At 39.1% G+C, this 72089-nt stretch overlaps 1 protein-coding gene and 1 long non-coding RNA gene across 2 annotated transcripts in view; one reads left to right on the top strand and one right to left on the bottom strand.

Annotated features, from left to right (window-relative positions):
• CD69 (CD69 molecule) overlaps positions 1-7245 on the bottom strand; it is an 8343-nt gene extending 1098 nt beyond the window's left edge. The window contains exons 1-5 of the mRNA XM_002752329.6: positions 7104-7245; positions 3024-3146; positions 1799-1998; positions 1054-1157; positions 1-13 (exon numbers count right to left, since the gene is read on the bottom strand). The exon at positions 1-13 is cut by the window's left edge and continues 1098 nt beyond it. Of these exons, the coding sequence (XP_002752375.1) occupies positions 1-13; positions 1054-1157; positions 1799-1998; positions 3024-3146; positions 7104-7167 (504 nt within the window). The 5' untranslated portion in view covers positions 7168-7245. The remainder of the gene's footprint in view (positions 14-1053; positions 1158-1798; positions 1999-3023; positions 3147-7103) is intronic.
• Positions 7246-29684: 22439 nt separating this feature from the next.
• Positions 29685-59146, top strand: LOC144577753 (uncharacterized). The gene is made up of 4 exons (XR_013522292.1): positions 29685-30062; positions 32685-32738; positions 33706-33777; positions 56607-59146. It is a non-coding gene; the product is annotated as an uncharacterized LOC144577753 (long non-coding RNA).
• The last annotated feature ends 12943 nt before the right edge of the window (positions 59147-72089 follow it).

Raw genomic sequence — 72089 nt, 5'->3', positions numbered from 1 at the left:
TGTAAAGTTGAACCTGTCAAACAATAAAGAAACTTAGAATTATTTTCAGCTCATTGTTTTCATTCACTTACATGAGAATGAACTCTATGACGGTGACCTCTGCTTCTTTTAAATTCTTAGTAAGATACCTAATTCAAATAATTATAGACTAATCTGTAGAGACAATGGAAAGAAATAGTATGTGGAGAAACATGTGGAGATAAGAGGAAAGTACATCATTTGTTTGGTTGGCATGGCACTAGAAAAGTGATTCTTGGACATTTTTGAGTTCCTAGATTTTTTAATAAATAATTTCACAAAATTATATGCATGCAGCAGCCAAGCATACTAGTGCATACAGCTGTAGGGATTTTATGGCTCCTGATGCCCATCTGTGGATATGGAATCGTAGGACAAATATTAGGAATCCCTTTTCTAGAGATCTGAATTTAAATATTGATACCTTATCAGTAATTATCATAAAAACATTACGATAGTTGGAAATTTATTCAACTCTGAGTTTTGGATGACAAAGATCAACAACAAACTTATAAAATGATCTTTAAACATTAAACATATTTTAACTAAAGGCAATGAAAATAGAGTATCTTTAATTCTGGAACAAATTTTCTTTCAGCTCTATAGAAACTCTTAATTAGGCATTGAAAATGGTCTTTATTCTGTGGAGATGACAGCTGAGAAATAGTAAGAGGAATTTATTTTCCAACAACTGTCTCATTAGTAAAGTCTAAATGTGACACAAAAATAGGGTTTTGTTGCATCATCATAATTATTAGAATATTTCCAAATCAAGTAAATCTGTTACTCACATTAGAGTTGGCTGAGAAGAATTAGTATAAGCATTTGTTTTATGAATTATAAGTGTAGATAAAGAAAAAGGAATCATAATAAAGCCTGTCTTTAAAGAATTCCAGAGTATGCACATTTAGAAGAGTTTGTCAGAGCTCTTGAAGAGCTCAGCCTTTGTATCTAAAGTGCTTTGAAAGGAGAAAAGGAAAATTATTTTCCTGACATGCTACCTTGGTGAGAATAAAGAGACTTCTGGAGACTTACCAGTTGTTAAATTCTTTGCCATCTGACCACTTCCATGTCTGACCAGGTTCCTTTTTCAGTCCAACCCAGTGTTCACCTCTACCTGCATATCGTTTTAGAAAGTTCTTTAAAAAAGCACAAATGAGTTGTTACATTAAACACCTTTTGGAAATAGACACTAAATCCTGTTTCTTAAAAGTTGCAACTTGAGGCATGACAGCTCAGCTAACCATTTACTTATTCCATATAGCATCAGCTTATTTGGATTTCTGGTCTTTGAAGCAAAGCAATCAAATAAAATTAAAAGATGGAATTAGGCCAGGCATGGTGGCTCATGCCTGTAATCTAAGCATGTTGGGAGGCCAAGGTGAGCAGATCACCTGAGGTGGGGAGTTCGACCACCCAGCCTGACCAACATGGAGAAACCCTACATTTATTAAAAATACAATAAATTAGCCAGGCATGGGGTCATATGCCTGTAATTCCAGTTACTCAGGAGGCTGAGGCAGGAGAATTGCTTGTACCCAGAAGGCGGAGGTTGTGGTGAGCTAAGGTTGTGCCATTGCACTCCAGCCTGGGCAATTAGAGCGAAACTCCATCTCAAAAAAAAGACTAATTTCATTTTAACCTCAGGCTGATCACATGGCTCTCTGATATGGCATTTTCCTACAACTGTGGTAGGTACAATGTTTTTCACTTAGAAGGAAACCACTGATTAGCTACGTGAATTAAAATAATAATATTTTCTCTCTTTTTTAATTCTTACCATGTCCTTTTCAGAATCAATGACAACAAGAGTAGCACCATGTTCAGAACAAGCATTTTGGGCAGAAGTCCAGCTCTTCTTTACAGTGGAAATAAAGTAGCATTTCCTCTGGTAGCCAACCCAGTCATCCAGACATGAAGAAACATCGCTGTCTGATGGCACTGAGAATGTGTATTGACCTGGACAATTGTATTTTCCCACTGTGAACAGAAAAATGCTTTGTTTTAGTTACAAAAGAAACCAAATACCCAAATACCCATAGCATACAAAACTAGCCCAGGAATGCTATGTGGTGCTCGGTGGTGTTAAAGCAAAGGTTGAAAGCTAAAAAGGAGACTTCTGAAAAAGGTAAGAAGAAAGAAAGTTCTGAGGAATATATCGAATCTTCCATTGTGCCTAATCATTATCGGATGGGGGTATGAGGATAAGGGGGTGTACCTTTGGCCATAATGTCAGAAAATAACAGAAATATAGAAAAATTCTGAAAATTTGGAGTAGAGTTTTTTTAACTAAAAGAGGCAAGGTGCATTATAAATTTCAAATAAGGTTTTGAATCTGAATGCAGAGGTGGAGGTATTTGAAGATGCAGTATTTATAGCACAAAGTTGGAAAAGTGGAGAGAGTAATTTTTAGGGAACTAATTCACAATACAGAAAGAGGTATGACTGAGAGTATCTCAAAAAATGGTAAATGTTCCCACTTGTAAAAGACACAAATATGTCTTGGTACAGCTGTAGGTATTAAATAGCATATCATTACTGACTCTCTGGGAACTTTTAAATACAGTCTTAATTCTTCAGAACTACCATTCTGTGGCCTTTAAGAAAAAACACAGAATACTGGTAATTTCCTGATTAATCTATGGTGTTAGATATGATTTTTTCCCCATAATCAATGGATGTGAAGATTTTTTCTAGCTAAATACCTATTTATTCAGAATTCAAATCAGCTGTCTTCATTCTAGATGCAAACATCCTTTCAAATGCAATTTTATTCTACAGTAATACATAAATCATAGATACTTTTAATACTTATAAAAGTATTATGTTAATCATTCAAGGAATGTGGAATCATGTTTAGTATTGATTAGGAAATTGGCCATATATAGTATATGGGTTAATTGTAAATTAGCTACAATTTCTGATTAGCCAGACCAAACTAATATTGATTTCAGCTGGGCATGAATGCTACAGCTAGGAGGCTTTAAAAGAAAGTACAGACTCACCTGATAAGGCAATGAGGGTTATGATTAAAATGGTGATGAAGACCACATTCACTACAGCACATAGGACAGGAACTTGGAAGAACCCTTCACGTTGTGTTGAAAAATGGGGACTGTTGGCATCACCTGGAAGGGAGAAAGTTGATGATTAGTTCAGGCAGTCTATAAAAGTACTATATTAACATGTGATATTATTTTGAGGCATTTAAATTTAGTATTTCCCATCTCCTTATATGAAATTTCCCTATATCCTTATACATATTTCTAAGTTAATTTTTCCCCAGTTTTGAGTGAATTTGAATAGTCTCTTGTTGACTTGAAATGAAACAATTCAAACACAATGATTAGATCATAAAATATTTCCCCAAAATATTTACCTGGCACATATAATTTATATACTTAATAGCTATGAAAATTCTAAGTATATAATCATTTTATTGTTTCAATCATGACAAGAACATTTATTAAATATCCGCATGCCCTAGAAAACACATTAAAAAATTTCAGGGTGTGGTGGCTCACACCTGTAGTCTCAGCATTTCGGGAGGCTGAGGTGGGTGGATAGATCACCTGAGCTCAGGAGTTCAAGACCAACATGAGCAACATGGTGAAACTCTGTCTTCTCCAAAAATACAAAAAATTAGCTGGTCATTGTGGCTTGCACCTGTGGTCCCAGCTACTTGGGAATTTGAGGTAGGAGGATTGCTTTAGCCTGGGAGGCAGAAGTCGCAGTGAGCTAAGATTGTGCCACTGCACTCTAACCTGGGTGACAGAGTGAGACCCTGTCTCAAAAAAAAAAAAATTCTAGCATAATTCTTTAACTTCCTTCTGGTTACTGTTGGAGAGAAATTATATGAATGGGATAAATATGGATAATATCATAAAGTAAAATATTGAATTGATATATAAATATCTAACATTAAAATGACAAAAATTTTTAAATAAGACAGTTTTTTTTGGTGAAGTTGGAGTTGGAATTTTCAGATATTATTAGTGGGAGAGTAAATTGGAAAAACACTTTGGAAACTGTTTCTTATAAAATTAAATATATGCCTTTTCTATGACCCAACAAATCTACTCCTATATATATCCTCAAGAAAAATGAAAACATGTTCTCAAAATGCCTTGTGCAAAAATGTTCCTAGCCGCTTTATTCTTAAGAACCAAATTCCAGAAATAACTCAAATACTCATCAACAGGAGAATGAATAAACAAATTATGGTATATCCACACAAGGAAATTCTGCTCAGCAGTTTAAAATAAAACAACTGATACATGCAACAAAGTGACTGAATCTCCAAAAAAAATAAATAAATAATTTTGAGTGAAAAAAAACTCCAGCCACAAAAGATTGCATAATAAATATTTCTATTTATATAACATTAATGAATAGTTTACCTAAGCTCTGGTGACAGAAATCAGAACAGTAGTTGCCTTTGTGTGTGTAGGTAATTTAACTGCAGTGGGATATAGGGCAAACTGTCTGGGGTCATGGAAATATTCAAACATTGACTGGTCTTGTGGTTATACAATTGTCATGACTCATTAAACTATACACCTATGAACTGTGCATTCATTGTATGTAAACTAAACCTCAATTTAAAATGATGTGTGAATGAACTGTGAAATATTTAATTTTTTCAAAAGATGTTAAAATAATAGAGAAAATTTAACAGTATTATAGAGGAAATATTCAGTGAAAGTTTTTTCATTTACCCTCTGTACAGCGGTTAAACAAAGTAAAAGGCTTTTTTTTTTTCTCCGACAAGTAATGTTTCTGTGGAAGGATTTAGAATAGGAATATGATGTTAATGATAATTGATAGTTACAAAAAACTCTAGAAGGATAACTGTTCTACAGTCTAAGTAATAACTGAGGAAAGAGAAAAGAGAATATTGTGACTTAGATTTTGGATTTTAACTTTGCATGATAAGCTGTCAGGATTCTTAAAATGTGGCCCCCGAGAAGTACACAGATCCCTATTATATTCTCAAAAACTGAAATGTAAAATGGCTACTCGAATAACTGATAATGCAAAACAGTTTCAAAATTAAAAAGTTCTTTTTTTCTGTGTGGATGATTTTCATAAATTAAAAAAGTTTACATAAGATGTATGTTGAAATCCACATATCTTTACCCTTAAAACATTTATCTAAAGTTAAACTGTTCCAAGAGATGTTGCCTTTTTTTCTTGGTAATTTACTGGGTACTGGTGTCAACATCAACTTTTGCTTTATCTGGAAGTTATTTTTACCATCTTAGATCTGCACTCAGATTTTGCAGAAGATGCCTTTACCTCATGGCTACCTAGCTCAATTTTGTAGCTTCTCAGAGCAAATTTTCCTTTTTTCACCTGTATAGAATCATCGGAAGCAGCCTTTGCTACTTAAGGTAGCAAGTTCGGAGCTCTGTCTAGTTTCACTTCGTGCTATGTGAGGGGCAGCTGTGCTGCTTGAACTCAGTACTACAACAGCTCTGTCTCCTCAGCCAGCACTAACACACCCTAGTAACCCATGGGATCCAGGGTCTCACTGACCCATGGGATCCAGGGCTAGTGTTAACCAAAGTAACACCTATATCCTAGGTGACAAAACATTTCCCCCAACAGCACACTTTTGCTTTGATTTCAGGTCCTGCACATTAATAGAGAAGTTGAAAATAAACCCAGTTTGCTACCTATTGAATCATCCAGGGTGACATCCAGCAATTCTTCATACTAATAAAGCACCTTATTAGGGCAGCCTAAATTAGACATTCAACAGAAAGTTGAAACAATACAGGAAAAGTTAAGAATTTCTGCATTAAGTCTTTCTTTCAGCTATGTTCTCTATTTATTGAGTAATGATTATTATTTCTTTTTGCAGTGCAACTGGGTCATAACTAATGGCTCACCTGATTACCTGAAACTTTGCATGCTTTGCACTTGTTATCCATGCTAAATTTTATGTTCTTAAACACAGGATGGATTTAGGAAAAGTAATTGATGTTTTTCGGAAGGAAACTAATATAGTAGACACATGATTAGAAAATAATCCCTTTCTACAAGATTGTTTTAGTTCTGCTGTTTCTAACATATCCCTTTGTTACTGGCTAGCTCTTGCTGACAAGTAAAGTCTAATTCTTAAGTGCTAGTGCTTTAGGTACCTCATTAATTAAGGAGAAAGAGGAATAAATGAAAAAAAATCAAGAAATTTTACAGAAATAAGGTATAGAAAAATAATAGGCAAAATTGCAGTAATAGGAAGTAAACCAGATATGTGGATATAATAAACAAATAGAAGAGAGGAATCTTTCTAAGATGACTATATTTTGATTAGAAACAAAGGAAAGGAAGAAAAAATTGTAAGTCACATAGACTTTGAAGCCAGAAATTGGAAGGGTTAAATAGAAAGATGAAATGGAGGAAAAATGTCCTATAAAGAATACCAAAGCAGATGATTGCGTTTTCAGGAATCCTTTTGTGATTCTTTTAGTAAATTACAAATGGACACTGTAAAATGTTAGCTGCTTATATAGCAATTCTCTCAAAGATGGCAAACTTGCACATGTCCAGCAACTAGAGGATGCTGTCATGAGAACTTGGGATAAGGCACACTGAAAGAAGGTAAAGATGCAAGGGAAGGCAAGCAATGTAACTGCTTATGTGGAAAATAGAATTTTTCATAGACAGCACTTCCTGGAGAATGTACAGATAGATATGGAAAATGATGGAGAATAACTGGGCTAGAGCAGGAAGTTTTCTAATTAAATCTAAACACTGAGATAATATAAACGGAAGCAAAGAGAACGATCTTTAAAGATCTTCATTTTTGCAACTTTCTCTCATCTCAGGTATTAGAACTCCTTATACATAAAGAGGGATTCACCTCTTCCCTATAGTAGAACCTGTCTTCTCTAAAAGACAAAGCCTCACTTTCTTCCCTGAAAACCATTATATATCACATATATAGAGATTACCAGTATATTTTCTCTACTATTATATATTTTATATATGTATAGATTACCAGTATATCTTCTGTAACTACTATTATATGTTATATGTAGAGATATTATAGAGTATATATGAAATCAGATCCGACTTACTTTCTTGTTTACTCTTCGGATGCAAAGAGCTGTTCTCTGTTATGAAACAATTTTCAGAGCTCATCTTTGTTCTCAAGATTCCTTAATCTGAGGTCACGCTGATCTACAGTGAAAGTCTTTGCTGGAGCTCTTGTTCAGTCTCTGAGATGCTGAGGCATCTCAGAATATATACTCCCTGATGGTGTCTCCACCCCCTTCCTCTTACCACCTACTTGCTTGACTACATTATTTCTCTTTAATTTATGCTCCAGCAGCCCAGACAATGTACAGTGCGTTGTTGTGGTAAAGTATGGGTTTTCCCTGTTGTCTGAAATGTGCTTTTTCACAACTGTAAGGTGTAGCAGGAGGCGAGTGGGATTTTCCCAGACTCTGAGACATCCTTCCTTAAATTTCTGGAAAACAAAAACAGTTTAGGAGACAGAATAATCTAAGAAAAGAGTAAAAGTTAGAGATTCCTGTCTTTGAGATGAAAATAATTTGGAGAAAGAGAGTGTAGTATTTTCCAGGAATCCCATTCATTTGTTTATTCATACATTTAACTGATATTTACTGAACACCCCCTATGCACATAACACTGTCTGGAACCACAGGATTTATTATTGAATATGGATTTTAAGATCTCTATGTTCATGGATCTCTCTCCAGCCTGGAAGAGTTTTATTTAGAAAGCTATAAACCGGTTTTTGAAAGTGTGTCATTCACTTCTTCCCTGGGGACTAGATGTGCCATCTAGTAAGAAGTTGTTTTAATGCAGCAAACAGAAAGCTTGTGGTTTGGAACTTCCTTGCTATGTTGTAAAACTGTTTATCTTAAATGATCTGTTTCATTTTTCTCCTGCTAATTTTCCTGTCATTAATTACTGACATTTAAACTGCTTTTACTTTACCTTGGTAACATCTTCTTCAATTCTTCCCCTCTGGTCTATGTTATTCTCTTCAGATACCTCTGAGACTTCAGTCATTGAAGTATAATTATTATTTTAAAGTACTGCTGTGTTATCAGTCTCATTCAGATAAGTAATGACAGTCAACACAAGATGAATGCAGAGTGCTATGTATGGTGATTGAAGGAGCGAAATCAAAATACCACTCTGGTTAATAATCTTGGTGCCCATAATTTTATTACTAATATTATTTCTTTAGAATAAAGACATTCTGCTTTCAGAATAAAGCCTTGATGCAAATTTTAGGCATAGGTAGGTTGGAAGTTAGTTGGCCATTGGATGCATTTTTCTATCTAATACACAAAAAGGTACATGTTGACCCTAAAGGCTCCCTTTGCTTCCATTCTACTTTTCAGTTAATTTCTTAGTACCTTTCTCACATGGCAGCCAGAAACAGTGTTTTATAATTAGGTTATATTATTTTGTAGAAGTGTTTAACTCCTTCCCCATTCACTTTGAAAGGCTTCCTATCAAAAGTACCATAAAACCCAGAGACCTAATAGTTGAGAAGGTTTTATACATAATACGGCCCCTGGTTATCTCTCCTACAATTTTTCCTCTTATTCACTCTCCTCTCTGACAGTAACCTCTCCCTTAAAAATGCCAAGCATCCTACCACTACAGGGCTTTTACATTTTCTCTAGAAGATTGTTTTTCCATCAACCTGCATGTCTTGCTCTCCCTTTAACTGACTCACTCTTCAGCTGCTACCTGCTCAAAGAAATTGTCACTTGTCATTCTATGTAAAATAGAACCTCACACTCTGCACCTCTACAGATCATGGTCAATATATGATACTATATCATGGTTTATTATCTGTTTCCCTTATGAGACTGCAAGATGCTTGGGGGCAAGAGTTTTGACTTCTCTCCTCTGTGCCTCTAACACCTTCCATAGTAACTGGAATCTAGCCTGTATTCCATGAACATACTGAATGAGTGAATGAATGAAAAATATGTATAAAACTAAAAGTTCTAAAATATGGAGTGCTATTTATTGGGGTTTGTAGGATTGTTTGGTTAAGAAGTGTATGGCCTTAGATTGCCACATGCAAATCTAGGGACAGACGTGGGGTCATTTATACAGGTCGTCAGGCATGGTCTTGTTGAGGAGGTCATATGTAGAATTAAATAAAAATGAGAGGAAAAATTTAACCATGGAAAATCTGAGAACAGAAAGAACAAGAGCAAGAACACACTCTGTAAAATAAAAATAAGTTTAGCTTCTTAAGGAAAAGAAGGAAGGTCAGTGTAGTAAGTCAGTAGTACCTCAGGAAAATGACCACAGAAATCCCCTGAGCTTTGGCTTTGTTATCTGTAAACTAAAAATATAACATCCAATTTATGAGGTTTTTATGAAGAAAAATTATGAACTATAACATGTGTAATATAGTATTTGGTACATACTATTCGTTCAATGATGTGTAAGGGAGTGACAGTTTGATACATGTCATAAAAAGAGAAAGTTCCTCAATCGATGTAAGGAATTCAGAGATAGTAACTGAAAAGTCATAACATAATTGCTGATGCAATGTGATGTGTCTTTTCTCTGAGAAAGAGGCAGAGGAAACTGCAGTCTCCTACAACCTCCTCTAACAGGTTTCATGGCACTAAGACTCGTCTGCTCAAGGTTTCTTGCTTCTTAAACCACAATCGAGTGAATGAATATGTGTATACACACAAATATACACACACATATATACATGCACATGTTTATATATATGTTATATATAAATATATATTTTACATTTATGCCCTAAGCCACAGAAAATGATACCTAGAAATCGTATTTTTAAACATTGCAACATAGATCAAAATCAATTAACTTTATTTTGTAGTCATTTTTCTCTGCCCTTTTTTTTTTTTTTGAGATGGAGTTTCACTCTTGTTGCCCAGGTTGGAGTGCAGTGGCCTGATCTCAGCTCACTGCAACCTCTGCCTCCCGGGTTCAAGCAATTCTTCTGTCTCAGCCTCCTGAGTAGCTAGGATTACAGGCTTGTGCCACCACACCTGGTTAATTTTTGTAATTTTTTAGTAGAGACAGGGTTTCACCATGTTGGCCAGGCTGGTCTCGAACTCATGACCTCTGATGATTCCCTCACCTCAGCCTCCCAAAGTGTTGAGATTACAGGCGTGAGCCACTGCGCCTAACCTTTCTCTGCTTTTTTATAAATGGGAACAGTCCACGTATTTTGTTGAAATCAGCACTTGGGTGTGTGGGAGGAGGCAGCCACTGTAAACAAAAAGGCAGTCAATTTTCCGAGTACCTAGTTATCAGTGGCCTCCTAGATAGCCACTGGGCCCCCTGCTGCTCAAGGTCCTCTGCAAGAGCCCGAATTAAGGAACTTTTTCTTCATTTCTCTTCCCTCCTTTACATAATTCTATTTTTCTTAAGTGCCAGAAATCTCTTTCAGATTTGAGAAAGCAATAAATATAAACTCACAATGAATAGTGGCTGCTTGGCACTGTCCTAGCTGATACCTGTTGTTAATTATTAACAACATGTAATTATTAACAGCATGCTATTTACTAATTATTAAGAGTATGCTATTTCATTTGTGAGAATGTCCTCTTAGGAACAAAAAACTATATGCCCATGGTACTAATTAATACTTGTTAAGCCGAAGAAATATATCTCTGCATGTGAAATTCCAGAGAAAAACAAAGCAAAATTTAGAGGGTCAAGATGCAGCATGGGAGAGATTTGGGGATCAGGGGTTCTTCAGTGCCCCTTATTTATCAGAACATGGAAGCAAACTTCTTGTGGCTAGCCCTTATGAGTTTAACTCTAAACAAAAAGAAACACATAAAGAAACAAATCTTGTGCAAATAAACCCTTTTCAATCTGTTTATAAAACACAGATGTCAGTAACATGTAACATTTCATTTTAGGGAGACATTTTTTGTGTCTTCTTTCAGAAATAATATGTAAAAATTAAGTGAATTTCTTTTAGGGCAGAGATTATCATTCACATTTCATAGTTTAGCTGAGAAAACTGAGTCCAAGAGAAATGAGTGGGGGGACAAAGTTGGCAGAAGCCATTTAGGGCACCAAAACTCAATGCAGCTCTTCTTCCTGTGTGACCTTATATGAAGATTCCGGGATGAGGCGTCAGAAAGGAAATAAAGATGAAGTAATATGAGCTAGATGCAAAGCGTGCACAGAAGGCGGGGTACACTGTGCTTATCAGACAGCTGCAGCAGCAGGATGCTTTGGGTACATGTGAACAGGGACCACAGACTTCCGACCTAAAGACAATTTCCGGATACAACTTGCTCATCTTTTTTTTTTCCTTTCAATGGGTGAATTCGGTTTCTGAATGGCTTTAATCTTCTTGTGAATCAAAACTTCAATTTAGAATACATCATCCTTTGTTAATATAAATTATGCAAATTGGTAACATTTATTTTTAAACTGCAGGTGCCTGTGTGTTTTCGAATTGTTTACCGTACAAGGTCAGTGAAGGTAACCATGAGTAAATGAAGGATTTCCAGTTTTAAACACTTTCCTATTTTCTCTCCTCTTGAAGTCTTTGAACTTTCTAATTTTCCTCTTCAGCGGAATGTCTCCTAAAACACAAAAATGAGCATGGAAGGTGTGAGCTGGCATGTTCTTCTTTTTGACTTGAGATGGTGAAGGCAAAATATAGTGCTTGTGTACACATAAACTTGAACTCTGAAAAATTTGTTTCTGAAAGTAAAATATATAAAAGAATAAAAGAAGAGCGATACTAAAGATGAGATATAATGCTTAACCATGTCTGAAAACTTTACCTAAATTAATTCCAGATTTATCTATATAAAACATTTTTGGAGATTACTCTTAAAGATAATGGTGTGAAAATGGCAAATATACCATATAGAATATTTGAGTCGGCCAGGACCTGGGCTACTATGCCAGTATAAAACGTATCCAATTGTACTTGGATCTTGCTTGACAGATGCATTATGAATTTGAACAGAACTGCTTATCCCACTTCCTGTAGATCTATGTGCACCTAACTCACCTAGTGAGAGAAACACCTCCAGGTGGAAGACATTCTGGGACTTTTATCTTTCCTCGGACCAATCAACCAATGTGAAGTTCAAGTGTATTGAAATACTTCTGATGGATTGAATTGGACTTCACTGAAATGAGGTATTAGGAAAGGAAAATGGAAGGCTTAAAAGGGAATTCACAAGAAAGTATGAGAGGTTGAAGCAGACAGGAAAAATTATAATAGCATAATGTAAATAATTTTTGGCTGTCATATATTTGACAACGTGAAGTAAAATAAACATATCCTAGACAACCGTTTCTTCCAAAACAGAAGACAAAAATAAAGAAGCAAGACAAAAATAAAGAAGCAAGACAAAAATAAAGAATTAAATATTCCATAACTATTAAGTTAATTGAATCCATAATTAATACATTCTTTTTTTTTTTAATTTTTTATTGGATTATAGGGTTTGGGGTACATGAGCAGAGCATGCAAGACAGTTGCGTAGGTACACACATGGCAGTGTGCTTTGCTTTTCTTCTCCCCTTCACCCACATTTGGCATTTCTCCCCAGGCTATCCCTCCCCACCTCCCCCTCCCACTGGCCCTCCCCTTTTCCCCCCAATAGACCCCAGTGTTTAGTACTCCCCTTTCTGTGTCCATGTGTTCTCATTTTTCATCACCCACCTATGAGTGAGAATATGCGGTGTTTCATTTTCTGTTCTTGTGTCAGTTTGCTGAGGATGACATTTTCCAGATTCATCCATGTCCCTACAAACGACTCGAACTCATCATTTCTGATTGCTGCATAATATTCCATGGTGTATATGTGCCACATTTTTCCAATCCAGTCTATTATCAATGGGCATTTGGGTTGATTCCAGGTCTTTGCTATTGTAAACAGTGCTGCAATGAACATTCGTGTACATGTGTCCTTATAGTAGAACGATTTATAGTCTTTTGGATATATACCCAGTAATGGGATTGCTGGGTCAAATGGAATTTCTATTTCTAAGGCCTTGAGGAATCGCCACACTGTCTTCCACAATGGTTGAACTAATTTACACTCCCACCAACAGTGTAAAAGTGTTCCTTTTTCTCCACATCCTCTCCAGCATCTGTTGTCTCTAGATTTTTTAATGATCGCCATTCTAACTGGCGTGAGATGGTATCTCAATGTGGTTTTGATTTGCATCTCTCTGATGACCAGTGACGATGAGCATTTTTTCATATGATTGTTGGCCTCATATATGTCTTCTTACGTAAAGTATCTGTACATATCCTTTGCCCACTTTTGAATGGGCTTGTTTGTTTTTTTCCTGTAAATCTGCTTGAGTTGTTTGTAAATTCTGGATATCAGCCCTTTGTCAGATGGGTAGACTGCGAAAATTTTTTCCCATTCTGTTGGTTGCCGATCCACTCTAGTGACTGTTTCTTTTGCTGTGCAGAAGCTGTGGAGTTTGATTAGGTCCCATTTGTCTATTTTGGCTTTTGTTGCCAATGCTTTTGGTGTTTTGTTCATGAAGTCCTTGCCTACTCCTATGTCCTGGATAGTTTTGCCTAGATTTCCTTCTAGGGTTTTTATGGTGCCAGGTCTTATGTTTAAGTCTTTAATCCATCTGGAGTTAATTTTAGTGTAAGGTGTCAGGAAGGGGTCCAGTTTCTGCTTTCTGCACATGGCTAGCCAGTTTTCCCAACACCATTTGTTAAACATGGAATCCTTGCCCCATTGCTTGTTTTTGTCAGGTTTATCAAAGATTGTATAGTTGTATGTATGTTGTGTTGCCTCCGGTGCCTCTGTTCTGTTCCATTGGTCTATATCTCTGTTTTGGTACCAGTACCATGCTGTTTTGATTACTGTAGCCTTGTAGTATAGTTTGAAATCCGGTAGTGTGATGCCCCCCGCTGTGTTCTTTTTGCTTAGAATTGACTTGGCTATGCGGGCTCTCTTTTGGTTCCATATGAAGTTCATAGTGGTTTTTTCCAGTTCTGTGAAGAAAGTCAATGGTAGCTTGATGGGGATAGCGTTGATTCTGTAAATAACTTTGGGCAGTATAGCCATTTTCACGATATTAATTCTTCCTAACCATGAACATGGAATGTTTCTCCATCTGTTTGTGTCCTCTCTGATTTCGTTGAGCAGTGGTTTGTAGTTCTCCTTGAAGAGGTCCCTTACGTTCCTTGTGAGTTGTATTCCAAGGTATTTTATTCTTTTTGTAGCAATTGCGAATGGCAGTTCGCTCTTGATTTGGCTTTCTTTAAGTCTGTTATTGGTGTAGACGAATGCTTGTGATTTTTGCACATTGATTTTATATCCTGAGACTTTGCTGAAGTTGCTTATCAGTTTCAGGAGTTTTTGGGCTGAGGCGATGGGGTCTTCTAGGTATACTATCATGTCGTCTGCAAATAGAGACAATTTGGCTTCCACCTTTCCTATTTGAATACCCTTTATTTCTTTTTCTTGCCTGATTGCTCTGGCTAGAACTTCCAGTACTATATTGAATAGGAGTGGTGAGAGAGGGCATCCTTGTCTAGTACCAGATTTCAAAGGGAATGCTTCCAGTTTTTGCCCATTCAGTATGATATTGGCTGTTGGTTTGTCATAAATAGCTTTTATTACTTTGAGATACGTTCCATGGATACCGAGTTTATTGAGGGTTTTTAGCATAAAGGGCTGTTGAATTTTGTCAAATGCCTTCTCTGCGTCAATTGAGATAATCATGTGGTTTTTGTTTTTGGTTCTGTTTATGTGGTGAATTACGTTGATAGACTTGCGTATGTTGAACCAGCCTTGCATCCCTGGGATGAATCCTACTTGATCATGATGAATAAGTTTTTTGATTTGCTGTTGCAATCGGCTTGCCAATATTTTATTGAAGATTTTTGCATCTATGTTCATCATGGATATTGGCCTGAAGTTTTCTTTTCTCGTTGGGTCTCTGCCGGGTTTTGCTATCAGGATGATGTTGGTCTCATAAAATGATTTGGGAAGGATTCCCTCTTTTTGGATCGTTTGAAATAGTTTTAGAAGGAATGGTACCAGCTCCTCCTTGTGTGTCTGGTAGAATTCGGCTGTGAACCCGTCTGGACCTGGGCTTTTTTTGTGAGGTAGGCTCTTAATTGCTGCCTCAACTTCAGACCTTGTTATTGGTCTATTCATAGTTTCAGCTTCCTCCTGGTTTAGGCTTGGGAGGACACAGGAGTCCAGGAATTTATCCATTTCTTCCAGGTTTACTAGTTTATGTGCATAGAGTTGTTTGTAATATTCTCTGATGATGGTTTGAATTTCTGTGGAATCTGTAGTGATTTCCCCTTTATCATTTTTTATTGCATCTATTTGGTTGTTCTCTCTTTTCTTTTTAATCAATCTGGCTAGTGGTCTGTCTATTTTGTTGATCTTTTCAAAAAACCAGCTCTTGGATTTATTGATTTTTTGAAGGGTTTTTCGTGTCTCAATCTCGTTCAGCTCAGCTCTGATCTTAGTTATTTCTTGTCTTCTGCTGGGTTTTGAGTTTTTTTGATCTTGCTCCTCTAGCTCTTTCAATTTTGACGATAGGGTGTCAATTTTGGATCTCTCCATTCTCCTCATATGGGCACTTATTGCTATATACTTTCCTCTAGAGACTGCTTTAAATGTGTCCCAGAGGTTCTGACAGGTTGTGTCTTCGTTCTCATTGGTTTCGAAGAACTTCTTTATTTCTGCCTTCATTTCGTTGTTTACCCAGTCAACATTCAAGAGCCAGTTGTTCAGTTTCCATGAAGCTGTGCGGTTCTGGGTCTGTTTCTGAATTCTGAGTTCTAACTTGATTGCACTATGGTCTGAGAGGCTGTTTGTTATGATTTCAGTTGTTTTGCATTTGTTGAGCAGTGCTTTACTTCCAATTATGTGGTCAATTTTAGAGTAGGTGTGATGTGGTGCTGAGAAGAATGTGTATTCTGTGGATTTGGGGTGGAGAGTTCTGTAAATGTCCACCAGGTTTGCTTGCTCCAGGTCTGAGTTCAAGCTCTGGGTATCCTTGTTAATTTTCTGTCTGGTTGATCTGTCTAGTATTGACAGTGGAGTGTTAAAGTCTCCCACTATTATTGTGTGGGAGTCTATGTCCTTTTGTAAGTCATTAAGAACTTGCCTTATGTATCTGGGTGCTCCTGTGTTGGGTCCATATATGTTTAGGATCGTTAGCTCTTCTTGTTGTATCGATCCTTTTACCATTATGTAATGGCCTTCTTTGTCTCTTTTGATCTTTGTTGCTTTAAAGTCTATTTTATCAGAGATGAGAATTGCAACTCCTGCTTTTTTTTGCTTTCCATTAGCTTGGTAAATCTTCCTCCATCCCTTTATTTTGAGCCTTTGTGTATCCTTGCATGTGAGATGGGTTTCCTGGATACAGCACACTGATGGGTTTTGGATTTTTATCCAATTTGACAGTCTGTGTATTTTGATTGGTGCATTTAGTCCATTTACATTTAGGGTTAATATTGTTATGTGTGAATTTGATACTGCCATTTTGATGCTAAGTGGCTGTTTTGCCTGTTAGTTGTTGTAGATTCTTCATTATGTTGAAGCTCTTTAGCATTCAGTGTGATTTTGGAATGGCTGGTACTGATTGATCCTTTCTATGTGTAGTGCCTCTTTTAGGAGCTCTTGTAAAGCAGGGCTGGTGGTGACAAAATCTCTGAGTACTTGCTTGTTCGCAAAGGATTTTATTCTTCCTTCACTTCTGAAGCTCAGTTTGGCTGGATATGAAATTCTGGGTTGAAAGTTCTTTTCTTTAAGAATGTTGAATATTGGCCCCCACTCTCTTCTGGCTTGTAGTGTTTCTGCCGAGAGATCTGCTGTGAGTCTGATGGGCTTCCCTTTGTGGGTGACCTGACCTTTCTCTCTGGCTGCCCTCAGTATTCTCTCCTTTATTTCAACCCTGTTGAATCTGATGATTATGTGCCTTGGGGTTGCTCTTCTTGCGGAATATCTTTGTGGTGTTCTCTGTATTTCCTGCAATTGAGTGTTGGCTTGTCTTGCTAGGTGGGGGAAATTTTCCTGGATGATGTCCTGAAGAGTATTTTCCAGCTTGGATTCATTCTCTTCGTCCCCTTCTGGTACACCTATCAAACGTAGGTTAGGTCTTTTTACATAGTCCCACATTTCTTGGAGACTTTGTTCATTCCTTTTTGCGCTTTTTTCTCTGATCTTGGTTTCTCGTTTTATTTCATTGAGTTGGTCTTCGACTTCAGATATTCTTTCTTCTGCTTGGTCAATTCGGCTATTGAAACTTGCGTTTGCTTCGCGAAGTTCTCGTATTGTGTTTTTCAGCTCCTTTAATTCATTCATATTCCTCTCTAAGGTATCCATTCTTGTTATCATTTCCTCGAATCTTTTTTTAAATCTTTTTTCAAGGTTCTTAGTTTCTTTGCATTGATTTAATACATGATCTTTTAGCTCACAAAAGTTTCTCATTATCCATCTTCTGAAGTCTAATTCCGTCATTTCGTCACAGTCATTCTCTGTCCAGCTTTGTTCCCTTGCTTGTGAGGAGTGTTGGTCCTTTCTAGGAGGCGATGTGTTCTGGTTTCGGGTGTTTTCCTCCTTTTTGCGCTGGTTTCTTCCCATCTTTGTGGATTTGTCCGCTGGTCGTCTGTGTAGTTGCTGACTTTTCGTTTGGGTCTCTGAGTGGACACCCAGAATGTTGATGATGAAGTATTTCTGTTGCTTGGTTTTCCTTCTACCAGTCTAGCCCCTTCGCTATACGACTGTTGAGGTCCGCTCCAGACCCTGCTTGTCTGGGGTGCACCTCTAGTAGCCGTGGCACAGCGAGGGATGCTACCAGTTTCTTTTTCTGCTCTCTTTGTCCCAGGATGATGCCTGCCTAATGACAGTCTTTTGGATATAGAGGGGTCAGGGAGCTGCTTGAGGAGACAGTTTGTACTTTATAGGGGTTTAATTGCTGAGATGTGCACTCTGTTGTTCATTCAGGGCTGTTAGGCTGCTATGTTTGATTCTGCTGCAACACAGCTCATTAAACAACCCTTTTTTTTTTCTCAAATGCTCTGTGTTGAGGGGTTTGGGCTTTATTTTTGGATGTCCGATCAGGTGTCCTGCCCAGCTTGAAGGCTGACTAGCCACTGTTTGGCTGCCGAGGCTCCGCCCTGCTGTTGTGTGATTCGCGCTGTTCCTGCCAGCTCTGCTGTGGTCTCCGCCACGCCCTGCGGCGGAGTCTCTTCGTTGTAGCATGTTGCCTCAGCAACGGCAGGCTGCGTCAGCAGTGGGCGTGTATCTCAGTTGGGGCGGGTTGCCTCCGTAGTGGTGGACGCCCCTCCCCCACAGAGCGTCTCAGACCGTCTGCCCGGGATAGTTTGAAATCGCGGTTTTGTTCGTCCCACTGGGTATCCCAAACGATCTGTCCCTGCAATCCCCTGGGCTGGGCTACTGTGCAAGTCTCGTTCAGTCTCAAGTCCAGCCCTCTCAAGTCTCAGGTTGCTGGTTCAACAAGGCACCCGGACAAGCGCGCCCTGTGAGGATTGCTGGGTAGGGCCGGCCACCGCCGCCCAGGCTGCCGGCTTCGCCAGGCAGACCTACTGCCTGGCGTCCCATGTCTTTTTATACTTGGGAGTTTCCCCGTTCTGTGGGCAATAAAGATCAGTCTGGAAATGCAGCACTGACTCACCGTTTGCGGATTCAACGCGGGCTCCAATCCTGGGTTGTTCTCACAGCGCCATCTTGAGTCCCCTCCAATACATTCTTTTGAGGAAAGAATAAAACAAAACAGCTAAGCCTCCCGTGGTGGCTCATGCCTGTAAGTCCAGCACTTTGGGAGACTGAGGTGGGTAGATCACTAGGTCAGGAGTTTGAGACTAGCCTGGCCAAGAAGGTGTAACCCTGCCTCTACCAAAAATACAAAAATTAGCCAGGTGTAGTGGCAGGTGCCTGTAATCCCAGCTATTCAGAAGGCTAAGACAGGAGAACTGCCTGAACCTGGGAGATGGAGGTTGCAGTGAGTTGAGATTGCACCACTGCACTCTAGCCTGTGCAGCAAAGCAAGACTCCATCTCAAAATAAAATAAAATAAAATAAAAATATAAAAAACAGAAACAACAAAAACCCTATGTTCAGATTTTGTGTTCTAATATAACAAACATTATGAAAAAATAGCAAATTGCAATTTATTTGAAAGACTATAAGATCGGATTAAGAAAACACTGCAATCAAAAGTTGATCAATTGTTCTTACTTAAAAGAATAGATGACAAAAACTTAAAATTAAATTTAGAAAACTGTACTCAGCAACATACAAAAAAAAAAAATACACCACAGCAAAACTTAGTTTATTACAGGAATCTAATGTTGATTTTTCAAAAATCAGTCAATACAACTTGCCACATTGACAAATTAAGAGAAAAATATATCTCAGAACATAAGTAATATTTGATAATTTTAATCATGAGTCAATAATAAAAGTCTATAGCACACTAAGAATCAATGAACTGCATTATTCAACAGGTTATAGATTATAGAAAATGGTATCCATAGACTACATTATACTTAATGGTGACCAATTGAGAATGTTTCCTGTGAAATCAGAAATGAGATTAGATGCCCAGTACCCCCATTTTAAAGATAATATTTCCTGATGTAACATGTGGTAAAGCTAAATAAATAAATAGAAAAATAAATATATAATAATTGGGGAGAAGAGTAAAATATGTTTTAATTATTTTTTTTTAATTTTGAAATAATTATAGATTCACATAAGGTTCCCTTTAAGCTTTTCATTTCATTTAATTTTTTTTTTTTTTGAGACTGAGCCTTGCTCTGTTGCCCAGGCTGGAATGCAGTGGCACTATCTCTGCCTCCCAGGTTCAAGCAATTTTCCTGCCTCAGCCTCCCTAAGAGCTAGGATTGCAGGCACCTGCCACTCTGCCCAGCTGATTTTTGTATTTTTAGTGGCGATGAGGTTTCATCATGTTGGCCAAGCTGATCTTGAACTCCTGACCTCAAGTGATCAGCCCACTTCAACCTCCCAAAGTGCTGGAATTACAGGTGTGAGCCACCATGCCAGGCCCCCTTTAAACTTTAATCCACTTCTCTCATTAGTAACATCTTACAAAATTAAGGTGCAATATCACAACCAGGATATTAACACTGACACAGTTAAGATACAGAACAAATCCATCACCACATGAATCTTTTTGTTGTCTTTTAAAGCCAAACCCATTTCCCTTTTCCCTTTCCAAGCCCCGATTAATTAAGAAATTGCCCAGCTCTATTCCAGAGTGGCTGTTCCTTTTTACATTGCCATCAACAATACATGAGTGATTCAGTTTCTCCACATTTTTCCCAGCATTTGATGTTGTCACTTTATTTTAAAGATTTCAGCCATTCTGATAGGTGTACAGTGATATCTCCTTGTGGTTTTCATTTGCATTTCCCTAATGGCTAATGATGTTGAATATCTTTTTGTGTGCTTAGTTGCTGCTTATATGTCCTCTCATGAACTATCTGCATCTTTTGCCTGTTCTCATTGATTTGTTTGTGGTTTTACTGTTGTTTTTGAAACAATCAATATGAAATAAGAACCCATATTTTCAACTGTTGTTTCTCATACTGCTTGTGACTGTGGATGTCATTGTTGACATATTTCTATATAAGATTCTGCCCTCAAACTAAAATAAAATAAACCTGAATTTTATTATGCAATCAAATTATGCAGGACCACTAACACAAACTCTGTAGTAGATTTTTAATTAATATCTAATAAAATCAAGATTATTTTTTAGACTCTAATGTTTAAAGCTAATATATAACATATGAATAACTTTTAAAAGATTTCAAATAAATGCAATTCACTAATTAGAACAGAAGTGAACTATACTTAGAGGGAATTTTTAATTATGTGACATCAAGGCAGCTAATAATCTCTGCTATGGTCTCTGCTGTTGTATTAAGACAAATACAATGAAGACAGTTAAATAAGAGAGGCAAAGCCAATTAAGTGTGAGCTGCATTAGTGCAGGTGAAAGCTTTTGTTCATGGGCTATATTCACAAGATTAAACCTCTTCTGCAACTAAAAACCCAGTGATAAAGATAGAGGATGCTTTGTACTGCTTAAGAAAAATGTATATTCATTTCTGTGGGTAAAATAACTGTCCAATACTAATAGAACAAGTACAGCAGGAGCTCTACTCTAGAGAATCGGCCTGTGTAGTTGTTTTTATCTGCATAAACTTATGGCACTGGGAAATTTATTCTGGGTAATTCAACTGTATTGAATTTTTCCCTATCTATAGTGAATAGTGCTTCAATTGTCTTAAACACTAATATGTCATTAATCAATAATTTGGTACATTGCACATTTTTTTTTTATTGCTTACAAGATTCTGAACAGTGTAGTGGATGCACTGTAGGGGGACAAAGAGAAATGTGTGACCTGGTTCTATTCCTCAAAGTCCTGGTGACCTACATAGAATACATAAGCCCACAAAATTAAACACAATAGAAATCAAAATAAGTAGGACAATGATAAAAATATATTATATTGTCATACTGGAGTGTTTCCTAAATAAAAGGTTTAGGTTAAAAATTCTATAGGAGGCCAGGCACGGTGCCTCATGCCTATAATCCCAGCACTTTTGGAGGCCGAGGCGGGTGGATCATGAGGTCAAGAGATCGAGACCATCCTGGTCAACAAGGTGAAACCCCGTCTCTACTAAAAATACAAAAATTAGCTGGGCATAGTGGCATGCGCCTGTAGGATCCCAGCTACTTGGGAGGCTGAAGCAGGAGAATTGCTTGAACCCAGGAAGTGGAGGTTGCAGTGAGCTGTGATCGTGCCATTGCACTCCAGTCTGGGTAACAAGAGCAAAACTCCATCTCAAACAAACAAACAAAAATTCTAAAGGAAGAAAATAAATTTGTTCAGGTTGCAGTGGCAGGAGACATTTCTCAGAAGAGTAGGAGGAAATGGGTAGAAACTGAAGGCAGACTAAATTAATAAATTACATCATTGCAGTATTCTAAATGTGAGATAATTAATTGAATATAAAGAAGAATGTGTATGTCTAAAATACCAAAAAGAGCTAGTAAAATGATTTTGATAACAGAAAATGTGAAGGTGATAAAAAGGAAATAGTTAAAGGTGACTGAACTACAGATTTAAAAAGTATTCCTTACCTAGCTAACATTTGCACAGGTTATATTAACCAAAATGAATTTATGCTTTCCAGTTTTTCCAAATGTGATATGCAAATTATTCCCAAGCAGAGATGCAACCACAACTTACTCATCCTTTAACAGATATACCATTTATACACCTGCTATTTTATTTTCCAGACCAATACCATACATTCGGTTCTGATCAACAGTCAAATATTGCCCCATCTGTTTTACATGTTAATTAAATTCTTATTTTTCTATTAAAAGAAGTCTACGTATGTGCATCCTCACAACCTTGTCTCTTACTAACATTTCTCAGAAATCTTCATTTAAAAATAATCAAGTGTTTGGCTGGTCTTATAAAATGAGTTTGACAGTGTTTCCATACCTACTATTTTTCTGAAAAAGTTTGTATATGTTTGTTATTACTATTGTTTTGAATGTTTAAAAGAGTTGACTTGTGAAATCATCTGGGCCTGGAGGTTTTTTGTTGTTTATTCTGCTTTTTTAAAAAGTCTTTTTTTTTTTTAATGGCAACTTCGGTTTTTTTAATAGGTATGAGGCCTGTTTCTTGTTGTCACATTATTAAGTGGTAATGCCAAGTGTTTTCTTGTGTACATTGTTAAATTTGTTTGTTTATTGTCTGCTTTCATTATCCTTTTAGTACCTACATAATAGGTAGTAACAGTTCCTCTTTCATTTCTGATATTGAGAATTTGCAGTCTCTATTTCTATCTCTTTCTTTTACTAGTCTAGCTAGGAAATGGTCCAGTATTTTTTTTAAAAATAGTCTTTTCATTTGTTACTTTTCTCTCTGCTTTCAGTTTTTTTCTTATTTTGTGTTCTTTATTATTAGCTTCTTTCTACTTTCTTAGTATTAAATTCATATTATTTTAGTTTTTAAGGATAACTTTAGGTTATTGATTATAGAGTGACTTTCTTTAATAATTATATGCAAAGCAGAGATTAGCCAACTACGGCCCGTGGGCCAGATTCCTCCTGTCACCTCTTTTAGTAAATGAAGTTTTATTGGAATACAGTCATGCCAATTTGTTTACATATTGTCTATTGCTGTTTGGGGGCTAGAAGACCAAACTGGAGTTTTGTGATAAAGGTTATATGTCCTGCAAGACCTAAAATATTTACTCTCCCACTCTTTACCACACACACACACACAAGTGTGGATGGCTCATTTAAATCTAGAACGTTCACTCCAAAAACTGTTTTAAACCTCTTCCCCCAATTTTGGTTGTTATGTTTTTATTATTGTTCAATTGAGAATATTTTCTAATTTCCCTCATGATTTGACACATGCATCTAGAAAAGAGCTGTTTAATTCTCAAATATGTGTTTTCTCCATTTTGGTCAAAAAACACATTGAGATTTATGTATAGGTCAATATATGGTTTATCTTAAATGCATGTGCCATGTACATTTGAAAGAAAAATGTGCATCCTGAAGTTTTTGGGTGTATTGCTCTAAACATAAATTAGATCAAGGTGATCAATGGTGTTGTTCAAATCTTCTATGTCTTTACTGATAATTTGCTCTGGTTATTCTATCAATTATTCGTAGAGGAATGTTAAAATACCATTTGGTTATTATAGAATCGACTATTTTTTTTCATTAAAATTGGTCAAAATTTCTTTTACTACATAATAGGTAGTAACAGTTCCTCTGTTTAACGGATTTTGAGAATATGTATAGAGGGGTACGGTGGATTTTTAAATATGAATATGAGAATAAACATATTCATATTTAAAATGTTTGTGACTCTGATGCATTGCCCTTTGAGATTCTGCAATATGGCTCTGAATATATTTAAAATACATTGATGTTTTTTTTTTAGTGCCCAATGACCCATTAGACTCAAACTATAGAACTCTCTTCATTTCTGTGGATGGTGGTTGTGATGGTTAATCTCATGTGTCAACTTGACTGGATCGTAGGGTACCCAGATATTTGGCTGAACATTTTTTCTGGGTGTGTCTGTGAGGGTGTTTCTAGATGAAATTAACCTGTAAATCTGGTCTGGGTAAAGCTGTTTGCCTCTCCAATGTGAATGGGCATTATTTAATCTACTGAGGGCCTAAATAGGAAAAAAAAAAAAAAGGTTATGGAAGGCAGAATTCAGGCCTTCCTGCCTGATTGCTTGAACTAGAATATTAATCTTATCCTTCCCTTAGCTTCCCTGGTTCTTGGGCCTTCAGATTTGAACTGAATTACACCACCAGCTTTCCTGTGTCTCCAGAAGATGGCATGTAAATACATATTTATTAGTTTGCATTATTAACACTAACGGTCAGAAAATGGATGTGTCTGTTCCAAGAATCACATGCAGACACAAGAGAATCCAGTGAGGGAGTAGTACATAACTGTATATAAGAGAACCAATGAGATTATCTATCTATCTATCTATCTATGTACCTATCTATCTAGATAAGATATATGTATATATATACATATTTTAGTAAATGAAGCTTTATCATATAACTTTATTTACTAAAAGAGGTGACAGCAGGAATTTGGCCCACAGGCCACAGCTTGCACATATATATATACACACACACACACATATATGTGTATATATATATATGTCTATTACAATTGGCTAGATTGCAATATATATATTGCTACTATATATAGCAATATATATCCTATTGGTTCTAATTTTCTACTGAACACTGACCAATACAGTGGTACATTTTTTTTAGACTTTTTTGCATTGCAATGAAACTGTCCCCTGTCCTGCACATGCCTGTTTCAGGGGCCAGCCTGGGTATTTTACAACATTTGAACCCATTCTCTGGCTCTTCTATCTCTGGGATTGTCTCTTTCTCTGATAACTACTATATTAGTCAGGGTTCTCCAAAGAAACAGAACCAATAGATGGATGGATAGATAGATAAAATTTATGTTTATCTTTTACGACACATAAAATTAACCATCACACTATCATTTTCTTGATTCTTTGGTGTTATCATTTGTGAAAATGATATTTTCAAATCTTCGCCCCCAGATTTTGCACACTGAATTTCCTCACCACATTTATACTAAAGCCAATCTTCCCATATGTATCTCCCAGGCAGTGAATGAGCTTGGAGGGACACTGAAGTGGGCTTATTCCTAGCTGTGGAATTCCTCTGGCAGGCAGCTTGGATTTGATGATTCCCTATCAGTCTTGAAAAACATTTTTAGAATGGCACTACATTTTAATGCTTGTACATTCAACCTCTTTTCCTTCCTTCTTTTCCTCACATGGTATAATATGAAAACTCCACCATCCTTTTCTGGAGTCTTCCTCATTTTTTCTCAACTGTATTTTCTCTAATAAATATGTTGTACATCTAATTCTTTATTGAAGTCTGCTTCTTAGGGGACCCAAAGTAACACAATTTGTGTAGTTTGTATAGTTAGAAAAACTGTAGAGTTTGTATCAGAAATTTATCACTCATAACCAAACATCCTGCAGTATACCTGGAGATACAGCTGAAATATCATGGGGAAGCTCATCTTCATGCTAGTAATTTCTCCAAGTTGTGATTATTTTCTACATACAATTATTTTAATTGCTCTTATAGGTCTTTAGATTACTTGGGCATTTTTTGTATTTTGTCTAGATAATATATTCCTAATCAGTAATTGTGTGGGTCCATGTGTGTTGGGGCAAAGGGGGGTATAGGCAACATCACCATGTGGAAGCTGAAATTCACTCATTGTTTCTTAATGTTCAGCTTGCTACTGCTTAGACACTAAGATTCCTTTTGGGCTCACATTATTTAATATCTCATCATCATTTTTCACTCACCATCTTTAATAGCTTTTCTTTGCATTTGAATAGCAAGAATGACTCGAGCTGCAAATAACAAAAATTCTGTGTCAGTTGATTAAAACAATAAAGAATCACAATCACTTAAAACAAGAAAGTCAGAAGTAAGGCATCTCTGCAATTATCTGGATGTATGTACCAGATAATTGACTCAACATGGTTTAAACATTATTATCTCATTGTAGGTTGAGAGGTGGTAATTTCAGCAGTTCAAGAATCCAGGAATTATCTTTCTATTTGGCTATTCTTATTAGTCTGCATCGTTTCCACTAATGGTTACAAAATTGCTGTGCCTGTTCTAAGAATCACATGCAGACACAAGAACAACCAGTAAGGAAGACATAATAACTGTATTTAACTCGTATTCTAATTATTAAAGTATTTTCCTTCAGGTTCTTTACACATGAACCAGAAACTTTAGCAATCTCAATGTTCTAGCCTAGAGACAGCATATCTCTAAGAAAGCTCATTCCAGAGAATCTATCCAATTCCTTTTTATCAGAGGCTGTCAAGTCTAGAATAATCAAGTTCAAATTATCTTGACTGTTTCATTTTTTAACCTTGAAATGAGATAACATGTATACTTATCACATAAAATAGTTGCAAAAACTTAACGAGTTCATACTTCAGAAAGAATGCAATGTATTGTTGAAAGTTGGTGCTCAACCAATGTTAACTACAAATGTTAGCCTTACTGGCCTTTTATAACTCAGTTGCTAGCATAGACTTGATAGCGCCACGGTTATATGGACCAGTTAGGATTAGTCTTCTGAGTTACAGGATGGAATCTACTGCTCTTGAATCACCAGGAACACATGAAAAATGGTGAACATCTAAATAGACTCCAATTTCTAGTAGAAAAGATGAAAGAAATAATAGCCTGCTGGCTATGAAATCAACATAATCTGCAACAATTATTGCAATGCAAAAAAAAAGAAATCTTTGTTACCGATCTTCACATTTAAGCTCTGGAACTTTATGTCCCTAACTCACATTTGTCTTATTCTCCTAACAGGAAATTTTAAAACCACATCAGATACATGAAACTCAAAAAAAAGAAAAAAAGTGCTATTGTCCAAATACCATACAGAGGTTTTCTATGAAGTAAGGTTTAGAGAAGTGGGTGGGGAATAGCAGAATCAGATAAAGAGGAAACAAAATAGAACCAGTGCATATCAGTAGTAACAGCTTCAAATGGAGAAGGCCTAAGAGATATTTTGTGATCCATGATGTAGAGACTCAGGCTGGAAATCATAAACAAATGTAATTTAAAAACTGAGTGCTACTAATGCATGAAATTAAAGAAGTAATTACATTTCACTGAATCGAACTAATTTATTAAATATTCATCCTGTATTTAATGCACACTTACGTTATGCCAAACACTGAAATAAATATGTGGTAAAGATCCAGTACTGAGCAAAACAATGATAGCTATTATTTTAGGGAGTGTGCAGTCTAACAAGTAGGACACACAATGAGTAATTCAGTCTTTTCTCTTTTTGTTCTTGGTCATTCTAGTTAAAGTTTTACCAGTTCTGTTAATCTTTAAAAACAGTAACTTTTGATATCACTGATTCTCTTTATTGCTTTTCTATTCTGTATTTTGCTTATTTTCTCTTAAATTTTTATTTATTTCCTCTTGCTTTTGGTTTAGTTTGCTCTTCTTTTTTCAGTTTTCTAAAGGTGAAAGTTTAGGTTATTGATTTTGTTACTGGCAGTGAATTTGTATCAGTTTGCAGGAACCTCAATTTTTGCCTCCTCAGAAGACAGAATTTGACCAAGGGGTATAAGGCAGAAGGAGAAACCAAGGCAAATTTTAGCGCAGGAGTGAAAGTTTATTAAAAAGTCTTAGAGCAGGAATGAAAAGCAGTAAAGTACACTTAGAGGAAGGCCCGGCAGGCCACTTGAGAGATCAAGTGAACTGTTTGATCTTTGACTTAGGGTTTTATACATTGGCATACTTCCAGGGTCTTGGGTCCCTTCTTTTTTGATTCTTCCTTTGGAGTGGGCTGTCCACATGTGCAGTGGCCTTCTAGTACTTGGGAGGGGAGCATACACAGTGTGTTGTATGCATGCAACTTGAGGCATTCTTCCCTTACCAACTGAATGCCCCTAGAAGGTTATATACCAGTTATTCTCTGCCATTTTACTGCTTATTGTGCAGGGTTGGGCCCACTTACCCAACTCCTGAGATCTCATTGAGAAGCTAATCAGCGGTTTCAGGTTTTTCTATTGAGAGACTGCCTTGCTCTGTGCTAGCTGCAACTAATAATTATTTTGGAGAGACAGGGTAACAACTGCCTATCACCTGACATTCCTGGTTGGGTGGAGGACCCCTCCAACCCTTCTCATGTCTGCATGATCAGCTTGTAACATTTGAGGTCTATCTTCCTTTAAATGTAGGTGTTTATTGCAGTATATTTTCTTTTGAGCATTGCTTTTACTGCATTCTATAAATTTTAGTATGTTGAGTGTTTATTTCCATGTATTCCAAAGTCTAATTTCCCATGTGATTCCTTCTGTGGCCCATCGGTTATTTAAAAGTTTGCTGTTTAAGTTTCACATATATATGAATTTGTCAGATTTCTTTCTCTTATTGATTTCTAATTTCATTTTCATAGTGGTCAGAGAATATACTCTGCATGATCTCCATCATTGTAAATTAAGACATTTTTAAACTTGTTGTGAGCTAATATATGGTCAACCTGGAAGATTTTCCATATCCACTTAAAAGAAATATGTATTTTCCTCTTGTGAAGTGTCCTATAGATTCTCTATTATGCCTAATTGATTGGTAGTGTTGTTCAGGTCTTCTATTTCCTTGTTGATCTTGTGAAAAGAAAATCTCAGGACCCCTAACCCGCTGTGCCAAAGGGAAAATTAAGTACAGGAACTGAGTCATGCAAAAATTGCCTTCCTTTTCTTACCAAACCAATAGCTATAATTTCCCATGCTTACTTTATCTTATGTGAAATGTAGATTTACTTAGTGTAAAAGGAATGCATACTTGTTCCTCTAATACCTCTTTCACATATAAAATGTAGATCAAATGAGTGCTAACCAAGGCCTCACAAGAATGTAAACACTTGCTTCATTGCTTACCCTCTCCTGCTTTTCTTTTCAACCTCTCCTTCTTCCCTTCCTGCTCTCTCTTCCTCCTTTAAATATTGAAGTCCTCTAAACCCTCTTTGGAAAAAGCACATATCACAAATCTTCATCTACATAACAAAGTCTCCTTTGCTAGCTGAGCTTCTGCCTTTCTTTCCCTCATTACCTGTGGCGACTCTAAATCTGACTTGCCAACATAACCTGGTTTTGGCCATGCCCTGATTCTGCATTCTTTACTGTGGCTTTTTAATCTTATTGTTGGGAGGTTCTTCCTTCTGAAGTCTGCTTTTTATTGTATACAAATTAAATAAATTTGTATGCCTTTTATTCTATTAATTAATCTGCCTCATGCCAGTGATTTTTAAGCAAAACTTTAGGGGGCCAATGGCCACAGCCCCCATGATAGGGCAGTTAAAACAGACTGGATTGAAGGATGTGAAGTATTGTTACTAGCAATGTCTGTGAGGGTGTTGCCAAGTGAGATTAAAATTTGAGTCTGTGAACTGGGAGAGGCAGACTCAACCCTCAATCTGGGCAGGCACCGTCTAATCAGCTGCTAGAACAGCTAAAATAAAGCAGGCAGAAGGTGGAAGTACTTGACTTACTGAATCCTCCAGCCTTCATCTTTCTCCTGTGCTGGATGCTTCCTGTCCTTGAACAACAGACTTCAAGTTCTTCAGATTTTGCAGTCTTGGACTTAACACCAGTGGTTTGCCAGGTGCTCTCAGGCCTTCAGCCACAGACTGAAGGCTGCACTGTCAGCTTTGCTAATTTTGAGGTTTTGGGACTCCACCCACCTCTGCCTTCGAAAATGCTGGGATTACAGACATGAACCACCATTCCTGGCCTTTGTTGAGGATTTCTGCATTGATGTTCATCAAAGATATTGGCCTGAAGTTTTCCTTTGTTGTGTCTGCCAGATTTTGGTATCAGGATGATACTGGCCTCATAAAGTGAGTTAGAGAGGAGTCCCTCCTTTAAAATTTTTGGAATACTTTCAGTGGGAATTGTAGCAGCTCTTTTTTATGTATCTGATAGAGTGTAACTGTGAATCCATATGGTCCTGGGCTTTTTCTCATTGATAGGCTTTTTATTACTGAATCAATTTTGGAACTCATTATTGTTCTGTTTAGAGACTCCGTTTCTTTCCAGTCCAATCTTGTAAGATTATATGTTTCCAGGAATTTATTCATTTCTTCCAGGTTTTCTAGTTTGTGTGCATGGAGTGCTCACAGTTGTCTCTGAGGTTATTTTCTATTTCAGTGGGGTCAATGGTAATGTCCCCTAAGTCATTTGATTACTTAGATCTTCTCTCTTGGTTGTTCATTAGTCTAGCTAGTGGTTTATTAATGTTATTTGCTCTTTAAAAGAAACAGCTCATGGACTTCTAGATTTTTGTGTGGTGTTTCAGATTTCAATATCCTTCAGTTTCACTTTATTTGACTTTGATTTTTGGTTATTTCTTGTCTTCTGCTAACTTTGGGGCTGGTTTGCTATTGCTTATCTAGTTCCTCTAGTTGTGTTGGTAGGTTGCTAATTTTAGATCTTTCTAACTTTTTCATGGTGTTTAGTGCTACAAAATTCTCTTTTAAAACTGTCTTAGCTGTGTCCCAGGGATTACGATATGTTGTATTTTTGTTCTCATTAATTTCAAAGAATTTCTTGTTGTTTACCTTAATTTTATTATTTACCCAAAAGTTATCCAGGAGTCAGTTGCTTTATTTTCATATAATTATGTGGTTGCGAGCCATATTTTCTTGATATTGTGTTATATTTCCATTGTGGTATGTTCTGACAGCATGGTTTACATGATTTTGCTTTTTAGAGTTTATTGAGAATTGTTTAATGTTCAACTGTGTGGTTGATTTTAGAATATGCACCAGGTGCAGATGAGAAGATTGTAAATTCTGTTGTTTTTTTAGAAGAGTGTTCTGTAGATGTTTATTAGGATCATTTGGTCAAGTGTTGAGTTTAGGTTCTGAATATCTTTGTTAGTTGTCTGCCTTAATGATATCCCTAATATCGTCCATAGGGTGTTGAAATCGTCCACTATTATTGTATTATCTAAGTCTCTTCTTAGGTCTCTAAGAATTTGTTGTATAAATCTGGGTGCTTCTGTGTTTTGTGTGTATATATTTAGGATTCTTAAGTCTTCTCACAGAATCAAGTGCTTTATTACTATGTAATGCACTTTTTTGTTTTCTTGCTTTTTAACAAAAATCTTTGCTGGTTCAAAGTTTGTTTTGTCTGAAATTAGAATAGCAATTCTTTCTTTTTGCTATTTTCCCATTTCTTGGTAAATTTTTCTCCATCCCTTTACTTTGACTATGGATGTTATTGCATGTGAGCTGGATCTCTTGAAGACAGCATACTGTTAGGTCTTGCTTCTTTATCTAACTTGCCACTGTATGCCTTTTTAGTTGGAGCATTTAGCCCACTTGCACTTAGAGTTAGATAGATTTGTTCAAATTTGTCTGTCATTATGTTGTTAGCTGGTTATTATGCAGACCTGTTTGTGTGATTGTTTTATAGTGTCACTGGTCTATGTACATAAGTGTGTTTTTGTAATGGCTGATAAAAATCTTTCCTTCCCATGTTTAGCACTCCATTCTGGACCTCTTGTAAGGCAGGTCTGGTGGTAATGAAATCCCTTAGCATATGCTTGTCTGAAAAGGTTCTTATTTTTTCTTTGCTTATGAGGCTTAAGTTGGTTAAATATGAAAATCTTGGTTGGAAATTCTTTTCTTTAAGATTACAGAAAATAGGCCCTGATTCTCTTCTGACATGTAAGGTTTATGCTAAAAGATTCACTGTTAGGCTGATGGGGTTCCCTTTGTAGGAGGTCTGCCCCTTCTCTCTAGCTGCCTTTAATATTTTTTATTTCATTTCAACCTTGGAAAATCTAATGACTATGTGTTGAGGGGATAGAATTCTTGTATATTATTTTACAGTGCTTCTCTACATTTCCTAAATTTGAATGTTGGACTGTTTAACAGAGTTGTGAAGATTTTCATGGGTGACATCCTGAAATATGTTTTCCAAGTTGCTTGCTATCTGTCCCTATCTCTCAGGGTCACCAATAGGTTATAGCTCTGGTCTCTTTACATAATCCCATATTCCTTTCTTTTTTCTTTTTTGGTCTGTGTATTAATAAGTTTTGTGCTTCTTATGTATTGCCAAAAATATTATTATAATTTAGATTGCCTCTTGTATGGAAAACTGCTTCACTTAATAACCCCATATATCTTGGGGGAGTTGTTTACTCTCTTATTGTTTTTTCTGTATTTTTGTCTGACTGAGTTATTTCAGACAGCTGGTCTTCAAGCTCTGAGATCTTTCCTCAGTTTGGTCAATTCTGCTGTTAATAGTTGCAATTGTATTTTTAAATTCTTGAAGTGAGTTTTGCAGCACTATTAGCTCAGTTTGATGCTTTCTTAAAATGGTCATTTTATTTTTCACCTCCTGTATTATTTTATTGTATTCTTTTAAATCCTTGGATTGGGTTTTGACTTTCTCTTGATTGTCAATGATATTTGTTCCTATCCATATTCTAAATTATATATCTATCATTTCAGCCATTTCAGTCTACTTAAGAACCATTGCTGGGGAACTACTATAGTCATTAGGAGGTAAGAAGACACTCTGGCTTTTTGAATTGTTAGAGTTCTTGCACTGACTCTCATCTGTGTAAGCTGAAGTTCCTTTGATATTTGAAGTTATTGTCCTTCAGATGGGTTTTTATTTTTTGTTTTGACCTTGTTTGATGTCACTGGGGGTTTGCTGTGCTATAAAATCAGTGCAGTTGATTGACTTTGTTTCTGATAGATTTTTGTGGGGGGCAAGATTCAGCTCAGCATTCCTGGGTTGTGCACTCCGGGAGGCTGGTATAGGGCTCCCAGCTTTGTTCTTTGGACCATCAGAGTTGGGTATCTGCTTCACTGAAGGGGATAAGGTGTTCTCAGACCACCGGCAACAAAAATTCAAAGGGTAATCCCAGCCAACACACTTTGTCAGGCAGTGGCAGCAGGATCCATGCTTGTTCACTAATGCCAGCAGCAATGCCGGCACAGCATGGTGCATAATTTGGTGGTTGGATAGGAGTGCTGGCAGGCCCAGGGCTGTCATCCTCCATGCAGACACTGACAGCAGCAGCAGTCTTCATTTAGGGTGGGTTGGTGGGGACTTTGGCCTCCTTCTGTGCTTTCATACCTGTGGTGGTGTTGGCACCAGGGTGGGGCACGGTGAGCATATAAATATACATATACACATACACATATATTATTTTAAATATATAGATATCTATATATAAGTCTTTTATGTTTGTCTCATTTTGAATCCTGTTTGGGGAATTTTTTTTTTTTTAGTTGACTAAAACCTTTCAAAATAAATACTTGTACATGGTTTTTCTGTTCACTTCCTTTTCTTAAAAATTGTTCTTTCATTAAATTTTATTTCAGTGTATTCGTTCTTCCCCTTACTATAATAAATGCCAAGTGAAAAGATGTACAGAAGGCTTCTAATGTCTCAGACCCTTTAAAGAACTCAGAATAAAGTTGCCACTTACCCCTTTTCTGGGGTCCTCTGATTTCTTTGCAGAGTTTCAAGAGTCATGGTGATATGGCTTCGATGAGTGGAGGAACACCAGGGCTCCAGTCTTGCATGAATTAGGTAAAGTAACATAACAAACACATGGAGTTGTTTTAAGAAGTGGAGCATTTGCTAGGCAAGAAAGAAGGGAGAAGAAAGAAAGAAGAAGCTCCCTTGTACAGAGACGGGGGGGGCTCGAAAGCCAAGAGAGAAAACCCCCATATGTGGCAGAAACTTCACTGCTTATATGAGGAGGTTGGAGGTGGTGTCTTATTTGCATAGGGATGAGAGGATTGATTTGACCAGGCAAGTTACTCACCTAGTCCATGAAAAAACTGACCCTCCTACCCTAGCCTTTTAATATGCAAATACAGGGGGCCATGATGTTTTACACAAGGGGTGCTATGTGGCCAGGAACATGTGGGGTAAGGGCAAGAAGGTGGTGGGAATCACCATGTTTGGGTGGACCCAGTTTCTAACAGCCTGCATTTGCATATATAAGGTTACATATTAAGAGCCAGGGCTTTCCTGCTAGACAAGAAACGTTTCTGGAGCTGTTTCAAAAGAAAAGAAAACTTTCCAAACACTCCTTTTCTTCTTTATCTGACTAAAGTAATTTCTTATTAACTCCTACCACAATAGGTAGACACTTCTCAGGTCTAAAACTCTGCATTCTTTTGCATTGTGGTACTTGATCTTTTCAGCTTTGGGTGGGGGGTACCAGAAATTACTTTGCTTTATAGGAAAATTTGACCTTTGCTTTTTATGATGGCTAAGAAATGGGCTGACATTTGAGTAGGCTGTGGGTTGCCCCACAGCCCTGATGAAATATCCTTGCAATGAGATACATACGAAGTATTGCACTGTCTCATTCCATAATGTTTCCTTCTTTTTCTGATGCGAGGATTCAATGTAAAAATGAGATTTTTGATTTTGCTGGATCTCTGTTTTTCCTTCCAGCTATGGCTGCTTCTCACATATTTAAATATTAATGAGGGACTGTGTTATAGAAGCTTCTCTTCCTGGTCCACGAAGTGCATGGTTTCAAAGGCAGGAGTTTCCCAGCTCCACGCCTCCATCCAGGAACCAGAGGGGTTTCAAAGGTTAAGTTTTTTGTTTGGATTTCCTTCCAGCCTGCGGGCTGAATAGGGAAAGCCAGTGTGCGACCCCGTGTAGCCCCTCTGCCCGATACTCAATCCCAAATAACAGCTCGAGAGTTGAAGGCTGAGTTCAGGTTTATTGGGATTAGCGGGCAGGCCAGAGAGGAAGGAGGCTGGGGCTGGCTGCAACTGCGCAGCTGAAGTAAAAAGGCTTTTATAGGAAAAGGAACAAAGGGCTGACACAGAGCTGATGAGGTCATCGTAGAGGCTTGAGATAGACTGATTGTCTCCAGGCAGATTGATTGACTGAATGTAATTACTGGGCAGAGTAGGGTGGGCCATGCGGGTCCTTTCTGTAGAGGTCAGGCAAAGTTCAGACAGGCGGGAGGCTTAAGGGTTGAGTGCGTTGGTAGAATACAGGAAGTCTACGGGTAGGGTCCGGGCAGAGTGACTCACTGGGGTTGTTTTTGGGAAGGAAGTCTGGGGGTAGGGTGCAAGTAGTGAGTTTCTACCTAACATTCCCGACTCCTTAAAAAAGGACAAAGGGGTGGCGGAGTCGTTCTGACTACTTCCTGCTGGACAGGGGCGAAGTGGGGGTTCTTTTAAGGAGTCTGGGAAGTTGGTAGGGGGCGATAAGTGTAGTTGGGATGGCTGAGAACTGGTTGTAGCATCATTTGGTTGATTGTGACTCGAGTGAGTTCTTGAAAACGGCGTTGTAGAAACTGAAAGAAACAAGGAGCGATAAGTAAGAAAAGACATATGATTATCAGAGGCGCTACTAAAGGGGATAGGAGAGAGTACATGGACGATGACCACCATGTGGTGGCTTCAGTGGTAAACTGATGACTTTGTAGTTCTGTCTTGATTTTCTGGAGCTTTTCGATGCGGGTTTCTACTGTTCCGGATTCATTGATATAGTAGCAACATTCTTCCTGTAGGAAGATGCAGGTTCCTCCTTGTCCAGCTGTCAGCAGGTCTAAAGCCCGTCGGTTTTGTAGGGCTACCTGGGCCACCGAAGTGACCTGTCGTTGGAGAGATGCTAGGGAGGCAGCAGAGTCATCAATTGCTGCTTGTAGCTGCAAGGAAAGGCGAGTTATAGCTTGATTATTATTAACTAAAGCTCCTGTTCCTAGGCCTATAGCGGCAGCGGATCCTGCGAGGGAGAGCCCGATTACTATGGGAAGGAAAACAGCTCGTCATTGACGGTGGGGGCTGGAGTAGGTATGAGTGGTAGTAGTGTGTTTCATAAGAAATTCAGCTGGTGAATAGACAGTGAGGCGTGGGACTAAGGTGACAGGGAGGCAGCGGGAATGTTCTTTGAGGTCGGATAGGGTTAGGAGTTTGGAGAGGGTGCCATTGCACCAAAAGTAGAAACCGTGGGGAGCTGTTAGATTAGTTGAGAGTTGAAGGGTTTTGTTGCAAGTAGGGTCTAGGTTCTGTAAAGAATAGCACATTGGAAAGGAGGAAGTGTCGAAATAGAAGAGTGGGACGTCTGGAATGGGAGGAGGGCATTGGCTTGTTTCAGTGGTTTGGTTTGCAGAAAACATGGTTGGGACTGCGACTAAAGGAGTTTGCCCAAGAGTAGCACACAAGAGGCAGGAGATTAAGTCGGTGAGCCCAGTCTGATTAGCAAGCTTTAGGCCTTCTCTCATAAGGGTTAGCCATGAAAAGGGGGCTAACTTAGTTTTTAGTGTGGTTTCTTGTATTTGGATTGTGTTGTGAATTTCTGGTGAGGTAAGGACATATGCCTGCCAGATGTACAGGTGTGAGGACGGGTAGCTGTCGGTGTTAGTCTCATAGACTGAGGCTTTTTGGGGCGACAGCCACCTTTGGTCTCTTGGATCTGGAATAGTTAGGGTGAATTGAGTTTCTGTAGTAGGGTTACCTTCTGAGTCGAATTTGGTGGTCTTTTCAATGAGAGAAGGGAAATGGTTCTTTTGCTCGCCTTCGTTGAAAGTGGAGTCATACTTACAGGACTTCCAGACACATCCCATACAAGAGTGCCATGTGGAGACTTTACATTGACCTGGTTGTTTGTAGTTAAAGCACAGCAATGGGTGAGTACTGTGGACGTTATTGAAGGCGGAGAAATTGAGTTGGATGGGGAACGTGCACCCGGTGGCGGGGCAGTCGGTAGTGGTCAGCAGGTGGTTATGGGAATAAGGAGGGGTTTCACAAATTCCAGTGTTTTTGGTGTAATTTTCAGTAAGAAAAAATCTCCAGACATACTGTGGGTTAGCTAGGGATAAGTCAGGTTTTAAAAAGCTTAAGTGATAGAGGACCAGTAGGAACACACTCCCAGCGGGGACTGGCAGAGCCATTAGGATACTTTTTGACTCTGGAGAGATGAACCCAAGAGGGAATCTGAGCAACTTTGATGGCCGTGGGGGTGGCTAAAATGACGGTGTAGGGCCCCTCCCAGCGGGGTGAGAGGGGTTTTGGGGTGAGGGTCTTAATAAGGACAGAGTTACCAGGGGCGACTGTCTTTTGGTTTAGTGGAATTACTGAAGTCTGGGGTATGGAAGCATTGGCATGTTCTCTAAGTAAGTGTCTAAGAAGGGTAAAGTAGGGAAGATAAGTGCTTAGAGGGGAATTTTCTGGAGGGGGTGGGGTGGAAAGCAGGAAAGGTTGCCCGTATAAGAGCTCGAATGGGCTGAGTTGTGAGGACCCCTGAGGGCGGGCTCGCAATCGGGTGAGGGCTAACGGTAGTAAGGAGACCCACGATTGTTTAAGTTCGAGAGAGAGTTTGGTAAGCTGCTCTTTGATGAGTCCGTTTGCCCGTTCTACTTTACCCGACGACTGGGGGTGGTAGGCCGCATGTAGTCTCCACTGAATTCCTAGGGAAGTACAGACAGCATTAGTAACTTTGGAGACAAAGGCCGGGCCGTTGTCTGACTGTATAGTGGCTGGCAGCCCGAACCGAGGGATGATGTCTCGGATGAGATGGGCGGCAACGGTGTCGGCAGACTCGGAGGTGGTAGGAAAAGCTTCAATCCAGCCTGAAAAAGTATCAACAATGGTTAACAAGAACCGGAACCGTTTATGTTTTGGCATGTGAGTAAAATCAACTTGCCAATCTTGTCCTGGCAAAGATCCGCGCAGCTGGTGGAGCCGTTGGCGGAGGTGACGGGCTCCTTGGGGGTTGGTTTTTGCACAAGTGAGGCACTGAGCGTGGACCTGGTGAATAAGGGAAGAAAGTCCTTCTGGGTGTAATATGGGTAGGAGGAAGTGGAGCAGGGCTTTTGGCCCGATATGTAGGGAATCGTGGATGTCTTTTATGATGGCAGTCTTTTGTGCTTGAGGTAGTATCAGAAGGTTGTGATTGAAGGCCCATCCGTCCCTGAAGGTCACTCCAGGGTTTTGCTGTAAAAGTTTGAGCTCAGAGTCGGAGTACTGGGGTTTGTAGCAGTGTGACAGGAAGTAGATTTCTTTTGGGGGTGGGCAGGTTCGCGCCGTCTCCCTGGCTGTCCTGTCTGCAAAAGCATTACCTAGGGCTACCAAGGATTTAGAGGTTTGGTGTCCTCGACAGTGAATGATGGCAACTTGTTTTGGAAGCTGGATGGCTGAAATAAGATCAGCTATAAGCTTTCCATTAATTACCGGGGTACCCTTGGTGGTTAAGAATCCTCTCTCTTTCCAGATCATACAATGGGAGTGTGCAATAAGGAAAGCGTATTTTGAATCAGTGTATATATTGACAGTTTTGTCTCTGGCCCACCTGAGAGCCCGGGTGAGAGCGACTAATTCAGCCTGTTGTGAGGTGGTTCCCAAAGGGAGGGAATGTGTCTCAATGACGTCTGAAGGAGTTACTATTGCATATCCAGCAATACGGGGTTTCCCTGGGCGTAGGAAGGAACTCCCATCTACAAAAAGTGTTGCTTCGGCCTGGATGGGGGTGGAGTGTAGGTCAGGCCGCGGAGATTGAGTTTCAATGATAACCTCGAGGCATCGGTGATTCTGTGTTGGAATGGTTGGCAAAGGGAAAAGGGTAGCTGGGTTAAGAGCGGAACAGTGGGAGAGAGAAATGTCTGGATTCTCCAGGAACAGAAGGTGCAGGAGCTGTATTTTAGATGGCCCAAGGTGAGGTAAAGCCTGACTAGACACGAGTTCCTGCAATCTGTGGGGGGAGAATACTGTGAGTGGTTGCTGGAGATTAATTTTAAGGGCTTCCGTTGTAAGTGTGGCGGCTGCTGCTAAGGCTCGGAGGCAAGGAGGCCAACCCTTTTCCGTGGGACTGAGTTGTTTGGAAAGGTAGGCTAGTGGAAGGAGGGTGTTGCTAACTGGTTGAGTTAGGACTCCAACTGCGATGTGGGCCTTCTCATCGGTATACAAGTGAAAAGGAAGATTAGGATTGGGTAGGGCAAGAGAGGTGGAAGCACATAGCGTTTGTAGGAGTGTGTGGAAGGCTCGAGTCACTGTTCCCTGTGAGGTAAGTGGGCCTTCAGGAGTATCTGCAGCGGCCTGGTAGAGTGGTTTGGCCAGAAGGGCAAAGTTGGGTACCCAGTGCCGAAAAAATCCCACCACTCCCAGAAAGGAGAGTATTTCAGTGGCAGACTGAGGAGGTTGGAGGGATTTTAGAGCCTGCAGTCGGTCGGGGATAATGGATTTCTTCCCCGGGGAAAGCTGCAGGCCTAAGTAAATGACTGATGAGGTAACGAGTTGGGCCTTTTTCCTTGAAACTCTATACCCCTTGTCTCCTAAAAAGTTGAGTAGTACTGTAGTGGCTCGGGTGCACTCTTCCTGGCTGGGGGAACAGACGAGTAGGTCATCAACATACTGAAGAACAACAGATGGGGCTAAGTGGCAGCTTAGAAGGTCTGTTGCCAGAGCCTGACCGAACAGGTGAGGGCTATCCCTGAAGCCTTGGGGTAGGACTGTCCAGGTGAGCTGACAGGAGTTGTCAGTAAGGGGGTCTTCCCAGGTGAAGGCGAAGATAAAATAGGAATCTGGGTGTAAGGGAATGGTGAAAAAGGCATCTTTGAGGTCAAGGACTGAGAAGAAGGTAGTGTTGGAGGGGATTCTGGAGAGTAGGGTGTATGGGTTTGGAACTACTGGATGTATGGGGACTACAGCAGCATTGACTAATCAGAGATCTTGGACTAGGCGGTATTCTCCTGAGGGTTTTCGGACTGGAAGGATGGGAGTGTTACACGGGGAATTGGTAGGTACTAGGAGACCACAACATTTTAGTTTTTCAATGATAGGGCGGAGCCCTAGGCAGTGTTTCTTCGAGATAGGAAACTGGGGTCGACAAAGAAATCGGGGGGATTGGTCCTGGAGCTGAATTTTAACTGGCTGATGGTGTGTAGCCACTACAGGTATGTCTGTCTCCCATACCTTAGGATGTACTTTTGGGAGGTGAATGTCTGGGGAGACACAGTCTGAGTCAGAGCTAAAGTGGTGGGCAACTAATAGGAGGTGTGGAGGAGAGGAAGGGAAAGTGATGTGGGCTTTGAGTTTGGTAAGAATGTCTCGTCCTAGTAGAGGTACGGGACAAGAAGGGATAATAAGGAAAGAGTGGCTGAATGGGACAGAGTTATATATACAAGTGAGTGGTGGGGTTTGTCGTGGCGCGTGGGCGACCCCGTCGACCCCCACAACAGAGACCTGGGAAGGTATAGTTTGTCCTGGAAAGGAGGGAAGCACAGAGTAGGTAGCCCCCGTATCGAGCAAAAAGGAAATGCTTTGTCCCGCTACCTGAAGCAATACCCTAGGCTCGGCAAGGGTCACTGGGGTCGACGAGCCTGGGCCTCCCTAATCGTCCAGCAGTCCTAAAAGCTCAGGGTATAGGTCCTTCTGGCTCGAAGGAACGGGATATAGGTGGTCAGAAGAGCCGGGCTCCTGAGTGGAGACGTCAAGAGCTTGACTTTCTGAGGAGGGACCCCTTGGTTCAGTTCCTCGGCTCGTGTTGACCGGGGCCCTGGATCCCTGGGGACACTCCGACTTCCAGTGACCACTGAGCCGACAAATAGGACAGGGTCTGGCGGGTGGTCGTGGCTGTGGACAACGGGCGGCCCAGTGTCCTTCCTTGCCGCACTTATAACACGCCCCTGGAGGAGGCTTGGGGCCACTTTTCGATCCCTTGGCTCCAGCCGGCCATAGGGCTGCCACTAAGGCCTGGGTCTGAGCCGCTGCTAAGGCCTGGGCTTGCATTGCAACTTTTTGCTTCAAACGAGTTTGGCGGGCAACCTCAGCTGCATCTTCCCTGGCATTAAAGACTTTAAAGGCCATTTTCACCAAGTCTTGAATGGGAGTCTCTGGGCCGTCCTCGGCCTTTTTAAGTTTTTTCCGAATGTCAGGGGCAGATTGGGAAATGAAGTGGGAAGCTAAGATGGTAGCCCCGTTTTGGGAAGCTGGGTCTAGTCGGGTATAGCGGACAAGGGCTTCTTGAAGGCGGTTAAGAAAAAGAGCGGGGTTCTCATCTGGCTTTTGTGTGATCTCTCGTAACTTATCATAGTTAACTACTTTGTTGGATACAGTCTCTAACCCACGTAATAAGTATTGAAGCATGCGGTCTCGGGCTGGGATATCAGAGCCAGCACCATCCTGATACACCCATTGGGGATCTGTGGTGGGGATGACTGCTGTTCCTACTGGGACTTGGTTTGGATTTATGGCATGATCCCTATCTGCTTGATGTCTGGCTGCCGCTAGGACGCGCTCGTACTCCTCGGCAGAAAGGGTAGATGTACAGATGATGCGAATGTCTTGCCAAGTGAGACTATAGGCTTGGGTGAGATACTGAAATTCCTTAATGTAAGTGGAAGGATCAGCTGAAAAGGACCCTAGGCGGCGTTCTATTTGAGCGAGGTCTTGGAGGGAAAAAGGGACATGAACTCTAACAAGGCCTTCTGCTCCGGCCACTTCCCGTAGTGGCGCCACTACCGGGGGGAGGGTCGGTGTTTTTGCACGAGTGTGAGCCGCTATGGGAGAGGAGGAGGGAAGAATGTTTGGGGGAGCAGAAGGTGTAGATGGTGAAGGGGAGGTAGGCTCAGTAGGGGAAGGCATAGAAGGGAGGGGGTTAGGTGGGTTAAGAACTTCTGGAGTGGAGACAAAAGGGGAAGACAGATAGTCAGGCATTTCTTCTTGTAGAGTATAGGGAGGGGGTTTGGTTGAGGAGGTAGGAGTCTGCAGTGGAGGAGTTCGGGCTAAAAGAACTTGGTGAGTGGAGCAAGAGGAACAGAGGTCAGGGTGGGAACGCAAATCCCAAAAAGCCTGAACATAAGGCACTTCTTTATCTTTGCCAGTTCGGCGGCAGAAGGTATCTAAGTCGCGGAGCATGTTAAAATCGAAAGTGCCGGTGGGAGGCCAATGCGACTTATTGTCGAGCTGATATTGGGGCCAGGCTACTTGGGAGAGAAAAACAAGCTTTTTCCGTTTAAGAGTTTGAGAGTAGCCTAGGCGATCAAAATTGAGTAACAGACAGCCTAACGGAGTGTTTTTTGGAATTTTGGACTCCGTATTTCCCATGGCGTGTGCAGCGAAGGATTCCTGTCCTACTAGCCAGGGGTAGTCTCGGAACAGGATCCGAGCTCGGAACAGTATCCGAGTGGGCTGAGGTAGTGTGGGAGGAGGCGTCCCTGCCGCCCACTAGCTACTCCAGAGGAGAGCGGATAGGAAGGACCAGAAAAGGCGTCCCTCGTCTGATCGTTCCTATTTAGTAATTCGGATTGGGTGGTCAGAGAAGGCGTCCCTTGTCTGCCGACCCAAGGCTCCTGGAGCCTGGCGGGGAGGTCTAATGGGCCGGCCGGATGCCGAAAGACCTCTGGTGCGGGGGCTGAGGAGAGAGAGTTCCCTGTCACACACGCCACGGAAGGGAAAAGGCAAGAAAAGGGCTTACCTTATCCGGAGTGCTGAGGTCGAATCGAAGGGGATCTGGCGAGGTCGCTGGAGGGAGGGGGTCGCCAGGGAGGCTGACGACCCTCGCTCCCGGGTTTCGGCACCAAATGTGCGACCCCGTGTAGCCCCTCTGCCCGATACTCAATCCCAAATAACAGCTCGAGAGTTGAAGGCTGAGTTCAGGTTTATTGGGATTAGCGGGCAGGCCAGAGAGGAAGGAGGCTGGGGCTGGCTGCAACTGCGCAGCTGAAGTAAAAAGGCTTTTATAGGAAAAGGAACAAAGGGCTGACACAGAGCTGATGAGGTCATCGTAGAGGCTTGAGATAGACTGATTGTCTCCAGGCAGATTGATTGACTGAATGTAATTACTGGGCAGAGTAGGGTGGGCCATGCGGGTCCTTTCTGTAGAGGTCAGGCAAAGTTCAGACAGGCGGGAGGCTTAAGGGTTGAGTGCGTTGGTAGAATACAGGAAGTCTACGGGTAGGGTCCGGGCAGAGTGACTCACTGGGGTTGTTTTTGGGAAGGAAGTCTGGGGGTAGGGTGCGGGTAGTGAGTTTCTACCTAACAGCCAGGTGAGGCCTCTTTGTCCCCCCCCAGAAAAACCACCAAAAGCTCTGGGAGGAAGAGGCTCTGTAAGTCAGAGCTGTGGACCAAGTAGCCAATCTAATATCAGAGTCAAAGATCAATCACTCCAGAGGAAGTTTGAAAGAACTCCTCTCACTGGATGAGAACATGAATGGGAGGGAATAACTCAAAGGTTAAAACTCCAGCTGTTCCTACCTAACAGATTCCTTCTCTGGGTCCTCTCCCACAGCTGCATGGGAGCTATCTTTCTTAGTCTCTCTCTCTTTCTGTCTAATAAATCGCTTCTCTGCAAAACTCTTTGTGCCCACAATATTTATTAGAATGGCAAACTCACTGCACCTCTGGAGCCCCTTTCCCCATTCTTCAGGGTTAGCAAGGCCAAGAACCTCTGATCTCTGGGAGTTGGATAGGCTCCCCTGGTTACATTAGGTCCTAAAGACTGCATGCTCTCCTTCCCATATTTACTAAAGGGCTGGACCCTGAAACCAGTAATTTAATTAAGAAACAAGACTAAGTAAAAGTCAAAATACAACTTTGTAGCATTCGCCTACAAAGAAATTTATGTCTTTGAGGAAATCTCCACTTGCAAGGGTGCTTACCTGTGTACATTAGGAATTCTTATCATTGTTTTAAATTTACTAATGTGCTTTTGTTTAAAGTACATTTTTGGTTGTCTTAATTGAACTTTTACAGCATTTCCCCTCTTGGTTTGAACAAATGATGATGCAATATTTAAGCTTAATATTTTAGCTTTGTGATTTTAAAATATAAATTCTCTATCTTGTTTTACACAAGTTTTCCTTTAGAAATGCAAATTTAAGGTTGCCTAGCCAAGGATTGCCTAGGGCAATAAGACAGGTAATTGAAAGAAGTTGATAGTCTAAAGTGGGAGAGAAAAACTTAAAACAGAGGCAAATAATGAACTTATAAATCTATAATATCAGCTTCAAGGTTTATGTGTTTATACATGTCATTTGAATGTGATGTTTTACTACCAAAATATATGAAAGAGCTCTAATTAATTGACTTTAAAATAATAAGCACTTAAATATTTTAACAGAAAAATAAAAATTTTAACTCAAATGCTTTTTGGTTCACATGACTTTACTAAACTTTAGTAAATAGAGATAATTTGCAAATTTTTGATAAAATAAATAGAATGATTTCAATTTAATTTGGACATTTCATTTGAATTATTCCAGCAGGTCAGATCGTGTCTCTGCTAGATGCTTTAGCATATAAAACTTTGCTTCTATTTCCCTGTAAATTTAGGTGTTTAGATATAAGCCATTAGGAGCCATGATGAAGCCTAGTTTCTGGCATTGTCCTTTGTCCTGCGCTTTGCTCCTCATACATAAATAAAATTTCTAACCTTCTAGGTTTTCACTAAATATAAGAATTACTATGAGTTGGCCGGGCGCGGTGGCTCACGCCTGTAATCCCAGCACTTTGGGAGGCCGAGGCGGGTGGATCACGAGGTCAAGAGATCGAGACCATCCTGGTCAACATGGTGAAACCCTGTCTCTACTAAAAATACAAAAAATTACCTGGGCATGGTGGTGTGTGCCTGTAATCCCAGCTACTCAGGAGGCTGAGGCAGGAGAATTGCCTGAACCCAGGAGGCGGAGGTTGCGGTGAGCCAAGATCGAGCCATATATGTACATACAGCTAATGGATATAAAAAATTTCTGTATGCAAAGTGTAAAAGGAAAGCAGGATATGTTTGGTAAATGAAGGTGTTAAATGTGTGCTCTGAATGAAGAGACTCCCACAAACAGGCTTTGTGTGAGCAACATGGCTGTTTGTTCACCGGGGTGTGGGTCTGCTGAGTCCAAAAAGAGAGTCACTGGAGGGTGGTGGGATAGGAGTTGTTTTTACAGGTTTGGCGTAGGCAGTAGAAAGTTACATAATTTACAGTTTCAGGTGTTTTTTTGCAATGAGCCTTCCTTACAATGTGAGACCTATCTTTCTAAAAATAAAGCATCCTAGTGACAAGGGATCAGATTAAGTCTGTGACTAGAAACTCATTTTCTTTTACAATGCTTTCACCAAAATATTTTGAAAAATGGTGGTGGGGATATGTAAAAGAAAAATAAAATCTCAAGATCCCAAACCGACTATGCCAAAGGGAAAGTTAGGCTTGGGAACAGTCATGCAAAAACTGATTTAGTTTTGTTACAAGACATACAATTTTACATGCTTACTTTATGTTATGTAAAATGTAGATTAACAGAGTACAATCCAAATGCACAGTTAACAGTTAGTTCCTCCACCATTTCTTTTTATCTTTTTACCCGTAAAATGTAGATTCAGTGAGTTGAATCAAAGCTTCATAAAAATGTAACCAGTTACCTTGTGGTCACACAACAATGTAACCTCTTTCCAAAGAAGGTTTTGAGGATATCAGTATTTAAAGACAAAAGAGGTAGCAGGGCTTTTCTTTTCTTTCCTCTTTCTCTTTCTGCTCACTCTTGTGTTTAAATAGTGAAGCCCTCAAAACCTCCTTTGGAAAAAGTGCATGTCACAGATTGTACTGTAACTTGACTTTTTTTTCCTGGGTGAATCCTCAACCTTGGCCCAATAAACCCTAAAACTGATTGAAAATTTTCTCAGTCATTTTTGGTCTTGGTTTACAATTTACAATCTTTGGTTTAGTTCAGTTCATTCAACTATTAGCACTTAATTGTCTTTTCCCCCTTTAATTCTGTTTTTGCCTTATAAATTTGAGAGTATATTTTTAGGTGCACATAGTTTTAAAAGTATTATATCTTTATGACGGATTAACTTTTTCATAATTGTAAAATGTCTTTTTAGGTTCCTAGAAATAATTTTTTTAAGTTCCTAGAAATAATTTTTTAAAGCCTATTTTATCTTTCATAACTGCATTTGTGGTATACCTTTTTTATTATTTTATATTCTAACAATTTGTGTATTTTAAACCTTGATGCATCTCTTATATACAGCACTCAGTTGGATCCCATTTTTTGTTCATTTTTCTAATATCTGCATACTTTTTTTTTTCCAGAAACAGTGTTTCACTCTGTCTCCCAGGCTGGGGTGTGGTGACATGATCAAATCTCACTGTGGCCTTGAACACTTAAGTGTTAAGGCTTAAGTGATCCTCCTCTCTAATCCTACAGGTGTGCACCATCACTCCTGGCTAATTTTTAAACAAAGTGTGTGTGTGTGTGTGTGTGTGTGTGTGTGTGTGTGTGTTTATAGAGATGGGTTTCACTATGTTGCCCAGACTGGTCTTGAACTCCTGGCCTCAGGTGATTCTTTCACCTCAGTCTCTCAAGTGCTAAGATTACAGGCAGGTGCCAGTGTTCCCAGCTTCAACCAACATCTACCTTTAAATCACACTGTTGAATCCATCTAAATTGAGCATAATAACTAATTTGATAGCATTTAAATCTTACTTTTGTTGTTTTCTATGTGTCTTTTGTCTTCTTACTCTTCTATCATTCGATTATTATATTATTTTGTGTTTAATAGATATTTTCTCCAATTTAACTATATTGTTTAATTCTAATTTGTTTTCTCAACTATTTATATTTTTATTGAATTTAAGGTTTTGGGGTACATGTGCAGAACATGCAAGACAGTTGCATAGGTACACACATGGCAGTTTTGCTGCCTTCCTCACCTTCACCCACATTTGGCATTTCTCCCCAGTCTATCCCTCCCCAGATCCCCCCACACTGTCCCTCCCCTATTCCTCACAGTAGACCACAGTTTGAAGTACTCCCTTCCCTGTGTCCATGTGTTCTCATTTTTCATCACCCGCCTATGAGTGAGAATATGCCATATTTCATTTTCTGCTCTTGTGTCAGTTTGCTGAGAATGATGGTCTCCAGATTCATCCATGTCCCTACAAAGGACACAAGCTCATCATTTTTGATTGCTGCATAATATTCCATGGTGTATATGTGCCACATTTTCCCAATCCAGTCTATCATCAATGGGCATTTGGGTTGGTTCCAGGTCTTTGCTATTGTAAACAGTGCTCCAATGAACATTCGTGTGCATGTGTCCTTATAGTAGAACAATATACAGTCCTTTGGATATATACCCAGTAATGGGATTGCTGGGTCAAATTGAATTTCTATTTCTAAGGCCTTGAGGAATCGCCACATTGTCTTCCGCAATGATTGAACTAATTTACACTCCCACCAGCAGTGTAAAAGTGTTCCTATTTCTCCACATCCTCTCCAGCATCTACTGTCTCCAGATTTTTTAATGATCGCCATTCTAACTGGCTTGAGATGGTATCTCAATGTGGTTTTGATTTGCATCTCTCTAATGACCAGTGATGATGAGCATTTTTTCATATGTTTGTTGGCCTCATGTATGTCTCCTTTTGTAAAGTGTCTGTTCATATCCTTTGCCCGTTTTTGAATGGGCTTGTTTGTTTTTTTCCTGTAAATCTGTTTGAGTTCTTTGTTAATTCTGGATATCAGCCCTTTGTCAGATGGGTAAACTGCAAAGATTTTTTCCCATTCTGTTGGTTGCCGATTCACTCTAGTGAATGTTTCTTTTGCTGTGCAGAAGCTGTGGAGTTTGATTAGGTCCCATTTATCTATTTTGGCTTTTGTTGCCAATGCTTTTGGTGTTTTGTTCATGAAGTCCTTGCCTACTCCTATGTCCTGAATGGTTTTGCCTAGATTTTCTTCTAGGGTTTTTATGGTGTGGGGTCTTATGTTTAAGTCTTTAATCCATCTGGAGTTAATTTTAGTGTAAGGTGTCAGGAAGGGGTCCAGTTTCTGCTTTCTGCACATGGCTAGCCAGTTTTCCCAACACCATTTATTAAACAGGGAATCCTTTCCCCATTGCTTGTTTTTGTCAGGTGTTTCAAAGATTGTATGGTTGTAGATATGTTATGTTGCCTCCCATGCTTCTGTTCTGTTCCATTGGTCTATATCTCTGTTTTGGTACCAGTACCATGCTGTTTTGATTACTGTAGCCTTGTAGTATAGTTTGAAATCCGGTAGTGTGATGCCCCCCGCTGTGTTCTTTTTGCTTAGAATTGACTTGGCTATGCGGGCTCTCTTTTGGTTCCATATGAAGTTCATGGTGGTTTTTTCCAGTTCTGTGAAGAAAGTCAATGGTAGCTTGATGGGATAGCATTAATTCTGTAAATTACTTTGGGCAGTATAGCCATTTTTACGATATTAATTCTTCCTAACCATGAACATGGAATGTTTCTCCATCTGTTTGTGTCCTCTCTGACTTCCTTGAGCAGTGGTTTGTACTTTTCCTTGAAGAGGTCCCTTACATTTTTTGTAAGTTGTATTCCAAGGTATTTTATTCTTTTTGTAGCAATTGTGAATGGCAGTTCGTTCTTGATTTGGCTCTCTTGAAGTCTGTTATTGGTGTATAGGAATGCTTGTAATTTTTGCAAATTGATTTTATATCCTGAGACTTTGCTGAAGTTGCTTATCAGTTTCAGGAGTTTTTGGGCTGAGGCGATGGGGTCTTCTAGGTATACTCTCATGTGGTCTTCAAATAGAGATAATTTGGCTTCCACCTTTCCTATTTGAATACCCTTTATTTCTTTTTCTTGCCTGATTGCTCTGGCTAGAACTTCCAGTACTATATTGAATAGAAGTGGTGAAAGAAGGCATCCTTGTCTAGTGCCAGATTTCAAAGGGAATGCTTCCAGTTTCTGCCCATTCAGTATGATATTGGCTGTTGGTTTGTAGTAAATAGCTTTTATTACTTTGAGATACATTCCACCGATTCCAAGTTTATCGAGGGTCTTTAGCATAAAGGGCTGTTGAATTTTGTCAAATGCCTTCTCTGCATCAATTGAGATAATCATGTTGTTTTTGTTTTTGGTTCTGTTTATGTGGTAAATTACATTTATAGACTTGCATATGTTGAACCAGCCTTGCATCCCTGGGATGAATCCTACTTGATCATGATGGATAGGCTTTTTGATGTTCTGTTGCAATCATCTTGCCAGTATTTTATTGAAGATTTTTGCATCTATGTTCATCATGGATATTGGTCTGAAGTTTTCTTTTCTTGTTGAGTCTCTGCCGGGTTTTGGTATCAGGATGATGTTGGTCTCATAAAATGATTTGGGAAGGACTCCCTCTTTTTGGATTATTTGGAATAGTTACAGAAGGAATGGTATCAGCTCCTCTTTGTGTGTCTGGTAGAATTTGGCTGTGAACCCATTTGGATCTGGGCTTTTTTTGGTGTGGTAGGCTCTTAATTGCTGCCTTGACTTCAGACCTTGTTATTGGTGTATTCATAGTTTTGGCTTCCTCCTGGTTTAGGCTTGGGTGGCCACAGGTTTCTAGGAATTTATCCACTTCCTCCATGTTTCCTAGTTTATGTGCATAAAGTTGTTTGTAATATTCTCTGAAGATGGTTTGAATATCTGTGGAATCTGTGGTGACTTCCCCTTTATCGGTTTTCATTGCATCTATTTGGTTGTTCTCTCTTTTCTTTTTAATCAATTTGGCTAGTGGTCTGTCTATTTTGTTGATCTTTTCAGAAAACCAGCTCTGGGATTTACTGATTTTTTTGAAGGGTTTTTCGTGTCTCTATCTCCTTCAATTCTGCTCTGATTTTATTTTTTGTCTTCTGCTAGGTTTTGAGGTTTTTTGATCTTGCTCCTCTAGCTCTTTCAATTTTTATGTTAGGGTGTCAATTTTGGATCTCTTCACTCTTCTCATGTGGGCAGTTATTGCTATATATTTTCCTCTGGAGACTGCTTTAAATGTGTCCCAGAGATTCTAGTATGTTGTGTCTTCGTTCTTGTTGAGTTCCAAGAACTTCTTTATTTCTGCCTTCATTTCATTGTTTATCCAGTTGACATTGAAGAGCCAGTTCCTCAGTTTCCATAAAGCTGTGCAGTTCTGTGTTAGTTTCTGAATTCTGAGTTCTAACTTGATTGCACTATGGTCTGAGAGACTGTTTGTTATGATTTTAGTTGTTTTGCATTTGCTGAGGTGTGCTTTACTTGCAATTATGTGGTCAATTTTAGAGTAGGTATGATGTGGTGCTGAGAAGAATGTATATTCTGTGGATTTGGGGTGGAGAGTTCTGTAAATGTCTATCAGGTTTGCTTGTTCCAGGTCTGAGTTCAAGCCCTGGATATCCTTGTTAATTTTTGGTGTGGTTGATCTGTCTAACATTGACAGTGGAGTGTTAAAGTCTCCAACTATTATTGTGTGGGAGTCTAAGTCTTTTTGTAAGTTGTTAAGAACTTGCCTTATATATCTGGGTGCTCCTGTATTGGGTCCATGTATATTTAGGATCATTAGCTCTTCTTGTTGTATCGATCCTTTTAGCATTATGTAATGACCTTCTTTGTCTCTTTTGATCTTTGTTGCTTTAAAGTCTATTTTATCAGAGATGAGAATTGCAACTCCTGCTTTTTATTTTTGCTCTCCATTTGCTTGGTAAATCTTCCTCCATCCCTTTATTTTGAGCCTTTGTGTATCCTTGCCTGTGAGATGGGTTTCCTGGATAAAGCACTCCGATGGGTTTTGGTTTTTTATCCAATTTGCCAGTCTGTGTCTTTTGATTGGTGCATTTAGCCCATTTACATTTAGGGTTCATATTGTTATGTGTGAATTTGATACTGCCATTTTTATCCTAGCTGGCTGTTTTGCCCATTAGTTGATGTAGATTCTTTATTTTGTTGATGCTCTTGAGCATTTGGTTTGTTTTTGGAATGGCTGGTACTGGTTGTTTCTTTCTATGTGTAGTGCCTCTTTCAGGAGCTCTTGTAAAGCAGGCCTGGTGGTAATAAAATCTCTGAGTACTTGCTTGTTTGCAAAGGATTTTATTTCTCCTTCACTTCTGAAGCTCAGTTTGGCTGGATATGAAATTCTGGGTTGACAGTTCTTTTCTTTAAGGATGTTGAATATTGGCCCCCACTCTCTTCTGGCTTGTAGAGTTTCTGCCGAGAGGTCTGCTGTAAGTCTGATGGGCTTCCCTTTGTGGGTGACCCGACCTTTCTCTCTGGCTGCCCTTAGTATTTTCTCCTTCATTTCAACCCTGGTGAATCTGATGATTATGTGCCTTGGGGTTGCTCTTCTTGTGGAATATGTTTGTGGTGCTCTCTGTATTTCCTGGACTTGAATATTGGCCTGCCTTGCTAGGTTGGGGAAGTTTTCCTGGATAATGTCTTGATGAATATTTTCCAGCTTGGATTCATCCTCTTTGTCACATTCTGGTACGCCCATCTAACGTAGGTTAGGTCTCTTCACATAGTCCCACATTTCTTGGAGACTTTGTTCATTCCTTTTTGCACTTTTTTCTCTAACCTTGGTTTCTCATTTTATTTCATTGAGTTGATCTTCAACTTCTGATATCCTTTTTTCTGCTTGGTCAATTCGGCTGTTGAAACTTGTGCATGCTTTGTGCAGTTCTCGTGTTGTGTTTTTTAGCTCCTTCAATTCATTCATATTCCTCTCTAAGTTGTCCATTCTTGTGTTCATTTCTTTGAATTTTTTCAAATCTTTTTTCAAGGTTCTTAGTTTCTTTGCATTGATTTAGAACATGTTCTTTTAGCTCACAGAAGTTTCTCATTACCCACCTTCTGAAGTCTGATTCTGTCGTTTTGTCACACTCATTCTCTGTCCAGCTTTTTCCCCTTGCTGGCGAGGAGTTTGGTCCCTTGTAGGAGGTGAGGTGTTTTGGTTTCGGGTGTTTTCCTCCTTTTTGTGCTGGTTTCTTTTCATCTTTGTGGATTTAGCCACCTGTCGTCTGAGTAGTTGCCGACTTTTCAATTGGGTCTCTGAGTGGATGCCAAGATTGTTGATGATGAAATATTTCTGTTACTTGGTTTTCCTTCCACCAGTCTAGCTCCTCCACTATACAACTGCTGTGGTCCACTTTAGGCCCTTCTCGTCTGGGGTACACCTGTAGCAGCTGTGGAACAGTGAGGGATGCTACCAGTTTCTTCTTCTGCTATCTTTGTCCCAGAATGTTGCCCACCAAATGTCAGTCTGATCAGTCCTTTTGAGGTGACTCTTTGGATATACAGGGATCAGGGAGCTGCTTGAGGAGACAGTCTGTACTTTATAGGAGCTCAAGTGCTGAGCTGTGAGTTTTGTTGTTCATTCAGGACTGTTAGACTGGTACGTTTAAGTCTGCTGCAGCAGAACTCATAAAACCCCCTTTTTTCCTCAGATGCTCTGTCTCAGGGATTTAGGGCTTTCTTTATGAGTATCTGTTGCACTGTCCTGCCAAGCTAGGAGGCAGTCTAGTCACTATTTGCCTGCTGAGGCTCCACCCTGCTGGCATGGGGTTCGCCCTGCGGCAATGTCTCTCTGTTATGGCGGGTTGCCTTGGCAATGGCAGTCTGTGTCAACAATGGGAGTGTACCTCAGTAGGGGCGGATTGCCTCGGTAATGGCAGATGCCCCTCTCCCACCAAGCTGCACCGTCCTGGGTTCAGCTGTGGCCACACTGAAACTCTCGACCCCAAGCATTTCGAATCGCTATTTTGTTTGTCCCTTGTGGGGGGCGGTGAAACCCTCCGAGTCTGATCACCCGGCTCCCTGCCTCTGAGCGCTTTTTTTTTTTGAAGTTGAACGGTTGACTCTCTCCCAGGTGTTTCAGCTGCCTGTGAATAGGGCACTGGGATCTGTGTTATTTCCCATGCAGTCACCCACTTCCCAGGAATCTACTGATCTGGCTCACTGTCCAAGTTCCATTTAATCAGATGGATATGCTAATCTGCCCTCCCATATCTCAGATTTCCAGTTTAACAGGACACCTGGATAAGTGTGTTTTGTGCGGAGTGTTCGGAGTGTCACTGTGCTGCGGTGCTGGCTGAAGTGGGCGCACCAGCTGAAACAGCTGCGCTGGCGTCCCGTGTCTCTCCTACACCTGGGAATTTCCCCATTTTGTGGGCAACAAAGATCCATCTGAAAATGCAGCTTTGACTCACCATCTGCACATTCACTGAGAGCTGCAATCCTGAGTTGTTCTTACTGCGCCATCTTGAATCCTCGATCAAGCAGCTATTCCTTTAGTGTTTTTTTCTAGAGATTATAGTTAACATTCTAATTCATAACAATCTAGGTGAGATTAATACAATCTTAATTTTAATTGTATCTCCAAACTTTACTCTTGTATATATCTGGACCCTCCCTCTTTATTCTTGTCATACAAATACACATTTATAATTACTGCTTTATGTAATCTTATTTTAATAAGTTAGTATAAAATGCAGTTATTAAGAATACATTAATACTGTATTTTATATTTACTCATATAGTTACCTTTACCAGTGATCTCTAATTTTCATTTGGATTCAAGTTACTGCCTAGTTGTTCTTTTGCTTCAATCTGAAGGAGTCTCTGTAGCATTTATTGTAAGATAAATCTGCTAATAATGAATTCTTTTAGTTATATTTAACTTGTATTGTTAATCCTGGTACATCAAATGGCAGACCTACATACAAATTGATCACTTTTGGTGGGATTGTTTGTTTTCTTCTTTCTGATTTGAGTTCTTTGTAGACTCTGGATATTATTTTTTTGTTAGATGCATAGTTTATAAATATTTTCTCCAATTCTGTGTGTTATCTGTTTATGTTGATGATTATTTCTGTCAGTGTGCAGAAGCTTTTTAGTTTAATGAAGTCCTGTTTATTTATTTATTTTTGTTTATGTTGCCTTTGCTTTTGGAGTATTAATCATAAGTTCTTTGCATAGCCCAATGTTCAGAAGAGTTTTTTTAAGGTTTTCTTCTATAATTCTATGGCATCAGATTTTAGATTTAAGTCTTTAATCCATCTTGAATTGACTTTTGTATTTCATGAGACATAAGGGTACAGTTTCATTCTTCTACATGTAGCTTTCCAGTTTTTTCAGCACCATTTATTGAATTATTTCCAGAATTTAGGTATATTTTGTCAAAGATCAGTTGGTTATAAGTAATTGGCTTTATTTCTGGATTATCTATCTATTCGTAAATATATTTAATTTTTGGTAAATATATTGATATATATATTCCATTGGTTTACATATTTAATTTTATACCAGTACCATGCTGTTTTGTTTATGATAGCCTTGTAATATAACTTGAAGTCAGGTAATGTGATGCTTCCAAATGTATTCTTTTTACATAAGATTGCTTTGGCTATTCAGGCTCTTTTTTTGGTTCCCTATGAATTTTAGAATTGTTTCCTGTAATTCTGTGAAAAATTATGTTGATATTTTCACAAGAATTGCATTGAAGTGGTAGATTGCTTTGGGCAGTGTGGTCATTTCATGATATTATTGTTCATATTATTATAGGAATTATTAAGAAATTATTTTAGGCAGACAGTATAAGTGGTTCTTGATAAGGTTTGTTTCTTTTAATAAAAGCAGCTCCAGAAACCTTTCTTTTCTAGCAAAAATAAAACAACTAGAAGAACAAGGCCAACAACCTTTGATATGTAAATGCCAGCCATTAGAAACTGGGTCCATCCAATATGGGGAGTCTCATCCTATTCTCCTTGTCATCATATGTGCCACAAATCATGGCCACCCCAGAGGTCTCCACTGTGATTTGCATATTAAAAGACTAAGGTAAGAGAGCCAGTTTATTTGTAGGCTATGTGAATGACATACCCGGTTAAACCAATCCTCTGGACCCTATGCAAATCAGACACCACCTTTTCCAGTCTCCTAATATAACCTACTATTTATTATGCACTGGGGTTTCCTCTCTCTGCTTGGAAACTGCAACCCTCCCACATCTCTGCACCTCAGAACTTCTTCCTTTTTTCTTGCTTATTGAACTCTCTGCTCCTTAAAACCACTCCATGTGCTCAATGTGTGTCCATGTTGTGTTATCTAAATTGACGTGAGACAAAGGACCCTGGTGTTCCTCCATTCATTGGAGTTGTATCAGTATTTTGGATCATTTCAATGCCCTATTATAGGTAGCCCATCCCTCAAGTTTCCCTCTTGAGGTTTTTGATCGGCTTTTTCTTTGCCCCAGCTGTTTCCATATTAAGCAGCCACAAACAGCAATAGGTGCTGATTGTTTTTGTCAAAAACCTGCTAGGGAAAAAGCCCTTTGCATTGAGTAAGCTCTGTTTCATATCAAATAAAGTTGTAGTGGGAATTTCCAAGATAATGTTTTATAGTTTAAATAATGACAGTACTTTGAGAATAATTTTTGAGGACTTGTAAATTCTTTCTTCCCCCTTGAGGCCTGTTGGGCTACTATTTACTATTGCTACTATAGTTGTAAGATCTACTATAGTTTTTTAAGACTTCAAAGTGCTTGGATTACAGGTGTGAGCCACCACGCCTGGCCTATTTTGAAGCTAAGGAAAGGGGAATGAGACTAGAGCAAGTTAAATTGCCACAAAGGCCACTGTTCTCTATTAAATTCACCTATTTTCTTGAGTACATGCTTGCCAGATTTTGGCAAGTCTTTGGTTAATTTACAGTATTCTGAGGAAGTTTGTTTTGACAATTTTTGTGAATATTTTTGTTGATGTTACAAAAGAATCATTTTTTGTAGGCCTTTATTCTACTATTTCTGCTAAGGTCTGGCAAGACAATTAAGCAGGTAATTATGAGAGCATGTAGAACACATCTTGGAGAATTTATTCTCAAGGCAGCATTGTGCAAAATTACATAAATATTTAATTTTAGAAGTGAAAGATTAGACAGTTTGCCAGATGAATAAGGCCGGGGAGGAAAAGAAAACTTTGTAGACAAAAGCAAAAAATACAAGTCTTAGAGATGGGAGAAAGAATGGCCTACTACAGTGAGACTAAAGAATGCAGCAAGAGACAAAGCCAGATTATGACGTGAAATAAATTCTGGTAAGCAGTCTGGAATTATTCTAAGTACAGAAAGAAAGTAATAAATTGTTACAGATTTGTGACTAATTATAATTAGGTATTAATTTTTGGAATTATCACTCAGGCTAACAGGTGCAAGATGAACTAAAATAAAGGGATACCATAGAGAGATGACTGCCTTTAAGATCAATGCAGTGGAAGTAGAGATGAAGGAAAGTTGTTGAATTAAAGACAGTGTTAGTCTAGGATTTATTAGATGGGGGCATTTAATGATAAAACATGCAGACAGAGACTCAAGGATGGCTTCATGCTTTCACTCCTAAAACTGTGGGCAGTATTTTTCAAATGAGTTAGAAAATAGGGGATACTTTTTCAGATGGGTTAGAAAATAGGGAAACTTTCCCAACCTAGCAAGTCAGGACAATACTCAACTCCAGGTAATACAGAGAACACCACAAAGATATTCCTCAAGAAGAGCAACCCCAAGGCACATAATCATTAGATTCACCAGGGTTGAAATGAAGGAGAAAATACTAAGGGCAGCCAGAGAGAAAGGTCAGGTTACCTACAAAGGGAATTCTATCAGACTTACAGCAGATCTCTCAACAGAAACCCTACAAGCCAGAAGAGAGTGGGGGCCAATATTCAACATCCTTAAAGAAAAGAACTTTCAGCCCAGAATTTCATATCCAGCCAAACTAAGCTTCACAACTGAAGGAAAAATAAAATCCTTTATGAACAAGCAAGTACTCAGAGATTTTATTACCACCAGGCCTGCTTTACAAGAGCTTCTGAAAGAAGCATACACATAGAAAGGAACAACCAGTATTAGCCTTTCTAAAAATATACCAAAAATTAAACAGCATCAACATAAAGAAGAATTTACATCAATGATGGACAAAACAGCCAGTTAACATCAAATGGCAGTAACCCTAAATTTAAATCAACTAAATACCCCAATCAAAAGATACAGCCAAAACCCAATGGTTTGCTACATCCAGACCCATTTCACATACAAGGATGCACAAAAACTCAAAACAAAGGGATGGAGAATGATTTACCAACCAAATGGAGAGCAAAAATAAATAATTAAATAAATAAATAGCAGGAGTTGCAATTCTCGCCTCTGATAAAATAGATTTTAAAGGGAGGACGACTCAAGATGGTGCTGTGAGAACAACCCAGGATTGAGGCTCTCGCTGGATGCGCGGAGTAGGTGAGTCAGGGACGCATTTCCAGACGGACCTTTGTTGCCCACAGAACAGGGAAATTCCCAGATATAAAACAAACGCGGGATGCCAGCTAGAGATCTTGACTGGTGTAGCCAGCAGCCGGTGTGGCCCCGGCCCGCGCTGGAGCGCAGAGGCGCTCCACAGAGGTCCGCACAAAAGCACACTGTTCCAGGTGCCCTGTTGAACTGGCAACCTGAGACCTGAGAGGGCTGAACTTGAGACTGAATGGGATTTGAACACTGAGCCAGACCAGGACAAAGCGTTAGGGGTAGCGCAGTGCGACAAACAAAACGGGATTCCAAACGCTCGCTGTTAGGAGGTTACCTGAAGGCGCAGCTCCGTGCGGGAGGGGCGTCCGCCATTACCGAGGCAATCAGCCCCTACTGAGGTACACGCCCATTGCTGATGCAGCCTGCTGTTGCCGAGGCAATCCGGTACAACAGAGAGACTCCGCTGCAGGGCAGAGCCCACGGCTGCAGGGTGGAGACCGCAGAAACAGGGTAAACCTCACATGAGCAGGGCGGAGCCTCGGCAGGACAAGACTGCCTCCTAGCTGGGCAGGACAACCCACCAGACACTCAAAGATAAAGCACCAACCCCTTCAGAAAGAGCAGCTGAGAAAAAAAGGGCTCTTTTTGAGTTCTGTTGCAGCAGAACTAAATATAGCAGCCTAACAACCCTGAATGAACATCAGAGCTCACAGCTCAGCACTTGAGGTACCATAAAGTACGGACTGTCTCCTCAAGCAGCTCCCTGACCCCTCTATATCCAAAAGACTGACATTTGGCAGACATCATTCTGGGACAAAGATAGCAGAAAAAGAAACTGGTAGCATCCCTACTGTTCCATAGCTGCTATAGGTGTACCCCAGACAAGCAGGGCCTGGAGTGGACCTCTGCAGTCATACAGCAAAGGGGCTAGACTGGTAGAAGGAAAACCAAGTAACAGAAATACTTCATCATCAACAATCTGGGGGTCCACCCAGAGACCCAATTGAAAAGTCAGCAACTACACAGACGACAGGTGGATAAATCCACAATGGGAAGAAACCAGCGCAAAAAGGAGGAAAACACCTGAAACCAGAACACCTCGCCTCCTAGAAAGGAACAAAACTCCTCACCAGCAAGGGAACAAAGCTGGATGGAGAATGACTGTGATGAAATGATGGAATTAGACTTCAGAAGGTGGATAGTGAGAAACTTTTGTGAGTTAAAAGAACATGTATTAAAACAATGCAAAGAAACTAAGAACCTAGAAAAAAGATTTGAGGAAATGAAAACAAGAATGGATAACTTAGAGAGGAATATGAATGAATTGAAGGAGATGAAAAACACAATACGAGAACTTCGAGAAGCATGCACAAGTTTCAATAGCCGAATTGACCAAGCAGAAGAAAGAATTTCAGAAGTCGAAGATCAACTCAATGAAATAAAACAAGAAACCAAGATCAGAGAAAAAAGTGCAAAAAGGAATGGACAAAGTCTCCAAGAAATGTGTGACTATGTGAAGAGACCTAACCTACGTTTGATAGGTGTACCAGAATGTGATGAAGAGAATGAATCCAAGTTGGAAAATACTCTTCAGGACATTTTCCAGGAAAATTTCCCCCACCTAGCAAGACAGGCCAACACTCAACTGCAGGAAATACAGAGAACACCACAAAGAAATTCCGCAAGAAGAGCAACCCCAAGGCACATAATCGTCAGATTCAACAGGGTTGAAATGAAGGAGAAAATACTAAGGGCAGCCAGAGAGAAAGGTCGGGTCACCCACAAAGGAAAGCCCATCAGACTCACAGCAGATCTCTCGGCAGAAACTCTGCAAGCCAGAAGAGAGTGGGGGCCAATATTCAACATCCTTAAAGAAAAGAACTTTCAACCCAGAATTTCATATCCAGCCAAACTGAGCTTCAGAAGTGAAGGAAAAATAAAATCCTTTGCAAACAAGCAAGTACTCAGAGATTTTGTCACCACCAGGCCTGCTTTACAAGAGCTCCTGAAAGAGGCACTACACATAGAAAGGAACAACCAGTACCAGCCATTCCAAAATCACACTAAATGCTAAAGAGCATCAACATAATGAAGAATCTACAACAACTAACAGGCAAAACAGCCAGCTAGCATCAAAATGGCAGTATCAAATTCACACATAACAATACTAACCCTAAATGTAAATGGACTAAATGCACCAATCAAAAGACACAGACTGGCAAACTGGATAAAAATCCAAAACCCATCAGTGTGCTGTATCCAGGAAACCCATCTCGCATGCAAGGATACACAAAGGCTCAAAATAAAGGGATGGAGGAAGATTTACCAAGCAAACGGAGAGCAAAAAAAAGCAGAAGTTGCAATTCTCATCTCTGATAAAATAGACTTTAAAGCAACAAAGATCAAAAGAGACAAAGAAGGCCATTACATAATGGTAAAAGGATCGATACAACAAGAAGAGCTAACGATCCTAAACATATATGGACCCAATACAGGAGCACCCAGATACATAAGGCAAGTTCTTAAAGACTTACAAAGAGACTTAGACTCCCACACAATTATAGTGGGAGACGTTAACACCCCACTGTCAATATTAGACAGATCAACCAGACAGAAAATCAACAAGGATATCCAGGGCTTGAACTCAGACCAGGAGCAAGCAAACCTGATAGACATTTACAGAACTCTCCACCCCAAATCCACAGAATATACATTCTTCTCAGCACCACATCACACCTACTCTAAAATTGACCACAAAATTGGAAATAAAGCACTGCTCAGCAAATGCAAAACAAATGAAATCATAACAAACAGCCTCTCAGACCATAGTGCAATCAAGTTAGAACTCACAATTCAGAAACCAACCCAGAACCGCACAGCTTCATGGAAACTGAACAACTGGCTCTTGAATGTTGACTGGATAAACAACGAAATGAAGGCAGAAATAAAGAAGTTCTTCAAATCCAACGAGAACGAAGACACAACATGCCAGAATCTCTGGGACACATTTAAAGCAGGCTCTAGTGGAAAGTATATAGCAATAAGTGCCCATATGAGAAGAATGGAGAGATCCAAAATTGACACCCTATCGTCAAAATTGAAAGAGCTAGAGGAGCAAGATCAAAAAAACTCAAAACCTAGCAGAAGGCAAGAAAAAACTAAGATCAGAGCTGAACTACAGGAGATTGAGACACGAAAACCCTCCAAAAAATCAATAAATCCAAGAGCTGGTTTTTTGAAAACATCAACAAAATAGACAGACCACTAGCTAGATTGATTAAAAAGAAAAGAGAGAACAACCAAATAGATGCAATAAAAAATGATAAAGGGGAAATCACCACAGATTCCACAGAAATTCAAACCATCATAAGAGAATATTACAAACAACTCTACGAACATAAGCTAGCAAACCTGGAAGAAATGGATAAATTCCTGGACTCCTGTGTCCTCCCAAGCCTAAACCAGGAGGAAGCTGAAACTATGAATAGACCAATAACAAGGGCAGAAGTCGAGGCAGCAATTAAGAGCCTACCACACAAAAAAAGCCCAGGTCCAGACGGGTTCGCAGCCGAATTCTACCAGACACACAAAGAGGAGCTGGTACCATTCCTTCTGAAACTATTCCAAATAATCCAAAAAGAAGGAATCCTTCCCAAATCATTCTATGAGACCAATATCATCCTGATACCAAAACCCGGCAGAGACCCAACAAGAAAAGAAAACTTCAGGCCAATATCCATGATGAACATAGATGCGAAAATCTTCAATAAGCTATTGGCAAGCCGATTGCAACAGCAAATCAAGAAACCTATCCATCATGATCAAGTAGGATTTATCCCGGGGATGCAAGGCTGGTTCAACATACGCAAGTCTATAAACGTAATTCACCACATAAACAGAACCATAAACAAAAACCACATGATTATCTCAATTGACGCAGAGAAGGCATTTGACAAAATTCAACAGCACTTTATGCTAAAAACCCTCAATAAACTCGGTATTGATGGAACATATCTCAAAGTAATAAAAGCTATTTATGATAAACGAACAGCCAATATCATACTGAATGGGCAAAAACTGGAAGCATTCCCTTTGAAATCTGGCACTAGACAAGGATGCCCTCTCTCACCACTCCTATTCAATATAGTACTGGAAGTTCTAGCCAGAGCAATCAGGCAAGAAAAAGAAATAAAGGGTATTCAAATAGGAAAGGAGGAAGCCAAATTGTCTCTATTTGCAGATGACATGATAGTATACCTAGAAGACCCCATCGCCTCAGCCCAAAAACTCCTGAAACTGGTAAGCAACTTAAGCAAAGTCTCAGGATGTAAAATCAATGTGCAAAAATCACAAGCCTTCCTCTACACCAATAACAGACTTAAAGAAAGCCAAATCAAGAACGAACTGCCATTCACAATTGCTACAAAAAGAATAAAATACCTTGGAATACAACTCACAAGGAACGTAAGGGACCTCTTCAAGGAAAACTACAAACCACTGCTCAAGGAAGTCAGAGAGGACACAAACAGATGGAGAAACATTCCATGTTCATGGTTAGGAAGAATTAATATCGTGAAAATGGCTATACTGCCCAAAGTAATTTACAGAATCAATGCTATACCCATCAAGCTACCATCGACTTTCTTCACAGAACTGGAGAAAACCACCACAAACTTCATATGGAACCAAAAGAGAGCCTGCATAGCCAAGTCAATTCTAAGCAAAAAGTACACAGCGGGGGGCATCACACTACCGGATTTCAAACTATACTACAAGGCTACAGTAATCAAAACAGCATGGTACTGGTACCAAAACAGAGATATAGAACAATGGAACAGAACAGAGGCAACAGAGGCAACACAACATATGTACAACCACACAATCTTTGATAAACCTGTCAAAAACAAGCAATGGGGAAAGGATTCCCTGTTCAACAAATGGTTTTGGGAAAACTGGCTAGCTATTTGCAGAAAGCAGAAACTGGACCCCTTCCTGACACCTTACACTAAAATTAACTCCAGATGGATTAAAGACTTAAACAGAAGACCTGGCAAGGTAAAAACCCTAGAAGGAAATCTAGGCAAAGCTATCCAGGACATAGGAGTAGGCAAGGACTTCATGAACAAAACACCAAAAGCATTGGCAACAAAAGCCAAAATAGACAATTGGGACCTAATGAAACTCCACAGTTTCTGCACGGCAAAAGAAACAGTCAATAGAGTGAATCGGCAACCAACAGAATGGGAAAAAATTTTTACAGTTTACCCATCTGACAAAGGGCTGATATCTAGAATTTACAAAGGACTCAAATGGATTTACAGGAAAAAAACAAACAAGCCCATTCAAAAGTGGGCGAAGGATATAAACAGATACTTTACGAAAGAAGACATATATGAGGCCAACAATCATATGTAAAAAATCATTAAAAAATCTGGAGACAACAGATGCTGGAGAGGATGTGGAGAAAAAGGAACACTTTTACACTGTTGGTGGGAGTGTAAATTAGTTCAACCATTGTGGAAGACAGTGTGGCGATTCCTCAAGGCCTTAGAAATAGAAATTCCATTTGACCCAGCAATCCCATTACTGGGTATATATCCAAAAGACTATAAATCGTTCTACTATAAGGACACATGTACATGAATGTTCATTGCAGCACTGTTTACAATAGCAAAGACCTGGAATCAACCCAAATGCCCATTGATAATAGACTGGATTGGAAAAATGTGGCACATATACACCATGGAATATTATGCAGCAATCAGAAATGATGAGTTCGTGTCGTTTGTAGGGACATGGATGAATCTGGAGAATGTCATCCTCAGCAAACTGACACAAGAACAGAAAATGAAACACCGCATATTCTCACTCATAGGTGGGTGATGAAAAATGAGAACACATGGACACAGAAAGGGGAGTACTAAACACTGGGGTCTATTGGGGGAAAAGGGGAGGGCCAGTGGGAGGGGGAGGTGGGGAGGGATAGCCTGGGGAGAAATGCCAAATGTGGGTGAAGGGGAGAAGAAAAGCAAAGCACACTGCCATGTGTGTAGCTACCCAACTGTCTTGCATGCTCTGCTCATGTACCCCAAAACCTATAATCCAATAAAAAATTTAAAAAAAAAATAAAAAAAGGAAAAAATGCTCATCGTCACTTGTCATTAGAGAGATGCAAATCAAAACCACATTGAGATACCATCTCATGCCAGTTAGAATGGCGATCATTAAAAAATCTGGAGACAACAGATGCTGGAGAGGATGTGGAGAAAAAGGAACACTTTTACACTGTTGGTGGGAGTGTAAATTAGTTCAACCACTGTGGAAGTCAGTGTGGTGATTCCTCAAGGCCTTAGACATAGAAATTCCATTGGACCCAGCAATCCCTTTACTGGGTATATATCCAAAAGGCTATAAGTCGTTCTACTATAAGGACACATGTACACGAATGTTCATTGCAGCACTGTTTACAATAGCAAAGACTTGGAATCAACCCAAACGCCCATTGATGATAGACTGGATTGGAAAAATGTGGCACATATACACCATGGAATATTATGCAGCAATCAGAAATGATGAGTTTGTGTCATTTGTAGGGACATGGATGAATCTGGAGAACATCATCCTCAGCAAACTGACACAAGAACAGAAAACGAAACACTGCATATTCTCACTCATAGGTGGGTGATGAAAAATGAGAATGCATGGACACAGAGAGAAGAGTACTAAACACTGGGGTCTATTGGGGGGAAATGGGGAGGGCCAGTGGGATGGGGAGGTGGGGAGGGATAGCCTGGGGAGAAATGCCAAATGTGGGTGAAGGGGAGAAAGAAAGCAAAACACACTGCCATATGTGTACCTATGCAACTGTCTTGCATGTTCTGCACATGTACCCCCAAACCTAAAATGCAATAAAAAATTTAAAAAAAATAGATTTTAAAGCAGCAAAGATATAGTGGTAAAAGGATCAATGCAACAAGAAGAGCTAAGGATCCTAACACCCAGATACATAAGACCTATAAAGAGACTTAGACTCCCTAGACTCCCACACAATAATGGTGGGAGACTTCAACATCAATATTCGATGGATCAACGAGACAGAAGACTGATGGGTATGTCCAGGACTTGAACTCAGATCCAGAACAAGTAATCTTGATAGGCATTTATAGAGCTCTCCACTTTAAATACATAAGGTGCACATTGTTGTCAGTGCCACATCGCACCTACTCATAGGTTTAAATGTTTATTAAGCACAATTATTGGCATAAAAGAGGTTTTCAATACCTCTTTAGATACATTTTTAGAATACATTTTTAAAATAAAGCAGCATTCCCGTTCTCTCTCCCTCTTTTTCTTCCTCTTTCTTCCTCTCCTTTACTCCTTTTTTTTCTTTTCTTCTAAAAAAAAAAAAAAGAAGAACTGGAGCTGTACACTTTGCCTGAGACTCCCTATTCCTCTCACCTTCCTGTGTCAACCTGTGCATTCCAACCTCTCCTGTATTTCCTAACCACCTCCGCCCTGAAGGCCCATCCAGCAGACTCTATGAGACCAGGTTGGGCAGCTTCAGAAGGTAGCCATTGAGCAACTGCCCTAGTCTAGCAGAGCCTTAATGCCCCTTTCTCACATCTGACCTAAAGTCTTAATTGATATTTAGCACTGTTCTGTAAATATGTCTCCCTAAAAACATAAAATAACTATTTCTTTCTTTTATAATAGTTGTGCCATTAATGAACCAGTGGGCTCTCTCATCCTGGAATAAATCACCCCAGTGTTTTTAGTTTCTCTTGACAGTCTATGGGTTATTTCCCTTCCTCTCCTATCAGCCTAGAGCATCAAGCCACACACAGTACCTTCAGAAAAGAGCAACCAAAGGTAACTTATTTTGCAGGTAGGAAAATAAGACATAGAGTTTTGGTGAGTTTAACCATAACAAGTGAATGAGACGTGAAATGAGGATTCTCCCCTCCATAGAATGGGGGTGGGTGGTGGACATGAACAATGATGCAATAGAATGCACACTTGATCTTCATGTTGTTCCAGTTTTCTTATTTATAAAATAAGAGAACAAGAATGCTTAACCAATCAAAAAAGAAAAACGGGGATACAATTAGATTTACAAAATGATCACTTTTGTTTCTGGAATATATGGGAGATTGAGTTGGGTATTTTAGTGGACTTTTAGATATACGATGCTATCCCTAAGCAAAGGAGTCTGGTCAAGAAAATTCTTTATCATCTATCTATATATCTCTATCTATGTGCATATGTGTGTATATATGTGCATACATGTATATATGTCTAGCCTATCTTTTGATGTAAAATCTAGTTTTCCATTTACAGTGGATCCAGTGGTATGTGTCCACTTTGGAGTGAAGCCTCATTCTCTCTGACTCACCTGGGAGTCAGAGGCTTTCAACTGAATCTTCCTTGTATGGCTCTCAGCTAAAGAGAACCACCTTCTTGAAGTCACACTCTCTCCCAGTGCCAGATGTACCAAACGGCTGGTTTGTGTGGGACTACAAAAGCTTGGACTTGTTGCCTTACATCAGGATAAACTTGAAGGGCATTCAGCTCCAGAGCTCCCTATGGTGATAGCTGAAGGCTTTGTTGCTATTGCATCACAATTCAATATTTTCCTTTGCCTAATCCTTTCTTTCTCATCCACACATGTGAATTTTGAGTTCCCTTCCTGCTTAACATCCTTTATGTAAACCTTCATCTGAGAGTCTGTTTTTGAGGAACTTGACCTGCAACACAGTGTTAAGAAATCTGGGGACAAATCCTAGCAAAAATTGGCATATGATTCTTGATACATTTATTCTTTGTATGATACATATAATTTTACTCCCTAGGAGCCATACCAATCAACACTATAAAAGAATGAGCAAACATAGAATTTCTCTGCAGCCTATAGCCCAGCAAGAGCTGGTTCTCCGACTTCTTGCATCTGGTATTTTTTGGGGATAATTATAAGGAATGTTTTGACTCTCTGATAAACACATGAAAATGAACGTTTTGTAGGAAACCATAAACATGGGTCATACCAATAAAAAGCAAACATAGTTCTATTTACTGTGGCCAGAGTATGTATATCCATATTTTATTTCATAGGAAGTTTCATCTGCCTGTTGTTGAAGCAATCATTTCAACCAGGAGAATGGTGTATTCTGACTGAAAACCTCCCAGGACCATGTTGTGTGGACAGATGATTTTTTTCCAAAGAAATAGAAAGCAAAATGCTGTAAAGGCAAAATGTATAACTTTGACTATAGGGGCTAAGGCTGTATATCTACATTTTTTACATTGGCCACATGATTGGATTGAGTGATAGTTGTTCTGAGTCAAATGCAATTGAATGATAAAATCAATGTGCACTTTGTATCCAGAAGTACAGCAAAACATATCTAATATTAAACTGATGCATAAAATAGGAGATATCTCTGTTTATCCAGATGTTAACACCAGAAAGTACCATTGCCCCATGCTTCACAATGACTACCAGAAAAGTAAGAACCCTGGGGGGTAAAAAATGAATACCATAGTCTCTGATCTTTGTGTCTGCAGTTGAATTATATATATAAGCCTTATAAATAAGACATTTTACCTGCAAAAAAAGAGGTTGTAAAATAATATGATTACACAATTACACAAGGTGATAAAAGGAAAAGATCTAATAAGGGGCCATTTGATAAACCAGTTGTAGGAAATATACTTCTCAATCTTGCTTTGGATGTTGGAATGGTTTTTAAGTGTTGTGGTTTTAGGGGAACTCACCTTTTACCTTTCTTCAAAACTTCAGAATCCATTTGTAACCAAATAAGGATGTAGCTCCTACGCGTCTGTTTCCTATACACGTTTCTCTTCATTTCACCACAAAAACTATGTAATTTATAGAAAGCCAATTTAACTTCTTTTCTTAGAAACAAGAAGTTACTAATTTCAAGGCTATTTTTAGAGGTATTGGCGGTTTCCAATTTCATTCAAGGTTTGAGAGAATGTTCTCATTATTGTCATAATTTGTTACACTTATTAGTAAAAGAGACGCCTAATACAAAATATGTCAAACTAGCAAATAATTACATTAATTTAAAAGAAGATAAAATGAGAACATTAATAAGAAGTATAATATAGAACCAAGATAGCTTAAATTTCAGTGAAGCACCAAATTGTTTTTCTCAAAATATCTGTGTCTATATGAGCAGAAAGTCAGCTGGGATTGTAAAAGTCTGTTAGTAATAGCTGAATCACCTTTGTATCATGACAACGATGAAATTACTGTCTCTTGTCACAGTTGTGTGACTTGAGTAATACAATTTGGCTTATATAGTATTCCCCTGCTATTAAATCCACTTTTCTGTGATAACATTATACCTGCAACTGAATAGTTCTAGTTAGCTAGGGAAATAACAAAATCAGGCTGTAATGTTTTATTTAAAAAATGTATCCCACTTGAAACAGGCTTTTGTAGTTAGTCCTCCACCTTAAACTATTCTCGTCAACACTACCAATGACCTTCATTTTACAAGACTAATGACTGGTTCTGTTTTCATCTTGATTCCCATTTATTTCTCTTTCTCTTTCTCTCTTTCAGTTTGGTTTGCATGAAACTTCTCTCCTTTTATGTCACTAGTCATTTCTCTGAAGAATGCTTTTTTACCCCTTTGTTTTCTCTACTTGCTCTATCTACACCAGCTTCTTAGATTGTCTCATCCAGCCAATAGCATTAATGCCATCCAAATTCTTACAGCCTGTTTTCCAGCTTTGACCTCATTTTGGCATTTCATATTTGTCTGGCAACTGCTTAGTCACCCTCTCTACTTCAGTGTCAAACAGACATTTTGAATTTAAAATGTTAAAATCGCATCTTCTCATTTATATACTTTCTTCCGTTGGTTGCTAGAGAAGTAGTATCAATAATACCATTGATATCAACATCACCATTTTCACCTGTAATACTTGTAATACACCATTTCACTTGTAATACTTCTGCTGACTCTACCACTATCAATCTCTTCATGTGAATTAAGCACAAGACTTGTTCTTTGTTTCATGTTTTCTTCAAAGTGGTCATAATTGTAACTATAATATGTAGTTTCCTATGTAATCTGATTTGTAAGTGGAGGATTTATGATGAATTATTTTCCTGAGGCTGCACTGAAATTTTATACTTACTGGTTAGAGAACTTTTGTTAATTTCCTCCCGTGTGTGTGTCTGTGTGTGTGTGTGTGTGTGTGTATAAATTTCATTTTAAAGAAAAGAACAAAAGAAAATTTATTTCCGGGACACAGAATAAATTAGAAATAGACATAGTTCTTTTTTTTCTTTTTGTTTTCACTGCTCATTTTATTCAATTCAAAACAATATAAAAACATTCAGATATTACTGGAGCTGGTGTCAGGATTTTAGATCTCTGTGAATAATATTTTTCTTCTTTCTTTTACAAGTATTCCAGCCACATTTTTGGGGGGAGCAGTCATATTCATTTAGCCACTGAAATTATGGCAAAAATGGCAATTACTTTTATACCAATCTGATACATGCTTTGGTTTACAATTAGGTAACTTTCAAAAGGCAGGGGCCAGTGATCAGCCTTTTATCCATCTAATCTTGGGTAGCAAGGACTGGCTTTCATGAGCTGTAATAACTCCATTATAACTTGAGCTAAAGAATGTGTTGTATATTGTTTTCTTAGTAAATTTTAAACAGGAAGTAAGCATCATTTAGGACAGAATTCTCAGAAAAAAAATAAACATCACATAGAATGTTTACACAAATCTCAGTGGAACTAACTTTGGCACAATTCCTAACAGACTAAGTTACTAACTCTGCTTTTTATTCCTTAAAGAAAGAAAAGAAATGATTTTATAGTAATGTTGGAGTTTTCAGTTCTATTGAAGATCTGGCATATGGTGTTCTAGAACAGACTGACATTGACAGTTTTCAAGTTCCTTTTGCAAGTTATTTCACTTTGTATTTTAAAGAGGCAATATGTTTGTAAAGCAATCAAATTAGTCTATTTGTGGCATATAAACTTTTCATATAATAAAGCTGAGAAAAAGAAACTCTGATTTCTTTTCCAGCTTGAGGGCAATTGACTTTAATATTAGAGAGTGCCTAATCAATAATATATATGTTTATTTGCTCTCATAAACTTGAAATGCATATTCAGTTGTCTTATTAGGTATTTAATAGTAGGGTGATATCCTAAATCAAAATTACTTTATTTATATGATTCTAATCATTTCAATGTTTTCTGGGGAATAAATCCTAAAAACTAAGTTTTAGAAGATGAAACTTAGTTCTGCTACATAACAGATGGTGAATGCAGGCAGATAATAATAGATAATACTGAGCACAATTACCAGATCAGCACAGATGCTTAAAAATATTTTAAAAAAATAATTAGAGTAATTGTTTTTCATGACTTAAAAAAAGAATCAGGTTAAATAATAGAGGTCCCAGGGCCAGCGAATTAAAGCACGTCACTTGATTTTGTGTTTCAGATAACTGCCTAGAGTAAATGAACTCCTCAGGTCAATTTCTGACACAAAGTCCCCGCCTCACAGCCTTCCTGTTTTGCATTCCAGCAAGGGCTCTTGTAGTTAGATCTTCAGTTCACTTAGTGGTGATGTGGTGGTGTTGCTCTCTAGTGGTTGTGTGAGGCCTTAAGGAAACACCTGCTACTGTGCGGTCAGGAAATAAGTGCTGGGCTCTCATGTTGTCCTCCCTGTAAACACCTTCCTTTCCCCATTTGGACACCTTTACCAAATTCTATTTTCCATTTGATCATTAGCCAAACACTTATTAGACAAACAAGTGGACCAGAAACTGATGGATTTTAGAAATACACAAATAAAAGTTATAGACTATTCTATTTCATGTATTTCATAAATTATTGATAGTGTATAAATTCAAAAGTATAAATTAGGTAAAATAAACTTCATCACCAATATTTGGTATTTCCTTTCTCAATTATGTTATTGTTCTAAAGTTATTACACTTCCAAGATCTGAAATATTCTAGGTATTAGATTGATATTGAGTGAATGAATGAGTGAAAATTCTTTGAATGAATGCACGTACGGTAGAAACTATTTTAGGGAAAATAATTTTCAATGCTCAGGTGTCATTAAGAGCAAAGCTGCCTTCTCTATCTATGTAGTGTTTATGATCAAGAGAAAAGGCTTAGATATATGAGCAGAAATAGGAATTTGAAATTTATTTTCTAAATTTTGGTCTTTAGTTCTTTATGTAAATGTTCAATCATATGGTTTTAATACATTTTTCATATATGTTTCAACTTTGTGTGATGTGAGATCACAGAAAGTATATCACCTGTTGCATTTTATTATATGATATCTATTTTTTTATGATCACATAGAAGAACCAGGGTGTCTGCTTTCCTTTCAGAGGTCAATGTTTGCATAAAAAGAAAAAAAATCTAATTTAACTAGATATTTAAGTGATTTGCAGAGCAGTGTGTTTGCAGCTGTTGAAGGACTAAGGTTTTGAGAAAGTGTAGAAACAATTGTACTACTCATTAGTCTAGGGAAAGCTTGTGTGGAGAAACAGCTCCTCCATTAAGTCAGATTTGAGGCTTCTAGGTCCTAGCCACAGAATTTTTGCTGTCTCTGGGTAACTTTGTGAGAATAATATGATTCTTCTTTTGTTCTTATTCTTTGTTTTCAAACAGGGATAACAATCAAAGCTGACACAGAAGTCTGGTAAGAAGTTCTAATGATATAATGCATGTAGAATACACACAAAAATCACTTTGTGTTTGAATTACCACTACCATAGGCAATGCTCAATCAGAAAAACTACCTTAATTTTCACCTTTGTCTTGTCAATTTGTTCACTTTCTGTTCAATCAGATGTAGTTCTGGAGACTTGCCATCATACACTTTTTCTCTATGTTGGAGCTTAGCCTGTATTGTAAATATAAAATCCTTTGAGGCAGTTGCAGCTTTTACTGATATATTTATTCTCCAGTACCTAGCACATTAGCTGACAAGCAATAAGTGCTTGATTTATTAATTTTTTATGTATAGGCATTTAATATTAACTTTTAAAAGAATTGGATAATAAGCATACAAGTTCAGGGCATGTATTCACTAAAGGCATGTAAGCAAACACATTTTAAACATCTATAAGAAAAGGCTCCAGGCCAGGGGCAGTGGCTCACGTCTGTAATCCCAGCACTTTGGGAGGCTGAGGCAGGCGGATCATGACCTTAGGATATCAAGACCATCCTGGCCAACATGGTGAAACCCCATCGCTACTAAAAAAAAAAAAAATTCAAAAATTAGCCAGGCATGGTGGTGCATGCCTATAGTCCCAGCTACTCGGGAGGCTGAGGCAGAAGAATCACTTGAACCTGGGAGGTGGAGGTTGCAGTGAGCCGAGATCATGCCACTGCAGTCCAGCCTGATGGCAGAGCAAGACTCTGTCCCCCTCCCCAGAAAAGGGGATCCATAGTTATTTCAAAAAATTATTATGTGAGATTTTATAGTTTTATATCTCAAGAATATATTTTTGTACCTCATTTATTTTTAATAAGCAGATTTCATTTAAATCTTTAATTATTTAAAATATACATTTTAAGGGTCCTCCATGCCTATTCATAGCTTAATAGCTTATTTCATTTTAGTGATGAAGAATATTCCATTGTCTGCATGTACCACAGTTTATTTATCCATTCACCTACTAAAGGACATGTTGGTTTCTTCCAAGTTTTGTCAATTATGAATAAAGCTGACAAAAACATTCATGAGCAAGCTTTTGTGTGCACATAAGTTGTCAACTCATTCGGATAAAGACCAAGAAGTGAAATTACTGGATTATATGTTAAGAATGTGTTTAGTTTTGGAAGA

The sequence above is a fragment of the Callithrix jacchus genome, chromosome 9 (assembly GCF_049354715.1).
Source record: "Callithrix jacchus isolate 240 chromosome 9, calJac240_pri, whole genome shotgun sequence".
Classification (NCBI taxonomy): Eukaryota; Metazoa; Chordata; class Mammalia; order Primates; family Cebidae; genus Callithrix; species Callithrix jacchus.
This window is presented reverse-complemented; position numbering and strand designations above follow the sequence as displayed.